Source organism: Penaeus vannamei, chromosome 24 (assembly GCF_042767895.1).
Source record: "Penaeus vannamei isolate JL-2024 chromosome 24, ASM4276789v1, whole genome shotgun sequence".
Lineage (NCBI taxonomy): Eukaryota > Metazoa > Arthropoda > Malacostraca > Decapoda > Penaeidae > Penaeus > Penaeus vannamei.
In genome coordinates, this window is record NC_091572.1 from 14,283,746 (window position 1) to 14,355,834 (window position 72,089).

Genomic DNA, 72,089 nt, shown 5'->3' on the forward strand with positions numbered 1-72,089 from the left:
TCATCTCTCAGAAGGCTGTATTTTGTTAGATTTCGCCGGTTTTTCGACTTTTTGGATTTTTCTCCTTTTAGCCTTTTTCTCATTATAGATGGGCTTTATAATGATAATTATCATCATTATTGTCATTATCATCATCATTATTATCATTACTGTCATTATTGCCCTAATTACCCTTAATATAGTCATTATAATAATCATTATCTTAATTATTAATGTCATTTTCATTATTATAATGATTTTAATAATGATAATGGCAATAATGATAATTCTAGAAAGAATAACAACAATACAATTTATTATAATAACAATAATAGCCGTGTTATAATTACTTTTATTATTATTTCTGTTATCATTGTCGTTATTATTAGTGTTATTAGTAGGAAATTATTAGAATTGTGTTGATTATTGCTATTATTGCAATTATTACGCAAATCATCATTATAAGTATCATTGTATAATTATTATCACAATTATTGTCCAAATTACTCTCATAATTACCATTATTATCGTCATTATTGTCATTATTGATGGGGTTATCATCAAAATCATCCCAATTAGCAGAATTAATGGTAAAATCATCATAATCATCATTTAAACTGGAAAAAGGGGGGTTTTCGAGTCATCTCTCAGAAGGCTGTATTTTGCTAGATTTCGCCGGTTTTTCGACTTTTTGGATTTTTCTCCTTTTAGCCTTTTTCTCATTATAGATGGGCTTTATAATGATAATTATCATCATTATTGTCATTATCATCATCATTATTATCATTACTGTCATTATTGCCCTAATTACCCTTAATATAGTCATTATAATAATCATTATCTAAATTATTAATGTCATTTTCATCATTATAATGATTTTAATAATGATATTGACAATAATGATAATTCTTGAGATAATAACAATAATGATAATGATTATAACAACAATAATGGCCGGGATATATTTTATTTAATTTTTATTTCTATCATTGTCGTTATTATTAGTGTTATTAGTAGGAAAATCATTAGAATATTGTTGAGTATTCTTATTATCGCAATTATTAGGCAAATCATCATTATAACTATCATTATATAATTTTTATCATAATTTTTGTCCTAATTACTCGCATGATTATCATTATTACCGTCATTATTGATGGGGTTATCATCAAAATCATCCTAATTAGTAGAATTATTGCTAAAATCATCATAATCATCATTTAAACTGGAAAAGGGGGGGTTTTCGACTCATCTCTCAGAAGGCTGTATTTTGCTAGATTTCGCCGGTTTTTCGACTTTTTGGATTTTTCTCCTTTTAGCCTTTTTCTCATTATAGATGGGCTTTATAATGATAATTATCATCATTATTGTCATTATCATCATCATTATTATCATTACTGTGATTATTGCCCTAATTACCCTTAATATAGTCATTATAATAATCATTATCTTAATTATTAATGTCATTTTCATTATTATAATGATTTTAATCATGATAATGGCAATAATAATAATTCTAGAAAGAATAACAACAATAAAATATATTATAATAACAATAATAGCCGTGTTATAATTACTTTTATTATTATTTCTGTTATCATTGTCGTTATTATTAGTGTTATTAGTAGGAAATTATTAGAATTGTGTTGATTATTGCTATTATTGCAATTATTACGCAAATCATCATTATAAGTATCATTGTATAATTATTATCATAATTATTGTCCAAATTACTCTTATAATTACCATTATTATCGTCATTATTGTCATTATTGATGGGGTTATCATCAAAATCATCCCAATTAGCAGAATTAATGGTAAAATCATCATAATCATCATTTAAACTGGAAAAAGGGGGGTTTTCGAGTCATCTCTCAGAAGGCTGTATTTTGCTAGATTTCGCCGGTTTTTCGACTTTTTGGATTTTTCTCCTTTTAGCCTTTTTCTCATTATAGATGGGCTTTATAATGATAATTATCATCATTTTTGTCATTATCATCATCATTATTATCATTACTGTCATTATTGTCCTGATTACCCTTAATATAGTCATTATAATAATCATTATCTAAATTATTAATGTCATTTTCATCATTATAATGATTTTAATAATGATATTGACAATAATGATAATTCTTGAGTTAATAACAATAATGATAATGATTATAACAACAATAATGGCCGGGATATATTTAATTTTATTTTTATTTCTATCATTGTCGTTATTATTAGTGTTATTAGTAGGAAAATCATTAGAATATTGTTGAGTCTTCTTATTATCGCAATTATTAGGCAAATCATCATTATAACTATCATTATATAATTTTTATCATAATTATTGTCCTAATTACTCGCATGATTATCATTATTACCGTCATTATTGATGGGGTTATCATCAAAATCATCCTAATTAGTAGAATTATTGCTAAAATCATCATAATCATCATTTAAACTGGAAAAAGGGGGGTTTTCGACTCATCTCTCATAAGGCTGTATTTTGCTAGATTTCGCCGGTTTTTCGACTTTTTGGATTTTTCTCCTTTTAGCCTTTTTCTCATTATAGATGGGCTTTATAATTATAATTATCATCATTATTGTCATTATCATCATCATTATTATCATTACTGTGATTATTGCCCTAATTACCCTTAATATAGTCATTATAATAATCATTATCTTAATTATTAATGTCATTTTCATTATTATAATGATTTTAATAATGATAATGGCAATAATGATAATTCTAGAAAGAATAACAACAATAAAATTTATTATAATAACAATAATAGCCGTGTTATAATTACTTTTATTATTATTTCTGTTATCATTGTCGTTATTATTAGTGTTATTAGTAGGAAATTATTAGAATTGTGTTGATTATTGCTATTATTGCAATTATTACGCAAATCATCATTATAAGTATCATTGTATAATTATTATCATAATTATTGTCCAAATTACTCTCATAATTACCATTATTATCGTCATTATTGTCATTATTGATGGGGTTATCATCAAAATCATCCCAATTAGCAGAATTATTGCTAAAATCATCATAATCATCATTTAAACTGGAAAAAGGGGGGTTTTCGAGTCATATCTCAGAAGGCTGTATTTTGCTAGATTTCTCCGGTTTTTCGACTTTTTGGATTTTTCTCCTTTTAGCCTTTTTCTCATTATAGATGGGCTTTATAATGATAATTATCATCATTATTGTCATTATCATCATCATTATTATCATTACTGTCATTATTGCCCTAATTACCCTTAATATAGTCATTATAATAATCATTATCTAAATTATTAATGTCATTTTCATCATTATAATGATTTTAATAATGATATTGACAATAATGATAATTCTTGAGATAATAACAATAATGATAATGATTATAATAACAATAATGGCCGGGATATATTTTATTTAATTTTTATTTCTATCATTGTCGTTATTATTAGTGTTATTAGTAGGAAAATCATTAGAATATTGTTGAGTATTGTTATTATCGCAATTATTAGGCAAATCATCATTATAACTATCATTATATAATTTTTATCACAATTATTGTCCTAATTACTCGCATGATTATCATTATTACCGTCATTATTGATGGGGTTATCATCAAAATCATCCTAATTAGTAGAATTATTGCTAAAATCATCATAATCATCATTTAAACTGGAAAAGGGGGGGTTTTCGACTCATCTCTCAGAATGCTGCATTTTGCTAGATTTCGCCGGTTTTTCGACTTTTTGGATTTTTCTCCTTTTAGCCTTTTTCTCATTATAGATGGGCTTTATAATGATAATTATCATCATTATTGTCATTATCATCATCATTATTATCATTACTGTGATTATTGCCCTAATTACCCTTAATATAGTCATTATAATAATCATTATCTTAATGATTAATGTCATTTTCATTATTATAATGATTTTAATAATGATAATGGCAATAATGATAATTCTAGAAAGAATAACAACAATAAAAATTATTATAATAACAATAATAGCCGTGTTATAATTACTTTTATTATTATTTCTGTTATCATTGTCGTTATCATTAGTGTTATTAGTAGGAAATTATTAGAATTGTGTTGATTATTGCTATTATTGCAATTATTACGCAAATCATCATTATAAGTATCATTGTATAATTATTATCATAATTATTGTCCAAATTACTCTCATAATTACCATTATTATCGTCATTATTGTCATTATTGATGGGGTTATCATCAAAATCATCCCAATTAGCAGAATTAATGGTAAAATCATCATAATCATCATTTAAACTGGAAAAAGGGGGGTTTTCGAGTCATCTCTCAGAAGGCTGTATTTTGCTAGATTTCGCCGGTTTTTCGACTTTTTGGATTTTTCTCCTTTTAGCCTTTTTCTCATTATAGATGGGCTTTATAACGATAATTATCATCATTATTGTCATTATCATCATCATTATTATCATTACTGTCATTATTGCCCTAATTACCCTTAATATAGTCATTATAATAATCATTATCTAAATTATTAATGTCATTTTCATCATTATAATGATTTTAATAATGATATTGACAATAATGATAATTCTTGAGATAATAACAATAATGATAATGATTATAATAACAATAATGGCCGGGATATATTTAATTTTATTTTTATTTCTATCATTGTCGTTATTATTAGTGTTATTAATGTAGGAAAATCCTTAGAATATTGTTGAGTATTCTTATTATCGCAATTATTAGGCAAATCATCATTATAACTATCATTATATATTTTTTATCATAATTATTGTCCTAATTACTCGCATGATTATCATTATTACCGTCATTATTGATGTGGTTATCATCAAAATCATCCTAATTAGTAGAATTATTGCTAAAATCATCATAATCATCATTTAAACTGGAAAAAGGGGGGTTTTCGACTCATCTCTCATAAGGCTGTATTTTGCTAGATTTCTCCGGTTTTTCGACTTTTTGGATTTTTCTCCTTTTAGCCTTTTTCTCATTATAGATGGGCTTTATAATGATAATTATCATCATTATTGTCATTATCATCATCATTATTATCATTACTGTGATTATTGCCCTATAATAATAATTATAAGGACAATGATAATGATGATGTTATTATTTCTATTGCCATTATTTGTATGAAAATTATTGGAATAGAGTTAATTTATGCTATTATATCAGTAATTATGAAAATTATTATTATAATTATGACTTTATCATTATCACTATTATTGTCATTATCATCATAATTATCATTATTGTCAATAATAAAGGTATCATCATGGAAATTATCATAATTACCTGCATTAATGTTAAAATCCTCATAATTACCATTAAAAACCCAAAAGTTTTTTTTCGACGTTTCTTTCAAAAGGCTGTAATAAGCTAGATTTTCCCGTTTTTTTCGATTTTTGGGATTTGATTACTTCTGGCCTTTATTTCTTTATAAATGGACTAAATGATAATTATTATCATCATTATTATCATTACTGTCATTTTTATGATTATTATCCTTATACTCACTATCATCATGATTAGCATTTTTATTGTCATCATTATTGCAGTAATATCAATAATGATCTTAGACATAACAATGACAATAATAATAATTATAATGACAATGATAATGATGATATTATTTTTTCTATTGCCATTATTAGTATGAAAATTATTGGAATAGAGTTAATTTATGCTATTATTGCAGTAATTATCAAGATTATCATGATAATTAAGACTTTATCATTATTATCACTATTAATGTCATTATCATTGTCATTATCATCATAATTATCATTATTATTGTCAATAATAAAGGTATCATCAGGGAAATCATCATAATTACCTGAATTAATGTTAAAATCCTCATAATTACCATTAAAAAGCGAAAAGGTTTTTTTCGACGTTTCACTCCATAGGCTGTAATAAGCTAGATTTTCCAGTTTTTTCGACTATTGGGATTTTATTACTTCTGCCTTTCATTTCATTATAAATGGACTGAATGATAATTATTATCATCATTATTATCATTACTGTCATCATTTTTATGATTATTTTCATTATAGTCATTATCATCATGATTATCATTATTAGTATCATCATTATTGCAGTTATAATAATAATTATGCTAATTATTATTGCTCTTATTACCATTATAACTATTTATATAATGATAATAGCAAAATGATCTTAGAAATAATAATGACAATAATAATAATTATAATGACAATGATAATGATATTATTATTTCTATTGCCATTATTAGTATGAAAATTATTGGAATAGAGTTAATTTATGCTATTATTGCAGTAATTCTCAAGATTATTATTATAATTATGACTTTATCATTATTATCACTATTATTGTCATTATCATTGTCATTATCATCATAATTATCATTATTATTGTCAATGATAAAGGTATTATCATGGAAATCATCAAAATTACCTGAATTAATGTTAAAATCCTCATAATTACCATTTAAAAGCCAAAATGTTTTTTTTCGACGTTTCTCTCAAAAGGCTGTAATAAGCTAGATTTTGCCGTTTTCTCGACCAATGGGATTTTATTACTTCTGCCTTTTATTTCATTATAAATGGACTGAATGATCATTATTATCATCATTATTATCATTACTGTCATCATTTTTATGATTATTATCATTATACTCACTATCATCATGATTATCATTATTATTGTCATCATTATTGCAGTTATAATAATTATTATGCTAATTATTATTGCTCTTTTTACCATTATAATTATCTATATAATGATAATAGCAATAATGATTATCTTAGAAATAATAATGACAATAATAATAATTGTAATGACAATGATAATAATGATATCATTATTTCTATTGCCATTATTAGTATGAAAATTATTGGAATAGAGTTAACTTATGCTATTATTGCAGTAATTATCAAGATTATCATTATAATTATGACTTTATCATTATTATCACTATTATTGTCATTATAATTTTTTTCGACTTTGGGGATTTTATTACTTCTGGCTTTTATTTCATTATAAATGGACAATGATAATTATCTTCATTATTATCATTACTGTCATCATTTTTATGATTATCATCGTTATAGTCATTATCATCGTGATTATCATTACTGTTATCATCATTATTGCAGTTATAATAATTATTATGCTAACTGTTATTGCTATTTTTATTATTATAACTATTTATATAATGATAATAGCAATGATGAGGATCTTAGAAATAATAATGACATTAATAATAATTATAATGACAATGATAATAATATTATTTTTTCTATTGCCATTATTAGTATGGGAATTATTGGAATAGTTAATTATTGCTATTATTGCCGTAGTTCTCAAGATTATCATTATAATTATGACTTTATCATTATTATCGTTATCATTGTCATTATCATCGTAATTATCATTATTATTGTTAATAATAAAGGTATCATCATGGAAATTATCATAATTACCAGAATTAATGTTAAAATCCTCATAATTAGAATTAAAAAGCCAAAAGTTTTTTTTTTTGACGTTTCTCTCAAAAGGCTGTAATACGCTAGATTTTGCCGTTTTTTCGACATTTGGGATTTGGATACTTCTGGCCTTTATTTCATTATAAATGGACTGAATGATAATTATTATCATCATTATTATCATTACTGTCATCATTTTTAAGATTATTATCATTATACTCACTATCATCATGATTATCATTATTATTGTCATCATTATTGCAGTTATAATAATTATTATTCAAATTATTATTGCTCTTTTTATCATTATAACTATTTATATAATGATAATAGCAATGATGATGATCTTAGAATTAATAATGACAAAAATAATAATTATTATGACAATGATAATGATGTTATTATTATTTCTATTGCCATTATTAGTATGAAAATTATTGGAATAGAGTTAATTATTGCTATTATTGCAGTAATTCTCAAGATTATCATTATAATTATGACTTTATCGTTATTATCATTATTATTGTCATTATCACTGTCATTATCATCATAATTATCATCATTATTGTTAATAATAAAGGCTTCATCAGGGAATTCATTATAATTACGTGAATTAATGTTAAAATCCTCATGATTACCATTAAAAATTGAAAAGGTTTTTTTTTTCGACATTTCTCTCAAAAGGCTGTTATACGCTAGATTTTGCCATTTTTCGACTTTTGGGATTTTATTACTTCTGGCCTTTATTTCATTATAAATGGACTGAATGATAATTATTATCATCATTATTATCATTACAGTCATCAATTTTATGATTATTATCATTATAGTCATTATCATCATGATTATCATTATTATTATCATCATTATTGCAGTTATAATAATTATTATTCTAATTAATATTGCTATTCTTATCATTATAACTATTTGTATAATGAAAATATCAATAATGATCTTAGACATAATAATGACAATAATAACAATTATAATAACAATGATAATGATGATATTATTTCTATTGCCATTATTAGTATAGAAATGATTGGAATAGAGTTAATTATTGCTATTATATCAGTAATTCTCAAGATTATCCTTATAATTATGACTTTATCATTATTAACATTATTGTTGTCAATATCATTGTCATTATCATCATAATTATCATTTTTGTCAATATTAAAGGTATCATCATGGAAATCAGCATAATTACCTGAATAAATGTTAAAATCCTCATAATTACCATTAAAAAGCGAAAACGGTTTTTTTCGACGTTTTTCTCAAAAGGCTGTAATACGCTAGATTTTGCCGTTTTTTCTACTTTTGGGATTTGATTACTTCTGGCCTTTATTTCATTATAAATGGACTGAATAATAATTATTATCATCATTATTATCATTACTGTCATCATTTTTATGATCATTATCATTATAGTCATTATCATCATGATTATCATTATTATTATCATAATTATTGCGGTTATAATAATTATTATGCTAATTATTATTGCTCTTTTTATCATTATAACTATTTATATAATGATATAGGCAATAATGATTATCTTAGAAATAATAATGACAATATTAATAATTATAATGATAATGATAATGATATTATTATTATTTCTATTGCCATTATTAGTATGGAAATTATTGGAATAGAGTTAATTTATGCTATTATTGCAGTAATTATCAAGATTATAATTATAATTATGACTTTATCAATATTATCACTATTATTGTCATTATCATTGTCATTATCATCATAATTATCATTATTGTCAATAATAAAGGAATCACCAGGGAAATCATCATAATTACCTGCATCAATGTTAAAATCCTCATAATTACCATTAAAAAGCCAAAAGGGTTTTTTTTTTTTACTTTTCTCTCAAAAGGCTGTTTTGTAATACGCTAGATTTTGCCGTTTTTTTCGACTTTTGGGATTTGATTACTTCTGGCCTTTATTTCATTATAAATGGACTGAATGATAATTATTATCATCATTATTATCATTACTGTCATTATTTTTATGATTATTATCATTATACTCACTATCATCATGATTATCATTATTATTGTCATTATTGCAGTTATAATAATTATTATGCTAATTATTATTGCTCTTTTTATCATTATAACTATTTATATAATGATAATAGCAATATTGATGATCTTAGAATTAATAATGATAATAATAATAATTATTATGGCAATGATAATAATGTTATTATTATTTATATTGCCATTATTAGTATGGAAATTTTTGGAATAGAGTTAATTATTGCAGTAATTCTCAAGATTATCATTATAATTATGACTTTATCATTATCATTATTATTGTCATTATCATTGTCAATATCATCATAATTATCAACATTATTGTTAATAATAAAAGTATCATCAGGGAAATCATCATAATTACCTGAATTAATTTTAAAATCTTCATAATTACCATTAAAAAGCGAAAAGGTTTCTTTTCGACGTTTCTCTCAAAAGGCTGTAATACAGTAGATTTTGCCGCATTTTCGACGTTTAGGATTTAATTACTTCTGGCCTTTATTTCTTTACAAATGGACTGAATGATAATTATTATCATCATTATTATCATTACTGTCATTATTTTTATGATTATTATCATTATAGTCATTATCATCATGATTACCATTATCATTATCATCATTATTGTAGTTATAATAATTATTATGCTAATTAACATTATTGTCAATAATAAAGGTATCATCATGGAAATCATCATAATTACCTGAATTAATGTTAAAATCCTCATGTAATCCGCTAGATTTTGCCGTTTTTATCATCATTATTATCATTACAGTCATCAATTTTATGATTATTATCATTATAGTCATTATCATCATGATTATCATTATTATTATTATCATCATTATTGCAGTTATAATAATTATTATGCTATTTAATATTGCTATTTTTATCATTATAACTATTTATATAATAATGATAATAATAATAATTATAATGACAATGATAATGATGTTATTATTATTTCTATTGCCATTATTAGTATGGAAATTATTGGAATAGAGTTCATTATTGCTATTATTGCAGTAATTATCAAGATTATCTTTATAATAATAACTTTATCATTATTATCATTATTATTGTCATTATCAGTCATTAACATCATAATTATCATCATTATTCTCAATAATAAAGGAATCATCATGGAAATCATCATAATTACCTGAATTAATGTTAAAATCGTCATAATTACCTGAATTAATATTAAAATCCTCATAATTACCATTAAAAAGCGAAAAGAGTTTTTTTTGACGTTGCTCTCAAAAGGCTGTAATACTCTAGATTTTGCCATTTTTTCGACTTTTGGGATTTTATTACTTCTGGCCTTTATTTCATTATAAATTGACTGAATGATAATTATCTTCATTATTATCATTACTGTCATCATTTTTATGATTATTATCATTATAGTCATTATCATCATGATTACCATTATTATTATCATCATTATTGCAGTTAAAATAATTATTATGCTAATTATTATTGCTATTTTTATCATTATAACTATTTATATAATGATAATAGCAGTAATGATGATCTTAGAAATAATAATGACAATATTAATAATTATACTAAAAATGATGATGATATTATTATTTATATTGCCATTATTAGTATGGAAATTATTGGAATAGAGTTAATTATTGCTATTATTGCAGTAATTCTCAAGATTGTCACTATAATTATGACTATAATTATTATCATTATTATTGTCATTATCATTGTCATTATCATCATAATTATCATCATTATTGTTAATAATAAAGGAATCATCATGGAAATCATCATAATTACCTGAATTAATGTTAAAATCCTCATAATTACCATTAAAAAGCCAAAAGGTTTTTTTTTGACGTTGCTCTCCAAAGGCTGTAATACGCTAGATTTTGCAGTTTTTTCGCCTTTTGGGATTTTATTACTTCTGGCCTTTATTTCATTATAAATGGACTGAATGGTAATTATTATCATTATTATCATTACAATCATCAATTTTATGATTATTATCATTATAGTCACTATCATGATTATCATTCTTATTATCATCATTATTGCAGTTATAATAATTATTATGCTAACTGTTATTGCTATTTTTATCATTATAACTATTTATATAATGAAAATATCAATGATGATCTTAGAAATAATAATGACAATAATAATTATTATAATGACAATGATAATGATGTTATTATTATTTCTATTGCAATTATTAGTTATGGAAATTATTGGAATAGAGTTCATTATTGCTATTATTACAGTATTTATCAAGATTATCATTATAATTATGACTTTATCATTATTATCATTATAATTATGACTATCATTATTATCATTATTATTGTCATTATCATTGTCATTATTATCATAATTATCATTATTGTTAATAATAAAGGAATCATCATGGAAATCATCATATTTACCTGAATTAATTAATTAATTAATGTTAAAATCCTCATAATTACCATTAAAAAGCGAAAAGAGTTTTTTTTCGACGTTGCTCTCAAAAGGCTGTAATACTCTAGATTTTGCCATTTTTTCGACTTTTGGGATTTTATTACTTTGGCCTTTATTTCATTATAAATTGACTGAATGATATTTATCTTAATTATTATCATTACTGTCATCATTTTTATGATTATTATCATTATAGTCATTATCATCATGATTACCATTATATTTATCATTATTGCAGTTATGATAATTATTATGCTAACTATTATTGCTATTTTTATCATTATAACTATTTATATAATGATAATAGCAGTAATGATGATCTTAGAAATAATAATGACAATAATAATAATTGTAAAAACAATGATGATGATATTATTTCTATCGCACTTATTAGTATGGAAATTATTGGAATAGATTTAATTATTGCTATAATTGCAATAATTCTCAAGATTATCATTATAATTATGACTTTATTATTATTATCATTTTTCGACTATTGGGATTTTATTACTACTGGCCTTTATTTCATTATAAATGGACTGCATGATAATTACTATCATCATTATTATCGTTACTGTCATCATTTTTATGATTATTATCATTATAGTCATTATTATCATGATTATCATCATTATTGTCATCATTATTGCAGTTATAATAATTATTATGCTAATTATTATTGCTCTTTATAACTTTATATCATTATAAGTATTTATAAAATGATAGCAGCAATAATGATTATCTTAGAAATAATAATGGCAATAATAATAATTATAATGACAATGATAATGATGATGTTATTATTTCTATTGCCATTATTAGTATGAAAATTATTGGAATAGAGTTAATTTATGCTATTATTGCAGTAATTATCAAGATTATCACTATAATTATGACTTTATCATTATTATCACTACTATTGTCATTCTCATTGTTATTATCATCATAATTATCATTATTGTCAATAATAAAGGTATCATCAAGGAAATTATCATAATTACCTGCATTAATGTTAAAATCCTCATAATTACCATTAAAAAGCAAAAAGGTTTTTTTCGACGTTTCTCTCAAAAGGCTGTAATAAGCTAGATTTTCCCGTTTTTTTTAGATTTTTTGGATTTGATTACTTCTGGCCTTTATTTCATTATAAATGGACTAAAAGATAATTATTATTATCATTATTATCATTACTGTCATTTTTATGATTATCATTATACTCACTATCATCATGATTAGCATTATTATTGTCATCATTATTGCAGTAATATCAATAATGATCTTAGACATAACAATGACAATAATAATAATTATAATGACAATGATAATGATATTATTTTTTCTATTGCCATTATTAGTATGAAAATTTTTAGAATAGAGTTGATTTATGCTGTTATTGCAGTAATTATCAAGATTATCATGATAATTATAATTTCATCATTATTATCACTATTATTGTCATTATCATTGTCATTATCATCATAATTATCATTATTATTGTCAATAATAAAGGTATCATCATGGAAATCATCATAATTACCTGAATTAATGTTAAAATCCTCATAATTACCATTAAAAAGCCAAAAGTTTTTTTTTTAGACGTTTCTCTCCATAGGCTGTAATAAGCTAGATTTTCCCGTGTTTTCGACTATTGGGATTTTATTACTTCTGCCTTTCATTTCATTATAAATGGACTGAATGATAATTATTATCATCATTATTATCATTACTGTCATCATTTTTATGAATATTATTATTATAGTCATTATCATCATGATTATCATTATTATCATCATTATTCCAGTTACAATAATTATTATGCTAATTATTATTGTTCTTTTTACCATTATAACTATTTATATAATGATATTAGCAAAAATGATGATCTTAGAAATAATAATGACAAAGATAATAATTATAATGACAATGATAATGATGATGTTATTATTTCTATTGCCATTATTAGTATGAAAATTATTGGAATAGAGTTAATTTATGCTATTATTGCAGTAATTATCAAGATTATCACTATAATTATGACTTTATCATTATTATCACTACTATTGTCATTCTCATTGTTATTATCATCATAATTATCATTATTGTCAATAATAAAGGTATCATCAAGGAAATTATCATAATTACCTGCATTAATGTTAAAATCCTCATAATTACCATTAAAAAGCAAAAAGGGTTTTTTCGACGTTTCTCTCAAAAGACTGTAATAAGCTAGATTTTCCCTTTTTTTCAATTTTTTGGATTTGATTACTTCTGGCCTTTATTTCATTATAAATGGACTAAAAGGTAATTATTATTATCATTATTATCATTACTGTCATTTTTATGATTATCATTATACTCACTATCATCATGATTAGCATTATTATTGTCATCATTATTGCAGTAATATCAATAATGATCTTAGACATAACAATGACAATAATAATAATTATAATGACAATGATAATGATATTATTTTTTCTATTGCCATTATTAGTATGAAAATTTTTAGAATAGAGTTGATTTATGCTGTCATTGCAGTAATTATCAAGATTATCATGATAATTATAATTTCATCATTATTATCACTATTATTGTCATTATCATTGTCATTATCATCATAATTATCATTATTATTGTCAATAATAAAGGTATCATCATGGAAATCATCATAATTACCTGAATTAATGTTAAAATCCTCATAATTACCATTAAAAAGCCAAAAGTTTTTTTTTTTTAGACGTTTCTCTCCATAGGCTGTAATAAGCTAGATTTTCCCGTGTTTTCGACTATTGGGATTTTATTACTTCTGCCTTTCATTTCATTATAAATGGACTGAATGATAATTATTATCATCATTATTATCATTACTGTCATCATTTTTATGAATATTATTATTATAGTCATTATCATCATGATTATCATTATTATCATCATTATTCCAGTTACAATAATTATTATGCTAATTATTATTGTTCTTTTTACCATTATAACTATTTATATAATGATATTAGCAAAAATGATGATCTTAGAAATAATAATGACAAAAATAATAATTATAATGACAATGATAATGATGTTATTATTATTTATATTGCCATTATTAGTATGAAAATTATTGGAATAGAGTTAATTATTGCTATTATTGCAGTAATTCTCAAGATTATCATTATAATTATGACTTTATCATCATTATTATCACTATTATTGTCATTATCATTGTCATTATCATCATAATTATCATTATTATTGTCAATAATAAAGGTATCATCATGAAAATCATCATAATTACCTGAATTAATGTTAAAATCCTCATAATTACCATTAAAAAGCCAAAAGTTTTTTTTTCGACGTTTCTCTCAAAAGGCTGTAATAAGCTAGATTTTGCCGTTTTTTCGACCAATGGGATTTTATTACTTCTGCCTTTCATTTCATTATAAATGGACTGAATGATAATTATTATCATCATTATTATCATTACTGTCATCATCTTTATGATTATTATCATTATACTCACTATCATCATCATTATCATTATTATTGTCATCATTATTGCAGTTATATTAACTATTATGCTAATTATTATTGCTCTTTTTATCATTATAACTTTTTATATAATGATAATAGCAATAATGATTATCTTAGAAATAATAATGACAATAATAATAATTGTAATGACAATGATAATGATGATATCATTATTTCTAATAAAATTATTAGTATGGAAATTATTGGAATAGAGTTAATTTATGCTATCATTGCAGTAATTATCAAGATTATCATTATAATTATGACTTTATCATTATTATCACTATTATTGTCATTATCATTTTTTCGACTTTTGGGATTATATTAATTTTGGCCTTTATTTCATTATAAATGGACTGAATGATAATCTTCATTATTATCATTACTGTCATCATTTTTATGATTATCATCGTTATAGTCATTATCATGATTATCATTACTGTTATCATCATTATTGCAGTTATAATAATTATTATGCTAACTGTTATTGCTATTTTTATCATTGTAACTATTTATATAATGATAATAGCAATGATGAGGATCTTAGAAATAATAATGACAATAATAGTAATTATAATGACAATGATAATGATGATATTATTTTTTCTATTGCCATTATTAGTATGGAAATTATTGGAATAGTTAATCATTGCTATTATTGCCGTAATTCTCAAGATTATCATTATAATTATGACTTTATCATTATCATCGTTATCATTGTCATTATCATTGTCATTATCATCGTAATTATCATAATTATTGTCAATAATAAAGGTATCATCATGGAAATTATCATAATTACCTGAATTAATGTTAAAATCCTCATAATTAGAATTAATGGTTTTTTCGACGTTTCTTTCCATAGGCTGTAATAAGCTAGATTTTCCCGTTTTTTCGACTATTGGGATTTTATTACTTCTGCCTTTCATTTCATTATAAATGGACTGAATGATAATCATTATCATCATTATTATCATTACTGTCATCATTTTTATGATTATAATCATTATAGTCATTATCATGATGATTATCATTATTATTATCATCATTATTGCAGTTATAATAATTATTATGCTAATTATTATTGCTCTTTTTATCATTATAACTATTTATATAATGATAATAGCAATAATGATGATCTTAGAAATAATAATGACAATAATAATAATTATAATGACAATGATAATGATATGATTTCTATTGCCATTATTAGTATGAAAATTATTGGAATAGAGTTAATTTATGCTATTATTGCAGTAATTATCAAGATTATCATTATAATTATGACTTTATCATTATTATCACTATTACTGTCATTATCATTGTCATTATCATCATAATTATCATTATTCTCAATAATAAAGGTATCATCATGGAAATCATCATAATTACCTGAATTAATATTAAAATCCTCATAATTACCATTAAAAAGCAAAAAGTGTTTTTTTCGACGTATCTCTAGATTTTGCCGTTTTTTCGACATTTGGGATTTGATTACTTCTGGCCTTTATTTCATTATAAATGGACTGAATGATAATTATTATCATCAATATTATCATTACTTTAAGATTATTATCATTATACTCACTATCATCATGATTATCATTATTATTGTCATCATTATTGCAGTTATAATAATTATTATGCAAATTATTTTTGCTCTTTTTATCATTATAACTATTTATATAATGATAATAGCAATAATGATGATCTTAGAATTAATAATGACAATAATGATAATTATTATGACAATGATAATGATGTTATTATTTCTATTGCCATTATTAGTATGGAAATTATTGGAATAGAGTTAATTATTGCTATTATTGCAGTAATTATCAAGATTATTATTATAATTATGACTTTATCATTATTATCATTATTATTGTCATTATCATTGTCATTATCATCATAATTATCATCATTATTGTCAGTAATAAAGGAATTATGGAAATCATCATAATTACCTGAATTAATGTTAAAATCCTAATAATTACCATTAAAATCCGAAAAGGTTTTTTTTGACGTTTCTCTCAAAAGGCTAGATTTTGCCGTTTTTTCCAATTGTGGGATTTTATTACTTCTGGCTTTTATTTAATTGTAAATGGACTGAATGATAATTATCATCATTATCATCATTATTGCAGTTATAATAATTATTATGCTAATTATTTTTGCTATTTTTATCATTATAACTATTTATATAATGATAATAGCAATAGTGATGATCTTAGAAATAATAATGGCAATGATAATAATTATAATGACAATGATAATGATATTATTATTATTGCCTATTATTAGTTTGGAAATTATGAGAGTAGAGTTAATTATTGCTATTACTGCAGTAATTATCAAGATTATCATTATAATTATGACTTTATCATTATTATTGTCATTATCATTGTCATTATCATTATTATCATCATTATTGTCAAAAATAAAGGAATCATCATGGAAATCATAAAAATTACTTGAATTAATGTTAAAATCCTCATAATTACCATTAAAAAGCGAAAAGGGTTATTTTCCGACGTTTCTCTCAATTATTATCATTAGAGTCATCAATTTTATGATTATTATCATTATAGTCATTATCATCATGATTATCATTATTATTATCATCATTATTGCAGTTATAATAATTATTATGCTAATTAATATTGCTATTTTTTCATTATAACTATTTATATAATGAAAATATCAATAATGATCTTAGAAATAATAATGACAATAATAGTGATTATAATGACAATGATAATGATGTTATTATTTCTATTGCCATTATTAGTATGGAAATTATTGGAATAGAGTTCATTATTGCTATTATTGCAGTAATTATCAAGATTATCATTATAATTATAGCTATATCATTATCATTATTATTGCCATTATGATTGTCATTATAATCATAATAATCATCAATATTGTCAATAATAAAGGAATCATCATGGAAATCATCAAAATTACCTGAATTAATATTAAAATCCTCATGATTACCTGAATTAATATTAAAATCCTCATAATTACTATTAAAAAGCGAAAAGTTTTTTGTCGACGTTTCTCTCAAAAGATTGTAATACGCTAGATTATGCCGTGTTTTTCGACTTTTCGGATTTTATTACTTCTGGCCTTTATTTCATTATAAATGGACTGAATGATAATTATTATCTTCATTATTATCATTACTGTCATCATTTTTATGATTATCATCGTTATAGCATTATCATCATGATTATCATTATTGTTATCATCATCATTGCAGTTATAATAATTATTATGCTAACTGTTATTGCTATTTTTATCATTATAACTATTTATATAATGATAATAACAATGATGAGGATCTTAGAAATAATAATGACAATAATAATTATTATAATGACAATGATAATGATGATGTTATTTTTTTTATTGCCATTATTAGTATGGAAATTATCGGAATAGAGTTAATTATTGCTATTATTGCAGTAATTCTCAAGATTATCATTACAATTATGACTTTATCATTCTTATCGTTATTATTGTCATTATCATCATAATTATCATTATTATTGTAAATAATACAGGTATCATCATGGAAATCATCATAATTATCATTATTATTGTAAATAATACAGGTATCATCATGGAAATCATCATAATTACCTGAATTAATGTTAAAATCCTCATAATTACCATTAAAAAGCCAAAAGGTTTTTTTTGGACGGTTCTCTCCAAAGGCTGTAATAAGCTAGATTTTCCAGTTTTTTCAACTATTGGGATTTTATTACTTCTGCCTTTTATTTCATTATAAATGGACTGAATGATAATTATTATCTTCATTATTGTCATTACTGTCATAATTTTTATGATTATTATCATTATAATGATTATCATCATGATTATCATTATTATTATCATCATTAATGCAGTTATAATAAATATTATGCTAATTATTATTGCTCTTTTTATCATTATAACTATTTATATAATGATAATAGTAATAATGATGATCTTAGAAATAATAATGACAATAATAATCATTATAATGACAATGATAATGATGTTATTATTTCTATTGCCATTATTAGTATGAAAATTATTGGCATAGAGTTAATTTATGCTATTATTGCAGTAATTCTCAAGATTATCATTATAATTATGACTTTATCATTATTATCACTATTATTGTCATTATCATTGTCATTATCATCATAATTATCATCATTATTGTTAATAATAAAGGAATCATCAGGGAAATCATCATAATTACCTGAATTATTGTTAAAATCCTCATAATTACCATTAAAAGGCGAAAAGGGCTTTTTTTCGACGTTTTTGCCATTTTTTCGACTTTTGGGTTTTGATTACTTCTGACCTTTATTTCATTATAAATGGACTGAATGATAATTATTATCATCATTATTATCATTACTGTCATCATTTTTATGATTATTATCATGATTACCATTTTTATTTTCATCATTATTGCAGTTACAATAATTATCATGCTAATTATTATTGCTATTTTTATCATTATAACTATTTATATAATGATAATAGCAATAAGGATGATCTTAGAAATAATAATGACCATAATAATAATTATAATAACAATGATAATGATGATATTATTTCTATTGCCATTATTAGTATGGAAAATATTGGAATAGAGTTAATTATTGCTATTATTGCAGTAATTCTCAAGATTATCATTATAATTATGACTTTATCATTTTAATCATTATTATTGTCATTATCATCATAATTACCATTATTATCAATAATAAAGGTATCATCATGGAAATCATCATAATTACCTGAATTAATGTTAAAATCCTCATGATTACTATTAAAAAGCGAAAAGGTTTTTTTTCGACATTTCTCTCAAAGGGCTGTAATACGCTAGATTTTGCCGTTTTTTCGACTTTTTGGATTTGATTACTTCTGGCCTTTATTTCATTATAAATGGACTGAATGATAATTATTATTATCATTATTATAATTACAGTCATCAATTTTATTATTATTATCATTATAGTCATTATCATCATGATTATCATTATTATTATCATCATTATTGCAGTTATAAGAATTATTATGCTAATTAATATTGCTTTTTTATTATTATAACTGTTTACATAATGAAAATATCAATAATGATCTTAGCCATAATAATGACGATAATAATAATTATAATGACAATGATAATGATGTTATCATTATTTCTATTGCCATTATTAGTATGGAAATTATTGGAATAGAGTTAATTATTGCTATTATTGCAGTAATTCTCAAGATTATCATTATAATTATGACTTTATCATTATTATCACTATTTTGTCATTATCATTGTCATTATCATCATAATTATCATTATTGTCAATAATAAAGGTATCACCATGGAAATCATCATAATTACTTGCATTACTGTTAAAATCCTCATAATTACCATTAAAAAGCCAAAAGGGTTTTTTTCGACGTTTCTCTCAAAAGGCTGTAATACGCTATATTTTACCGTTTTTTCGACTTTTGGGATTTGATTACTTCTGGCCTTAATTTCATTATAAATGGACTGAATGATAATTATTATCATCATTATTATTATTACTGTCATCATTTTTTATGATTATTATCATTATACTCACTATCATCATGATTATCATTATTTTTGTCATCATTATTGCAGTTATGATAATTATTAATCTAATTATTATTGCTCTTTTTATCATTAGAACTATTTTTATAATGATAATAGAAATATTGCTGATCTTAGAAGTAATAATAACAATATTAATAATTATTATGACAATGATAATGATGTTATTATTATTTCTATTGCCATTATTAGTATGGAAATTATTGGAATAGAGTTAATTATTGCTATTATTGCAGTAATTCTCAAGATTATCATTATAATTATGACTTTATCATTATTATCATTATTATTGTCGTTATCATTGTCATTATCTTCATAATTATCATCATTATTGTTAATGATAAAGGTATCATCATGGAAATCATCATAATTACCTGAATTAATGTTAAAATCCTCATAATTACCATTAAAAAGCGAAAAGTTTTTTTCGACGTTTCTCTGAAAAGGCTGTAATACACTAGATTTTGCCGTTTTTTCGACTTTTGGGATTTTATTACTTCTGGCTTTTATTTCATTAAAAATGGACTGAATGATAATTATTATCATCATTTTTATGATTATTATCATTATAGTCATTATCACCATGATTACCATTATTATTATCATCATTATTGCAGTTATAATAATTATCATGCTAATTATGATTATTGTCAATAATAAAGGTATCATCATGGAAATCATCATAATTTCCTGAATTAATGTTAAAATCCTCATGATTACCATTAAAAAGCTTTTTTTTCGACATTATTCTCAAATGACTGTAATACGCTATATTTTTCCGTTTTTCGACTTTTGGGATTTGATTACTTCTGGCCTTTATTTCATTATAAATGGACTGAATGATAATTATTATCATCATTATTATCATTACAGTCATCAATTTTATTATTATTATTATTATAGTCATTATCATCATGATTATCAATATTATTATCATCATTATTGCAGTTTTAATAATTATTATGCTAATTAATATTGCTATTTTTATCATTATAACTATTCATATAATGAAAATATCAATAATGATCTTAGACATAATGGCAATAATAATAATTATTATGACAATGATAATGATGTTATTATTATTTCTATTGCCATTATTAGTATGGAAATTATTGGAATAGAGTTCATTATTGCTATTATTGCAGTAATTATCAAGATTATCATTATAATTATAACTTTATCATTATTATCATTATTATTGTCATTATCACTGTCATTAACATCATAATTATCATCATTATTGTCAATAATAAAGGAATCATCATGGAAATCATCATTATTACCTTAATTAATGTTAAAATCTTCATAATTACCTGAATTAATGTTTAAATCCTCATAATTACCATTAAAAAGCCAAAACGGTTTTTTTTCGACGTTTCTCTCAAAAGGCTGTAATACGCTAGATTTTGCCGTTTTTTCGACTTTTGGGATTTTATTACTTCTGGCCTTTATTTCATTATAAATGGACTGAATGATAATTATCTTCATTATTATCATTACTGTCATCATTTTTGTGATTATCATCGTTATAGTCATTATCATCATGATTATCATTATTGTTATCATCATTATTGCAGTTATAATAATTATTATGCTAACTGTTATTGCTCTTTTTATCATTATAACTATTTATATAATGATAATGGCAATGATGAGGATCTTAGAAATAATAATGACAATAATAATAATTATAAAGACTATGGTAATGATGATATTATTTTTTCTATTGCCAAGATTATCATTATAATTATGACTTTATCATTATTATCGTTATTATTGTCATTATCATTGTCATTATCATCGTAATATCATTATTATTGTCAATAATAAAGGTATCATCATGGAAATTATCATAATTACCTGAATTAATGTAAAAATCCTAATAAATAGAATTAAAAAGCGAAATGATCTTTGCGACGTTTCGCTCCATAGGCCGTTATAAGCTAGATTTTCCCGTTTTTTCGACTATTGGGATTTTATTACTTCTGCCTTTCATTTCATTATAAATGGACTGAATGATGAATATTATCATAATTATCATTACTGTCATTTTTATGATTATTATCATTATCATGATTATCATTATAATAATAATCATTATTCCAGTTATAATAATCATTATGCTAATTATTATTGCTCTTTTTATCATTATAACTATTTATATAATGATAATAGCAATAATGATGATCTTAGAAATAATAATGACAATAATAATAATTATAATGACAATGATAATGATATAATTTCTATTGCCATTATTAGTATGAAAATTATTGGAATAGAGTTGATTTATGCTATTATTGCAGTAATTCTCAAGATTATCATTATAATTATTACTTTATAATTATTATCACTATTATTATCATTACCATTGTCATTATCATCATAATTATCATTATCGTAAATAATAAAGGTATCATCATGGAAATTATCATAATTATCTGCATTAATGTTAAAATCCTCATAATTACCATTAAAAAGCCAAAAGGGCTTTTTTCGACGTTTCTCTCAAAAGGCTGTAATACGCTAGATTTTGCCGTGTTTTCGAATTTTGGGATTTGATTACTTCTGGCCTTTATTTAATTATAAATGGACTAAATGATAATTATTATCATCATTATTATCATTACTGTCATAATCTTTATGATTATTATCATTATACTCACTATCATCATGATTATCATTATTATAATCATCATTATTGCAGTTATAATAATTATTATGCTAATTATTATTGCTCTTTTTATCATTATAACTATTTATAAAATGATAATAGCAATATTGATTACCATAGAATTAGTAATGACAATAATAATAATTATTATGACAATGATAATGATGTTATTATTATTTCTATTGCCATTATTAGTATGGAAATTATTGGAATAGAGTTAGTTATTGCTATTATTGCAGTAATTCTTAAGATTATCATTATAATTATGACTTTATCATTATTATCATTATTATTGTCATTATCATTGTCATTATCATCATAATTATCATCATTATTGTTAATAATAAAGGCATCATCAGGGAAATCATCATAATTACCTGAATTAGTTTTAAAATCCTCATAATTACCATTAAAAAGCGAAAAGTTTTTTTTTCGACGTTTCTCTCAAAAGGCTGTAATACACTAGAGTTTGCCGCTTCTTCGACTTTTGGGATTTTATTACTTCTGGCCTTTATTTCATTATAAATGAACTGAATGATAATTATTATCATTATTATCATTACTGTCATCATTTTTATGATTATTATCATTATAGTCATTATCACCATGATTACCATTATTATTATCATCATTATTACAGTTATAATAATTATCATACTAATTATGATTATTGTCATTAATAAAGGTATCATCATGGAAATCATCGTAATTACCTGAATTAATGTTAAAATCATTATTACCATTAAAAAGCGAAAAGTTTTTTTTTCGACATTTCTCTCAAAAGGCTGTAATACGCTTGATTTTGCCGTTTTTCGACTTTTGGGATTTGATTACTTCTGGCCTTTATTTCATTATAAATGGACTGAATGATAATTATTATCATTATTATAATTACTGTCATCAATTTTATGATTATTATCATTATAGTCATTTTCATCAATGATTATCATTATTATTATCATTATTGCAGTTATAATAATTATTATGCTAATTAATATTGCTATTTTTATCATTATACCTATTTATATAATGAAAATATCAATAATGATCTTAAACATAATAATGACAATAATAATAATTATAATGACAATGATAATTATGTTATTATTATTTATATTGCCATTATTAGTATGGAAATTATTGGAATAAAGTTCATTAATGCTAATATTGCAGTAATTATCAAGATTATCATTATAATTATAACTTTATCATTATTATCATTATTATTGTCATTATCATTGTCATTAACATCATAATTATCATCATTATTGTCAATAATAAAGGAATCATCATGGAAATCATCATAATTACCTGATTTAATGTTAAAATCCTCATAATTACTTTAATTAATGTTAAAATCCTCATAATTACCATTAAAAAGCGAAAAAAAAGTTTTTTTTTCGACGTTTCTCTCAAAAGGCTGTAATACTCTAGATTTTGCCATTTTTTCGACTTTTGGGATTTTATTACTTTTGGCCTTTATTTCATTATAAATGGACTGAATGATAATTTTCATTATTATCATTACTGTCATCATTTTTATGGTTATCATCGTTATAGTCATTATCATCATGATTATCATTATTGTTATCATCATTATTGCAGTTATAATAATTATTATGCTAACTGTTATTGCTATTTTTATCATTATAACTATTTATATAATGACAATAGCAATGATGAGGATCTTAGAAATAATAATGACAATAATAATTATTATAATGACAATGATAATGATATTATTTTTTCTATTGCCATTATTAGTATCATTGTCATTATCATCATAATTATCATTGTTATTGTCAATAATAAAGGTATCACCATGAAAATTATCATAATTACCTGAATTAATGTTAAAATCCTCATAATTAGATTTTAAAAGCGAACTGGTTTTTTCGACGTTTCTATCGATAGGCTGTAATAAGCTAGATTTTCCCGTTTTTTTCGACTATTTGGATTTTATTACTTCTGCCTTTCATTTCATTATAAATGGACTGAATGATAATTATTATCATCTTTACTATCATAACTGTCATCATTTTTATGATTATTATCATTATAGTCATTATCATCATGATTATCATTATCATTTTCATCATTATTGCACTTATAATAATTATTATGCTAATTATTATTGCTCTTTTTATCATTATAACTATTTATATAATGATAATAGCAATAATGATGATCTTAGAAATAATAATGACAATAATAATAATTATAATGACAAAGATAATGATATTATTTCTATTGCCATTATTAGTATAGAAATTATTGGAATAGAGTTAATTTATGCTATTATTGCAGTAATTCTCAAGATTACCATTATAATTATGACTTTATCATTATTATCACTATTATTGTCATTATCATCATAATTATCATAATTGTCAATAATAAAGGTATCATCATGGAAATTATCATAATTACCTGCATTAATGTTAAAATCCTCATAATTACCATTAAAAAGCCAAATGGTTTTTTTTCGACGTTTCTCTCAAAAGGCTGTAATACGTTAGATTTTGCCGTTTTTTCGACTATTGGGATGTGATTACTTCTGGCCTTTATTTCATTATAAATGGACTGAATCATAATTATTATCATCATTATTATCATTACTGTCATCCTTTTTATGATTATCATTATAGTCATTATCACCATGATTACCATTATTATTATCATCATTATTGCAGTTATAATAATTATCATGGTAATTATGATTATTGTCAATAATAAAGGTATCATCATGGAAATCATCATAATTACCTGAATTAATGTTAAAATCTTCATGATTACCATTAAAAAGCGAAAAGGTTTTTTTTCGACATTTCTCTCAAAAGGCTGTAATACACTAGATTTTGCCGCTTTTTCGACTTTTGGGATTTGATTACTTCTGGCCTTTATTTCATTATGAAAGGACTGAATGATAATTATTATCATCATTATTATCATTACAGTCATCAATTTTATGATTATTATCATTATAGTCATTATCATCATGATTATCATTATTATTATCATCATTATTGCAGTTATAATAATTATTATGCTAATTAATATTGCTATTTTTATCATTATAACTATTTATATAATGAAAATATCAATAAGGATCTTAGACATAATAATGACAATAATAATAATTATAATGACAATGACAATGATGTTATTCTTATTTCTATTGCCATTATTAGTATGGAAATTATTGGAATGGAGTTCATTATTGCTATTATTGCAGTAATTATCAAGATTATCATTATAATTATAACTTTATCATCATTATTATTATTGTCATTAACATCATAATTATCATCATTATTGTCAATAATAAAGGAATCATCATGTATATCATTACCTGAATTAATGTTAAAATCCTCATAATTACCTGAATTTATGTTAAAATCCTCATAATTGCCATTAAAAAGCGAAAAGAGTTTTTTTTCGACGTTTCTCTCAAAAGGCTGTAGAATTTACCATTTTTTCGACTTTTGGGATTTTATTACTTCTGGCCTTTATTTCATTATAAATGGACTGAATTATAATTATCTTCATTATTATCATTACTGTCATCATTTTATGATTATCATCGTTATAGTCATTATCATCATGATTATCATTATTGTTATCATCATTATTGCAGTTATAATAATTATTATGCTAACTGTTATTGCTATTTTTATCATTATAACTATTTATATTATGATAATAGCAATGATGAGGATCTTAGAAATAATAATGACAATAATAATAATTATAATGACAATGATAATGATGATATTATTTTTTCTATTGCCATTATTAGTATGGAAATTATTGGAATAGTTAATTATTGCTATTATTGCCGTAATTCTCAAGATTATCATTATAATTATGACTTTATCATTATTATCGTTATTATTGTCATTATCATTGTCATTATCATCGTAATTATCATTATTATTGTCAATAATAAAGGTATCATCATGGAAATTATCATAATTACCTGAATTAATTTATAAAATCCTCATAACTACCATTAAAAAGCAAAATGGTTTTTTTCGACGTTTTTCTCCATAAGCTAAATTTTCATTGTATTTTCATTTATTTCATTGTAAATGGACTGAATGATAATTATTATCATCATTATTATCATTACTGTCATCATTTTTATGATTATTATCATTAGAGTCATTATCATCATGATTATCATTATTATTATCATCAATATTGCAGTTATAATAATTATTATGCTAATTATTATTGCTCTTTTTATCATTATAACTATTTATATAATGATAGTAGCAATAACGATGATCTTAGAAATAATAATGAAAATAATAATAATTATAATGACAATGATAATGATATTATTTCTATTGCCATTATTAGAATGAAAATATTTGGAATATAGTTAATTTATGCTATTATTGCAGTAATTATCAAGATTATCATTATAATTATGACTTTATCATTATTATCACTATTATTGTCATTATCATTGTCATTATCATCATAATTATCATTATTGTCAATAATAAAGGTATCATCATGGAAATCATCATAATTACCTGAATTAATGTTAAAATCCTCATAATTAACATTCAAAACCCAAAAGGGTTTTTTTTCGACGTTTCTCTCAAAAAGCTATAATACGCTAGATTTTGCCGTTTTTTCGACTTTTCGGATTTGATTACTTCTGGCCTTTATTTCATTATAAATGGACTGAATGATAATTATTATCAACATTATTATCATTACTTTCATCATTTTTATGATTATCATTATACTCACTATCATCATGTTTATCATTATTGTTATCATCATTATTGCAGTTATAATAATTATTATGCTAACTGTTATTGCTCTTTTTATCATTATAACTATTTATATTATGATAATAGCAATGATGAGGATCTTAGAATTAATAATGACAATAATAATAATTATTATGAAAATGATAATGATATTATTATTTCTATTGCCATAATTAGTATGGAAATTATTGGAATAGAGTTAATTATTGCTATTATTGAAGTAATACTCAAGATTATCATTATAATCATGACTTTATCATTATTATCATTATTATTGTCATTATCATTGTCATTATCATCATAATTATCATCATTATTGTTAATAATAAAGGTATCATCAGGGAAATCATCATAATTACCTGAATTAATGTTAAAATCCTCATAATTACCATTAAAAATTACTTCTGGCCTTTATTTCATTATAAATGGACTGAATGATAATTATTATCATCATTATTATCATTACTGTCATCATTTTTAGGATTATTATCATTATAGTCATTATCATCATGATTACCATTATTATTATCATCATTATTGCATTTATAATAATTATTATGCTAATTATTTTTGCTTCTTTTATCATTATAACTATTTATATAATGATAATAGCAATAATGATTATCTTAGAAATAATAATGACAATAATAATTATAATAACAATGATAATGATGATATTATTATTTCTATTGCCATTATTAGTATGGAAAGTATTGGAATAGAGTTAATTATATCTATTATATCAGTAATTCTCAAGATTATCATAATGATTATGACTTTATCATTATTAACATTATTATTGTCAATATCATTGTCATTAACATCATAATTATCATTATTGTCAATAATAAAGATATCATCATGGAAATCAGCATAATTACCTGAATTAATGATAAAATCCTCATAATTACCATTAAAAAGCGAAAAGATTTTTTTTCGACGTTTCTCTCAAACGGCTTTAATACGCTAGATTTTGCCGTTTTTTTCGACTTTTGGGATTTTATTACTTCTGGCCTTTATTTCATTATAAATGGACTGAATGATAATTATTATCATAATTATTATCATTACTGTAATCGTTTTTATGATTATTATCATTATACTCACTATCATCATGATTATCATCATTATTGTCATCATTATTGCAGTCATAATAATTATTATGCTATTTATTATTGCTCTTTTTATCATTATAACTATTTATATAATGATAATAGCAATATTGATGATTTTAGAAGTAATAATGACAATAATAATCATTATTATGACAATGATATGATGTTATTATTATTTCTATTGCCATTATTAGTATGGAAATTATTGGAATTGAGTTAATTATTTCTATTATTACAGTTATTATCAATATTATCATTATATTTATGACTTTATCATTATTATCATTATTATTGTCATTATTATTGTCATTATCATCATAATCATCATCATTATTGTTAATAATAAAGGAATCATCGCGGAAATCATCATATTTACCTAATTTAATGTTAAAATCCTTGTAATCACCATTAAAAAGCGAAAAGGTTTTTTTTTCGAAATGATAATAGCAGTAATGATGATCTTAGAAATAATAATGACAATAGTAATAATTATAATAACAATGATGATGATATTATTATTTCTATTGCCATTATTAGTATGGAAATTATTGGAATAGAGTTAATTATTGCTATTATTGCAGTGATTATCAAGATTATCATTATAATTATGACTTTATCACTATTATCGTTATTATTGTCATTATCATTGTCATTATCATCGTAATTATCATTATTATTGTCAATAAAGGTATCATCATGGAAATTATCATAATTACCTGAATTAATGTTAAAATCCTCATAATTACAATTAAAAAGCGAAATGGTTTTTTTCGACGTTTCTCTCCATAGGCTGTAATAAGCTAGATTTTTCCGTTTTTTTGACTATTGGGATTTTATTAGTTCTTGCCTTTATTTCGTTATATATTGACTAAATGATAATTATTATCATTATTATCATTACTGTCATCATTTTTATGATTATTATCATTATACTCACTATCATCATGATTATCATTATTATTGTCATCATTATTGCAGTTATAATAATTATTATGCTACTTATTATTGCTCTTTTTATCATTATAACTATTTATATAATGATAATAGCAATATTGATGATCTTAAAAGTAATAGTGACAATAATAATCATTATTATGACAATGATAATGATGTTATTATTATTTCTATAACCATTATTAGTATGGAAATTATTGGAATAGAGTTAATTATTGCCAATATTACAGTAATTATGAAGATTATCACTATAATTATGACTTTATCATTATTATCATTATTGTTGTCATTATCATTGTCATTATCATCATAATTATCATCATTATGTTTAATAATAAAGGTATCATCACGGAATTCATCATATTTACCTGCATTAATGTTAAAATCCTCATAATTACCATTAAAAAGCGAAAAGTTTTTTTTTGAACGTTTCTCTCACAAGGCTGTAATACACTAGATTTTGCCGTTTTTTCGACTTTTGGGATTTTATTACTTCTGGCCTTTATTTCATTATAAATGGACTGAATGATAATTATCATTATTATTATTACTGCCATCATTTTTATGATTATCATAATAGTCATTATCACCATGATTACCATTATTATTATCATCATTATTGCAGTTATAATAATTATCATGCTAATTATGATTATTGTCAATAATAAAGGTATCATCATGGAAATCATCATAATTACCTGAATTAATGTTAAAATCCTCATGATTACCATTAAAAAGCCATAAGGTTTTTTTTCGACATTTCTCTCAAAAGGCTGTAATACACTAGATTTTGCCGTTTTCGACTTTTGGGATTTGATTACTTCTTGCCTTTATTTCATTATAAATGGACTGAATGATAATTATTATCATCATTATTATCATTACTGTCATCAATTTTTATGATTATTATCATTATACTCACTATCATCATGATTATCATTATTATTATCATCATTATTGCAGTTATAATAATTATTACGCTAATTAATATTGCTATTTTTATCATTATAACTATTTATGTAATGAAAATATCAATAAGAATCTTAGACATAATAATGACAATAATAATAATTATAATGACAATGATAATGATGTTATTATTTCTATTGCCATTATTAGTATGGAAATTATTGGAATAGAGTTCATTATTGCTATTATTGCAGTAATTATCAAGATTATCATTATAATTATGACTTTATCATTATTATCGTTATTATTGTCATTATCATTGTCATTATCATCGTAATTATCATTTTTATTGTCAATAATAAAGGTATCATCATGGAAATTATCATAATTACCTGAAGTAATGTTAAAATCCTCATAATTAGAATTAAAAAGGGAAATGGTTTTTTGCGACGTTTCTCTGCATAGGCTGTAATAAGCTAGATTTTCCCGTTTCTTCGACTATTGGGATTTTATTACTTCTGCCTTTCTTTTCATTATAAATGGACTGAATGATAATTATTATTATCATTATTATCATTACTGTCATCATTTTTATGATTATTATCATTATAGTAATTATCATCATGATTATCATTATTATCATCATTATTGCAGTTATAATAATTATTATTCTAATTATTATTGCTTTTTTATCATTATAACTATTTATATAATGATAATAGCAATAATGATGATCTTAGAAATAATAATGACAATAATAAATATTATAATGACAATGATAATGATATTATTTCTATTGCCATTATTAGTATGAAAATTATTGGAATAGAGTTAATTTATGCTATTATTGCAGTAATTATCAAGATTATTATTATAATTATGACTTTATCATTATTATCACTATTATTTTCATTATCATTGTCATTATCATCATATATATCATTATTGTCAATAATAAAGGTATCATCATGGAAATCAGCATAATTACCTGAATTAATGTTAAAATCCTCATAATTACTACTGAAAAGAGAAAAGTTTTTTTTTCGACGTTTCTCTCAAAAGGCTGTAATACGCTAGATTTTGCCGTTTTTTCGACTTTTGGTATTTGATTACTTCTGGCCTTTATTTCATTATAAATGGACTGAATTATAATTATTATCATTATTATCATTACTGTCATCATTTTTATGATTATCATCATTATACTCACTATCATCATGATTATCATTATTATTGTCATCATTATTGCAGTTATAATAATTATTTTGCTAATTATTATTGCTCTTTTTATCATTATAACTATTTATATAATGATAATAGCAATATTGATGATCTTAGAAGTAAAAATGACAATAATAATAATTATGTCAATGATAATGATATTATTAATTCTATTGCCATTATTAGTATGGAAATTATTGGAAGAGTTAATTATTGCTATTATTGCAGTAATTCTCAAGATTATCATTATAAATATGACTTTATCATTATTATCATTATTATTGTTGTTATCATTGTCATTACCATCATAAATATCATCGTTATTGTTAATAATAAAGGTATCAACAGGGAAATCATCATAATTACCTGAATTAATGTTAAAATCCTCATAAGTACCATTAAAAAGTGAAAAGTTTTTTTTTCGACGTTTCTCTCAAAAGGCTGTAATACACTAGATTTTGCCGTTTTTTCGACTTTTGTGATTTTATTACTTCTGGCCTTTATTTCATTATAAATGGACATAATGATAATTATTATCATCATTATAATTACTGTCATCATTTTTAGGATTATTATCATTATAGTCATTATCATCATGATTACCATTATTATTATCATCATTATTGCAGTTATAATAATTATCATGCTAATATTTTTTGCTATTTTTATCATTATAACTATTTATATAATGATAATAGCAATAATGATGATCTTAGAAATAATAATGACAAAAATAATAATTATAATAACAATGATAACAATGATATCATTATTTCTATTGCCATTATTAGTATAGAACTTATTGGAATAGAGTTTATTATTGCTATTATATCAGTAATTATCAAGATTATCATTATAATTATGACTTTATCATTATTAACATTATTATTATCAATATCATTATCATTATCATCATAATTATCATTATTGTCAATAAAGGTATCTCATGGAAATAAGCATAATTACCTGAATTAATGTTAAAATCCTCATAATTACCATTAAAAAGCGAAAAGGTTTTTTTTCGACGTTTCTTTCAAAAGCCTTTTGAGAGAAATGGTAATTATGAGGATTTTAACATTAATTCAGGTAATTATGATGATTTCCCTGTTGATACCTTTATAATAGCAATCATTAACTCTTCCAATAATTTCCATACTAATAATGGCAATAGAATTAATAATATTATTATCATTGACATAATAATTATTATTATTGTCATTTTTACTTCTAAGATCATCAATATTGCTATTATCATTATATAAATAGTTATAATGATAAAAAGAGTAATAATAATTAGCATAATTATTATTATAACTGCAATAATGATGACAATAATAATGATAATCATGATGATAGTGAGTATAATGATAATAATCATAAAAATGATGACAACAATGATAATAATGATGATAATAATTATCATTCAGTCCATTTATAATGAAATGAAAGGCAGAAGTAATAAAATGCCAATAGTCGAAAAAACGGGAAAATCTAGCTTATTACAGCCTATGAAGAGAAACGAAACGTCGAAAAAAAAACCATTTCGATTTTTTAATGGTAATTATGAGGATTTTAACATTAATTCAGGTAATTATGATAATTTCCATGATGATGCATTTATTATTGACAATAATAATGGTAATTACGATGATAATGACAATGATAATGACAATAATAACGATAATAATGATAGTCATAATTATAATGATAATCTTGAGAATTACGGCAATAATAGCAATAATTAACTATTCCAATAATTTCCATACAATGGCAATAGAAAAAAATAATATAGTTATCATTATCATTATAATTATTATTATTGTCATTATTATTTTTATGATCCTCATCATTGCTATTATCAGTATATAAATAGTTATAATGATAAAAATAGCAATAACAGTTAGCACAATAATTATCATAACTGCAATAATGATGATAACAATAATGATAATCATGATGATAATGACTATAACGATGATAATCATAAAAATGATGACAGTAATGATAATAATGAAGATAATTATCATTCAGTCCATTTATAATGAAATAAAGGCCAGAAGTAATAAAATCCCAAAAGTCGAAAAAAATGGCAAATTCTAGAGTATTACAGCCTTTTGAGAGAAACGTCGAAAAAAAAACTCTTCGCTTTTTAATGGTAATTATGAGGATTTTAACATTAATTCATGTAATTTTGATGATTTCCATGATGATTCCTTTATTATTGACAATAATGATGATAATTATGATGTTAATGACAATGATAATGACAATAATAATGATAATAATGATAAAGTTAAAATTATAATTATAATCTTGATAATTACTTCAATAATAGCAATAATGAACTCTATTCCAATAATTTCCATACTAATAATTGCAATGGAAATAATAACATCATTATCATTGTCATAATAATTATCATTATTGTCATTATTACTTCTAAGATCATCAATATTGCTATTATCATTATATAAATAGTTATAATGATAAAAAGAGCAATAATAAATAGCATAATAATTATTATAACTGCAATAATGATGACAATAATAATGATAATCATGATGATAAAGACTATAATGATAAGAATCATAAAAATGATGACAGTAATGATAATAATGATGATAATTATCCTTTAGTTCATTTATAATGAAATAAAGGCCAGAAGTAATAAAATCCCAAAAGTCGAAAAAACCGCAAAATCTAGCGTATTGAGAGAAAGGTCGAAAAAGACCCTTTTCGCTTTTTAATGGTAATTATGAGGATTTTAACATTAATTCAGGTAATTATGCTGATTTCCATGATGATACCTTTATTATTGACAATAATGATAATTATGATGATAATGACAATGATATTGACAATAATAATGTTAATGATAAAGTCATAATTATTATGATAATCTTGAGAATTACGGATATAATAGCAATAATTAACTCTATTGCAATAATTTCTATACTAATAATGGCAATAGAAATAATATCATTAATATTGTCATTATAATTATTATCATTGTCATTATTATTTCTAAGATCATCATTATTGCTATTATCATTGTATAAATAAATATAATGGTTAAAAGAGCAATAATAATTAGCATACTAATTATTATAACTGCAATAAGGATGATAATAATAATGATAATCATGATGATAATGACTATAATGATAATAATCATAAAAATGATGACAGTAATGATAATAATGATGATAATAATTATTATCATTCAGTCCATTTATAATGAAATGAAAGGCAGAAGTAATAAAATCCCAATAGACGAAAAAACGGGAAAATCTACCTTATTACAGCCTATGGAGAGAAACGTCGAAAAAAACCATTTCGCTTTTTAATTCTAATTATGAGGATTTTAACATTAATTCAGGTAATTATGATGATTTCCCTAATGATACCTTTATTATTGACAATAATAATGATAATTACGATGATAATGACAATGATAATGACAATAATAACGATAATAATGATAAAGTCATAATTATAATGATAATCTTGAGAAATACGGCATTAATAGCAATAATTAACTATTCCAATAATTTCCATACTAATAATGGCAATAGAAAAAAATAATATCATCATTATCATTGTCATTATAATTATTATTATTGTCATTATTATTTCTAAGATCCTCATCATTGCTATTATCATTATATAAATAGTTATAATAATAAAAATAGCAATAACAGTTAGCATAATAATTATTATAACTGCAATAATTACGATAACAATAATGATAATCATGATGATAATGACTATAGCGATGATAATCATAAAAATAACAGTAATGATAAAAATGAAGATAATTATCATTCAGTCCATTTATAATGTAATAAAGGCCAGAAGTAGTAAAATCCCAATAGTCGAAAAAAAATGGCAAAATCTAGAGTATTACAGCCTTTTGAGAGAAACGTCGAAAAAAACCATTTCGCTTTTTAATGGTAATTATGAGGATTTTAACATTAATTCAGGTAATTTTGATGATTTCCATGATGATTCCTTTATTATTGACAATAATGGTGATAATTATGATGTTAATGACAATGATAATGACAATAATAATGATAATAATTATAATGATAATCATGATAATTTTTGCAATAATGGCAATAATGAACTCTATTCCAATAATCTCCATACTAATAATGGCAATAGAAATAATAATAACATCATTATCATTATCATTATAATTATTATTATTGTCATTATTATCTCTAAGATCCTTATTGATATTTTCATTATATAAATAGTTATAATGATAAAAATAGCAATATTTATTAGCATAATAATTATTATAACTGCAATAATGATAATAATAATGATAATCATGATGATAATGACTATAATGATAATGATCATAAAATTGATGACTAATGATAATAATGATAATAATTATCATTCAGTCCATTTATAATTAAATAAAGGCGAAAAGTAATCAAATCCCAAAGGTCGAAAAACGGCAAAATCTAGCGTATTACAGCCTTTTGAGAGAAATGTCGAAAAAAAAACCTTTTCGCTTTCTAATGGTAATCATGAGAATATTAACATTAATTCAGGTAATTATGATGATTTCCATAATGATACCTTTATTATTGACAAAAATCATAATTAGCATGATAATTATTATAACTGCAATAATGATGATAATAATAATGGTAATAATGATGATAATGACTATAATGATAATAATCATAAAAATGATGACAGTAATGATAATAATGAAGATAATAATTATCATTCAGTCCATTTATAATGAAATAAAGGCCAGAAGTAATAAAATCCCAAAAGTCGAAAAAAAGGCAAAATCTAGAGTATTACAGCCTTTTGAGAAAAACGTCAAAAAAAACCTTTTGGCTTTTTAATGGTAATTATGAGGATTTTAACATTAATTCAGGTAATTATGATGATTTCCCTGATGATACCTTTATTATTAACAATAATGATGATAATTATGATGATAATGACAATGATAATGACAATAATAATGATAATAATGATAAAGTCATAATTATAATGATAATCTTGATAATTACTGTAATAGTGGCAATAATTAACTATTCCAATAATTTCCATACTAATAATGGCAATAGAAATAATAATAACATCATTATCATTGTCATAATAATTATTATTATTGTCACTATTACTTCTAAGATCATCAATATTGCTATTATCATTATATAAATAGTTATAATGATAAAAAGAGCAATAATAATTAGCATAATAATTATTATAACTGCAATAATGATGACAATAATAATGATAATCATGATGATAATGAGTATAATGATAATAATCATAAAAATGATGATAGTAATGATAATAATGATGATAATTATAATTCAGTCCATTTATAATGAAATAAAGGCCAGAAGTAATAAAATCCCAAAATTCGAAAAAACTGCAAAATCTAGCATATAGCAATTAAATTAACAATAATTAAATTAACAATAATTAATTAAATTGTTATTATATTTATTATTATTGTCATTATTATTTCTAAGATCATTATTATTGCTATTATCATTATATAAATAGTTATAATGATAAAAAGAGCAAAAATTATTAGCATAATGATTATTATAACTGCAATAATTATGATAATAATAATGGTAATCATGATGATAAAGACTATAATGATAAGAATCATAAAAATGATGACAGTAATGATATTAATGATGATAATTATTATCATTTACTCCATTTATAATGAAATAAATGCCAGAAGTAATATAATCCCAAAAGTAGAAAAAAGGCAAAATCTAGTTTATTACAGCCTTTTGAGCGAAACGTCGAAAAAAAACTTTTTCGCTTTTTAATGGTGATTATGAGGATTTTAACATTAATTCAGGTAATTATGATGATTTCCATGATGATACCTTTATTATTAAAAAAATGATGATAATTATGATGATAATGACAATGATAACGACAATAATAATGATAAAGTCATAATTATAATGAAAATCTTGATAATTACTGCAATAATAGCAATAATTAACTCTATTCCAATAGTTACCATACTAATAATGGCAATAGAAATAATAATATCATAACCATTGTCATAGTATTTATTATTATTGTCATTATTACTTCTAAGATCATCAATATTGCTATTGTCATTATATAAATAGTTATAATGATAAAAAGAGCAATAATAATTAGCATAATAATTATTATACCTGCAATAATGATGACAATAATAATGATAATCATGATGATACTGAGTATAATGATAATAATCATAAAAAATGATGACAGTAATGATAATAATGATAATAATTATCATTCAGTCCATTTATAATGAAATAAAGGCCAGAAGTAATCAAATCCCAAAAGTCGAAAAAATGGCAAAATCTAGCGTATTACAGCCTTTTGTGAGAAACGTCGAAAAAAACCCTTTTGGCTTTTTAATGGTAATTATGAGCATTTTAATATTAATTCAGATAATTAAGATTTCCCTTATGATTCCTTTATTATTGACAATAATGATAATTATGATGATAATGACAATGATAATGACAATAATAGTGATAATAATGAAAAAGTCATAATTTTAATGATACTCTTGATAATTATTGCAATAATAGCATAAATTAACTCTGTTCCAATAATTTTCATACTAATAATGGCAATAGAAATAATATCATTATCTTTGTCATTATGATTATTAATATTGTCATTATTATTTCTAAGATCATGATATTATTGCTAATATCATTATATAAATAGTTATAATGATAAAAAGAGCAATAATAATTAACATAATATTTATTATAACTGCAATAGTGACGATAATAATAATGATAATCATGATGATTGTGACTATAATGATAATAATCATAAAAATAATGACGGTAATGATAATAAGGATGATAATAATTATCATTCAGTCAATTTTTAATGAAATGAAAGGCAGAAGTAATAATATCCCAAAAGTTGAAAAAACGGGAAAATCTAGCTTATTACAGCCTATGGGGAGAAACGTCGAAATTTTTTTTTCGCTTTTTAATGGTAGTTATGAGGATTTTAACATTAATTCAGGTAATTATGATAATTTCCCTGATGATACCTTTATTATTGACAATAATAATGATAATTACGATGATAATGACAATGATAATGACAATAATAACAATAATAATGTTAAAGTCATAATTATAATGATAATCTTGAGAATTACGGCAATAATAGCAATAATTAACTATTCCAATAATTTCCATACTAATAATGGCAATAGAAAAAATAATATCATTATCATTGTCATTATAATTATTATTATTGTCATTATTATTTCTAAGATCCTCATCATTGCTATTTTCATTATATAAATAGTTATAATGATAAAAATAGCAATAACAGTTAGCATATTAATTATAATAACTGCAATAATTATGATAATAATAATGATAATCATGATGATAATGACTATAATGATAATAATCATAAAATTGATGACTGTAATGATAATAATGATGATAATAATTATCATTCAGTCCATTTTTAATGAAATAAAGGCCAGAAGTAATCAAATCCCAAAAATCGAATAACGGGAAAATCTAGCGTATTACAGCCTTATAAGAGAAATGTCGAAAAAAAACCTTTTCGCTATTTATTGGTAATCATGAGGATTTTAACATTAATTCAGGTAATTATGATTATTTCCATGATGATACCTTTATTATTGACAATAATAATAATTAGCATGATAATTATTATAACTGCAATAATGATGATAATAATAATGGTAATTACGGTGATAATGACTATAATTATAATAATCATAAAAATGATGACAGTAATAATAATAATGATGATAATAATTATCATTCAGTCCATTTATAATGAAATAAAGGCCAGAAGTAATAAAATCCCAAAAGTCGAAAAAACGGCAAAATCTAGTGTATTACAGCCTTGTGAGAGAAAAGTCGAAAAAAAAACGTTTTCGCTTTTTAATGGTAATTATGAGGATTTTGAAATTAATTCAGGTAATTATGATGATTTCCCTGATGATGCCTTTATTATTAACAATAATGATGATAATTATGATGATAATGACAATGATAATGACAATAATAATGATAATAATGATAAAGTCATAATTATAATGATAATCTTGAGTATTACTTCAATAATAGCAATAATTAACTCTATTCCAATAATTTCCATACTAATTATGGCAATAGAAATAATAATATCATTATCATTTTCATAATAATTATTATTATTGTCATTATTAATTCTAAGATCATCAATATTGCTATTATCATTATATAAATAGTTATAATAATAAAAAGAGCAATAATAATTAGCATAATGATTATTATAACTGCAATAATGATGACAATAATAATGATAATCATGATGATAGTGAGTATAATGATAATAATCATACAAATGATGACAGTAATGATATTAATGTTGATAATAATCATCATTCAGTCCATTTATAATGAAATAAAGGCCAGAAGTAATCAAATCCGAAAAGTCAAAAAAACGGCAAAATCTAGCGTATTACAGCTTTTTGAGAGAAACGTCGAAAAAAAACCTTTTGGGTTTTTAATGGTAATTATGAGGATTTTAACATTAATTCAGGTAATTATGATGATTTCCATGATGATACCTTTATTATTAACAATAATGATAATTATGATGATAATGGCAATGATAATGACAATAATAGTGATAATAATGATAAAGTCATAATTATAATGATAATCTTGATAATTACTGCAATAATAGCATAAATTAACTATATTCCAAATATTTTCATTCTAATAATGGCAAAAGAAATAATATCATTATCATTGTCATTATAATTATTATTTTTGTCATTATTATTTCTAAGATCATCATTATTGCTATTATCATTATATAAATAGTTATAATGATAAAAAGAGCAATAATAATTAGCATAATAATTATTATAACTGCAATAATGATGATAATAATAATGATAATCATGAAGATAATGACTATAATGATAATAATCATAAAAATGATGACAGTAATGATAATAATGATGATAATAATTATCATTCAGTCCATTTACAATGAAATAAAAGGCAGAAGTAATAAAATCCCAATAGTCGAAAAAACGGGAAAATTTAGCTTATGGAGAAAAACGTCGAAAAAAACCATTTTGCTTTTTAATGGTAGTTATGAGGATTTTATAAATTAATTCAGGTAATTATGATAATTTCCATGATGATACCTTTATTATTGACAATAATAATGATAATTACGATGATAATGACACTGATAATGACAATAATAACGATAATAATGATAAAGTCATAATTATAATGATAATCTTGAGAATTACGGCAATAATAGCAATAATTAACTATTCCAATAATTTCCATACTAATAATGGCAATAGAAAAAATAATATCATCATTATCATTGTCATTATAATTATTATTATTGTCATTATTATTTCTAAGATCCTCATCATTGCTATTATCATAATATAAATAGTTATAATGATAAAAATAGCAATAACAGTTAGCATAATAATTATTATAACTGCAATAATGATGATAGCAATAATGATAATTATGATGATAATGACTATAACGATGATAATCATAAAATGATGACAGTAATGATAATAATGAAGATAATTGTAATTCAGTCCATTTATAATGAAATAAAGGCCAGAAGTAATAAAATTCCAAAAGTCGAAAAAAATGGCAAATTCTACAGCCTTTTGAGAGAAACGTCGAAAAAAAACTCTTTTCGCTTTTTAATGGCAATTATGAGGATTTCAACATAAATTCAGGTAATTATGAGGATTTTAACATTAATTCAGGTAATGATTTACATGATGATTCCTTTATTATTGACAATAATGATGATAATTATGATGTTAATGACAATAATAATAATGATGATAAAGTTATAATTATAATGATAATCTTGATAATTACTGCAATAATAGCAATAATGAACTCCATTCCAATAATTTCCATACTAATAATGGCAATAGAAATAAGAATAACATCATTGTCATTGTCATTAAAATTATTAATGTCATTATTATGTCTAAGATCCTTATTGATATTTTCATTATATAAATAGTTATAATGATAAAAATAGCAATATTAATTAGCATAATAATTATTATAACTGCAATAATGATGATAATAATAATGATAATCATGATGATAATGACTATAATGATAATAATCATAAAATTGATGACTGTAATGATAATAATGATGATAATAATTATCATTCAGTCCTTTCATAATGAAATAAAGGCCAGAAGTAATCAAATCCCAAAAGTCGAAAAAACGGCAAAATCTAGTGTATTACAGCCTTTTGAGAGAAACGTCAAAAAAACAAACAAACGCATTTGGCTTTTTAATGGTAATTATGAGGATTTTAACATTAATGCAGGTAATTATGATAATTTCCATGATGATACCTTTATTATTGACAATGATGATAATTATGATGATAATGACAATAATAGTGATAATAATGATAAAGTCATAATTATAATGATAATCTTGAGAATTACTGCAATAATAGCATAAATTAACTCTATTCCAATAATTTCTATACTAATAATGGCAATAGAAATAATATCATTATCTTTGTCATTATAATTATTATTATTGTCATTATTATTTCTAAGATCATCATTATTGCTATTATCATTATATAAATAGTTATAATGATAAAAAGAGCAATAATAATTAGCATAATAATTATTATAAGTGCAATAATGATGATAATGATAATGATAATCATGATGATAATGACTATAATGATAATAATCATGAAAATGATGACAGTAATGATAGTAAAGATGATAATAATTATCATTCAGTCCATTTATAATGAAATGAAAGGCAGAAGTAATAAAATCCCAATAGTCGAAAAAAACGGGAAAATCTAGCTTATTACAGCCTATGGAGAGGAACGTCGAAAAAAACCAGTTCGCTTTTAAAATCTAATTATGAGGATTTTAACATTAATTCAGGTAATTATGATAATTTTCATGGTGATGCCTTTATTATTGACAATAATAATGATAATTATGATGATAATGACAATGATACTAATAATGGCAATAGAAAAAATAATATCATTATCATTGTCATTATAATAATTATTATTGTCATTATTATTTCTAAGATCCTCATCATTGCTATTATCATTATATAAATAGTTATAATGAAAGAAATAGCAATAACAGTTAGCATAATAATTACTATAACTGCAATAATGATGATAACAATAATGATAATCTTGATGATAATGACTATAACGATGATAATCATAAAAATGATGACAGTAATGATAATAATGAAAATTATCATTCAGTCCATTTATAATGAAATAAAGGCCAAAAGTAATAAAATCCCAAAAGTCGAAAAAATGGCAAAATCTAGAGTATTACAGCCTTTTGAGAGAAACGTCGAAAAAAAAACTTTTTTTTCGCTTTTTAATGGTAATTATGAGGATTTTAACATTAATTAAAGTAATTATGAGGATTTTAACATTAAATCAGGTAATTATGATGATTTCCATGATTCCTTTATTATTGACAATAATGATGATAATTATGATGTTAATGACAATGATAATGACAATAATAATGATAATAATGATAAAATTATAATAATAATGATAATAATGATAAAGTTATAATAATAATGATAATCTTGATAATTACTGCAATATTAGCAATAATGAACTCTATTCCAATAATTTCCATAATAATAATGGCAATAGAAATAATAACATAATTATCATTGTCATTATAATTATTATTATTGTCATTATTATGTTTAAGATCATTATTGATATTTTCATTATATAAATAGTTATAATGATAAAAATAGCAATATTAATTAGCATAATAATTATTATAACTGCAGTAATGATAATAATAATGATAATCATTGATGAAAATGACTATAATGATAATAATCATATAATTGATGACAGTAATTATAATAATGATAATAATTATCATTCAGTCCATTTATAATGAAATAAAGGCCAGAAGTAATCAAATCCCATAAGTCGAAAAACGGCAAAATCAAGCGTATTACAGCCTTTTGAGAGAAATGTCGAAAAAAAACCTTTTCGCTTTTTAATGGTAATAATGATTTTAACATTAATTCAGGTAATTACGATGATTTCCATGATGATACCTTTATTAATGACAATAATCATTATTAGCATGATAATTATTATAACTGTAATAATGATGATAGTAATAATGGTAATCATGGTGATAATGACTATAATGATAATAATCATAAAAATGATGACAGTAATGATAATAATGTTAATAATTATCATTCAGTCCATTTATAATGAAATAAAGGCCAGAAGTAATAAAATCCCAAAAGTCGAAGAAGCGGCAAACTCTAGTGTATTACAGCCTTATGAGTGAAACGTCGAAAAAAAAACTTTTCGCTTTTTAATGGTAATTATGAGGATTTTAAAACCAATTCAGGTAATTATAATGATTTCCCTGATGATGCCTTTATTATTAACAATAATGATGATAATTATGATGATAATGACAATGATAATGACAATAATAATGATAATAATGATAAAGTCATAATTATAATGATAATCTTAAGAATTACTGCAATAATTGCAATAATTAACTCTATACCAATAATTTCCATACTAATAATGGCAATAGAAATAATAATAACATCATTATCATTGTCATAATAATTACTATTATTGTCATTACTAATTCTAAGGTCATCAATATTGCTATTATCATTTTATAAATAGTTATAATGATAAAAAGAGCAATAATAATTAGCATAATAATTATTATAACTGCAATAATGATGACAATAATAATGATAATCATGATGATAGTGAGTATAATGATAATAATCATAAAAATTATGACAGTAATGATAATAATGATGATAATAATTATCATTTAGTCCATTTATAATGAAATAAAGGCCAGAAGTAATCAAATCCCAAAATTCGAAAACACGACAAAATCTAGCTTATTACAGCATTTTGAGAGAAACGTCGAAAAAAGCCCTTTTGGCTTTTTAATGGTAATTATGAGGATTTTAACATTAATGAAGATAATTATGATAATTTCCATGATGATACCTTTATCATTGACAATAATGATAATTATGATGATAATGACAATGGTAATGACAATAATAGTGATAATAATGATAAAGTAATAATTATAATGATAATCTTGAGAATTACTGCAATAATAGCATAAATCAACTCTATTCCAATAATTTTCATACTAATAATGGCAATAGAAATAATGATATCATCATTATCATTGTCATTACAATTATTATTATTGTCATTATTATTTCTAAGATAATCATTATTGCTATTATCATTATATAAATAGTAAAAATGATAAAAAGAGCAATAATAATTAGCATAATAATTATTATAACTGCAATAATGATGACAATAATAATGATAATCACGATGATAGTGAGTATAATGATATTAATCATAAAAATGATAATAATGCAATAATGATGATAATAATAATGATAATCATGATGATAATAATAATGATAATCATGATGATAATGACTATAATGATAATAATCATAAAAATGATGACAGCAATGATAATAATAATGATAATAATTATCATTCAGTCCATTTATAATGAAATGAAAGGCAGAAGTATTAAAATCCCAATAGTCGAAAAAACTGGAAAATCTAGCTTATTACAGCCTATGGAGAGAAACGTCGAAAAAAAAACTTTTGGCTTTTTACTGGTAATTATGAGGATTTTAACATTAATTCAGGTAATAATGATGATTTCCCTGATGATACCTTTATTATTGACAATAATAATGATAATTATGATGATAATGACAATGATAATGACAATAATAGTGATAATAATGATAAAGTCATACTTATCATGATAATCTTGATAATTACTGCAATAATAGCATAAATTAACTCTATTCCAATAATTTTCATACTAATAATGGCAATTATAATTATTATTATTGTCATTGTTATGTCTAAGATCATTATTGATATTACTGCAATAATGATTACAATAATAATGCTAATCATGATGATAGTGAGTATAATCTTAATAATCATAAAAATGACAGTAATGATAATAATGATGATAATAATTATCATTTAGTCCATTTATAATGAAATAAAAGCCAGAAGTAATCAAATCCCAATAATCGAAAAAAACGGGAAAATCTACCTTATTACAGCCTTTTGAGAGAAACGTCGAAAAAAAACCTTTTCGCTTCATAATTATAATGATAATCTTGATAATTACTGATATAATAGCATAAATTAACTCTATTCCAATAATTTTCATACAAATAATGGCAATAGAAATAATAACATAATCATTATCATTGTCATTATAATTATTATTATTGCCATTATTATTTCTAAGATAATCATTATTGCTGTTATCATTATATAAATAGTTATAATGATAAAAAGAGCAATAATAATTAGCATAATAATTATTATAACTGCAATAATTATGATAATAATAATGATAATCATGATGATAATGACTATAATGATAATAATCATAAAAATGATGACAGTAATGATAATAATGATGATAATAATTATCATTCAGTCCATTTATAATGAAATAAAGGCCAGTAGCAATAAAATCCCAATAGTCGAAAAATCGGTAAAATGTAACGTATTACAGCCTTTTGAGAGAAACGTCGAAAAAAACCCTTTTCGCTTTTTAATGTTAATTATGAGGATTTTAATATTAATTCAGGTAATTATGATGATTTCCTTGATGATACCTTTATTATTGACAATAATGATAATTATGATGATAATGACAATGATAATGACGATAATAATGATAATAATTATAAAGTCATAATTATAATGATAATCTTGATAATTACTGATATAATAGCAATAATTAACTCTATTCCAATGATTTCCATACTAATAATGGCAATAGAAATAATAATATCATTATAATTGTTATTATAATTATCATTATTGTCATTATTATTTCTAAGATCATCATTATTGCATTATTGCTATTATCATTATTTAAATAGTTATAATGATAAAAATAGCAATAATAATTAGCATAATAATTATTATAACTGCAATAATGATGATAAAAATAATGGTGATCATGATGATAATGACTATAATGATAATAATCATAAAAATGATGACAGTAATGATAATAATGAAGATAATAATTATCATCCACTCCATTTATAATAGAAATGTCGAAAAAAAAACTTTTCGCTTTTTAATGGTAATTATGAGGATTTTAACATTAATTCAGGTAATTATGATGATTTCCATGATGATTTTATTATTTATTATTAACAATAATGATAATTATGATGATAATTACAATAATAATGACAATAATATTGATAATAATGATAAAGTCATAATTATAATGATAATCTTGAGGATTACTTCAATAATAGCAATAATTAACTCTATTCCAATAATTGCCATACTAATAATGGCAATAGAAAAAATAATATCATCATCATTGTTATTATAATTATTATTATTGTCATTATTATTTCTTAGATCATCATTACTGTTATTATCATTATTTAAATAGTTATAATGATAAAAATAGCAATAAAAATTAGCATAATAATTATCATAACTGCAATAATGATAACAATAATGGTAATCATGATGATAATGACTATAATGATAATCCTAAAAATGAAGACAGTAATGATAATAATGATGATAATTATCATTCAGTCCATTTATAATGAAATAAATGCCAGAAGTAATCAAATCCCAAAAGTCGAAAAAACGGCAAAATCTAGTGTATTAAAGCCTTTTGAGAGAAATGTCTAAAAAAACCCTTTTCGCTTTTTAATGGTGATTATGAGGATCTTAACATTAATTCAGGTAAATATGATGATTTCCATGATGATTCCTTTATTATTAACAATAATAATAATTATGATGATAATGACAATGATAATGACAATAATAATGATAATAATGATAAAGTCATAATTATAATAATAATCTGTATAATTACTCTAATAATGGCAATAATTAACTCTATTCCAATAATTTCCATACTAATAATGGCAATAGAAATAATAATAACATCATTATCCTTGTCATAATAATGATTATTATTGTCATTATTACTTCTAAGATCATCAATATTGCTATTATCATTATATAAATAGTTATAATGATAAAAAGAGCAATAATAACTAGCATAATAATTCTTATAACTGTAATAATGATGATAATAATAATGATAATCATGATGATAGTGAGTATAATGATAATAATCATAAAAATGATGACAGTAATGATAATAATGATGATAATAATTATCATTCAGTCCATTTATAATGAAATAAAGTCCAGAAGTAATAAAATCCCAGAAGTCGAAAAACGGCAAAATCTAGCGTATTACAGCCTTTTGAGAGAAACGTCGAAAAAAAACTTTTCGCTTTTTAATGGTAATTATGAGGATTTTAACATTAATTCAGGTAATTATGCTGATATCCATGATGATACCTTTATTATTGACAAAAATGATAATTATGATGATAATGACAATGATATTGACAATAATAATGATAATAATGAAAAGTCATAATTATAATGATAATCTTGAGAATTACTGATATAATAGCAATAATTAACTCTATTCCAATAATTTCTATACAAAAGATGGCAATAGAAATAATAATATCATTATCATTGTTATTATAATTATTATTTCTAAGATCATCATTATTGCTATTATCATTATATAATTAGTTATAATGATAAAAATAGAAAAAAAATATTAGCATGATTATTATAATTGCAATAATGATGATAATAATAATGGTAATCATGGTGATAATGACTATAATGATAATAATCCTAAAATGATGACAGTAATGATAATAATGATAATAATTATCATTCAGTCCATTTATAATGAAATTAAGGCCAGAAGTAATCAAATCCCAAAAGTCGAAAAAACGGCAAAATCTAGTGTATTACAGCCTTTTGAGAGAAATGTCGAAAAAAAACCTTTTGGGTTTTTAATGGTAATTATGAGGATTTTAACATTAATTCAGGTAATTTTGATGATTTCCATGATGATTCCTTTATTATTTCTAATAATGATAATTATGATGATAATGACAATGATAATGACAATAATAATGATAATAATGATAAAGTCATAATTATAATGATAAACTTCATAATTACTGCAATAATAGCAATAATTAACTCTATTCCAATAATTTCCATACTAATAATTGCAATAGAAATAATAATAACATCATTATCATTCTCATAATAATTATCATTATTGTCATTATTACTTCTAAGATCATCAATATTGCTATTATCATTATATAAACAGTTATAATGATAAAAAGAGCAATAATAATTAGCATAATAATTATTATAACTGCAATAATGATGACAATAATAATGATAATCATGATGATAGTGAGTATAATGATAATAATCATAAAAATGATGACAGTAATGATAATAATGATAATAATTATCATTCAGTCCATTTATAATTATATATAAGCCAGAAGTAATCAAATCCCAAAAGTCGAAAAAAACTGCAAAATCTAGCGTATTACAGCCTTTTGAGAGAAATGTCGAAAAAACCCTTTTGGCTTTTTAATGGTAATTATGAGGATTTTAACATTAATTGAGGTAATTATGATGATACCTTTATTATTGACAATAATGATAATTATGATGATAATGACAGTGATAATGACAATAATAGTGATAATAATGATAAAGTCATAATTATAATGATAATCTTGATAATTACTGCAATAATAGCATAAATTAACTCTATTCCAATAATTTTCATACTAATAATGGTAATAGAAATAATATCATTATCATTGACATTATAATTATTATTATTGTCATTATTATTTCTAAGATAATCATTATTGCTATTATCATTATATAAATAGTTATAATGATAAAAAGAGCAATAATAATTAGCATAATAATTATTATAACTGCATTAATTATGATAATAATAATGATAATCATGATGATAATGACTATAATGATAATAATCATAAAAAAGTAATGATAATAATGAGATTATTTACCATTCATTCCATTTATAATGAAATGAAAGGCAGAAGTAATAAAATCCCAATAGTCGAAAAAACGGGAAAATCTAGCTTATAACGGCCTATGGAGAGAAACGTCGCAAAAAACCATTTCGCTTTTTAATTCTAATTATTAGGATTTTTACATTAATTCAGGTAATTATGATAATTTCCATGATGATACCTTTATTATTGACAATAATAATGATAATTACGATGATAATGACAATGATAATGACAATAATAACGATAATAATGATAAAGTCAAAATTATAATGATAATCTTGAGAATTACGGCAATAATAGCAATAATTAACTATTCCAATAATTTCCATACTAATAATGGCAATAGAAAAAATAATATCATCATTATCATTGTCATTATAATTATTATTATTGTCATTATTATTTTTAAGATCCTCATCATTGCCATTATCATTATATAAATAGTTATAATGATAAAAAGAGCAATAACAGTTAGCATAATAATTATTATAACTGCAATAATGATGATAACAATAATGATAATCAAGATGATAATGACTATAACGATGATAATCACAAAAATGATGACAGTAATGATAATAATGAAGATAATTATCATTCAGTCCATTTATAATGAAATAAAGGCCAGAAGTAAAAAAATCCCAAAACTCGAAAAAACTGCAAAATCTAGCGTATTACAGCCTTTTGAGAGAAACGTCGAAAAAAAAACCCTTTGGCTTTTTAATGGTAATTATGAGGATTTAAACATTAATTCAGGTAATTATGAAGATTTCCATGATGATTCCTTTATTATTGACAATAATGATGATAATTATGATGTTAATGACAGTGATAATGACAATAATAATGATAATAATGATAAAGTTATAATTATAATGATAATCTTGATAATTACTGCAATAATAGCAATAATGAACTCTATTCCAATAATTTCCATACTAATAATGGCAATAGAAAAAATAATAACATCATTATCATTGTCATTATAATTATTATTATCGTCATTATTATGGCTAAGATCATTATTGATATTTTCATTATGTAAACAGTTATAATGATAATAAAGTAATATTAATTAGCATAATAATTCTTATAACTGCAATAATGATGATAATAATAATGATAATCATGATGATAATGACTATAATGATAATAAACATAAAATTGATGACTGTAATAATAATAATGATAATAATAATTATCATTCAGTCCATTTATAATGAAATAAAGGCCAGAAGTAATCAAATCCCAAAAGTCGAAAAAACGTCAAAATCTAGCGTATTACAGCCCTTTGAGAGAAATTTCGAAAAAAAAACCTTTTCGCTTTTTAATAGTAATCATGAGGATTTTAACATTAATTCAGGTAATTATGATTTCCATGATAATACCTTTATTATTGAAAATAATCATAATTAGCATGATAATTATTATAACTGTAATAATGATGATAATAATAATGGTAATCATGGTGATAATGACTATAATGATAATCATAAAAATGATGACAGTAATGATAATAGTAATGATAATAATTTTCATTCAGTCCATTTATAATGAAATAAAGGCCAGAAGTAATCAAATCCCAAAAGTCGAAAAAATGGGAAAATCTGATGTATTACAGCCTTTTGAGAGAAACGTCGAAAAAAAACTTTTCGCTTTTTAATGGTAATTATGAGGATTTTAAAATTAATTCAGGTAATTATGATGATTTCCCTGACGATGCCTTTATTATTTACAATAATGATGATAATTATGATGATCATGACAATGATAATGACAATAATAATGATAATAATGATAAAGTCATAATTATAATGATAATCTTGAGAATTACTGCAATAATAGCAATAATTAACACACACACACACACACACACAAACACACACACAAACACACACACACACACACACACACACACACACACACACACACACACACACACACACACACATATATATATATATATATATATATATATATATATATATATATATATATATAGAGAGAGAGAGAGAGAGAGAGAGAGAGAGAGAGAGAGAGAGAGAGAGAGAGAGAGAGAGAGAGAGAGATATTTTTATGTATGAACTCTATTCCAATAATTTCCATACTAATAATGGCAATAGAAATAATAATAACATCATTATCATTGTCATAATAATTATTATTGTTGTCGTTATTAATTATATATATATATATATATATATATATATATATATATATATATATATATATATATATATATATATATATATATATATATATATATAGAGAGAGAGAGAGAGAGAGAGAGAGAGAGAGAGAGAGAGAGAGAGAGAGAGAGATTTTTATGTATACATAATGAACTCTATTCCAATAATTTCCATACTAATAATGGCAATAGAAATAATAATAACATCATTATCATTGTCATAATAATTATTATTATTGTCGTTATTAATTCTAAGATCATCAATATTGCTATTATCATTATATAAATAGTTATAATGATAAAAAGAGCAATAATGATCAGCATAATAATTATTATAACTGCAATAATGATGACAAAAATAATGATAATCATGATGATAGTGAGTATAATGATAATAATCATAAAAATGATGACAGTAATGATAATAATGATGATAATAATTATCATTTAGTCTATTTATAATGAAATAAAGGCCAGAAGTAATCAAATCCCAAAAGTTGAATAAAGGGCAAAATCTAGTGTATTACAGCCTTTTGAGAGAAACGTCGAAAAAAACCCTTTTGGCTTTTTAATGGTAATTATGAGGATTTTAACATTAATGCAGGTAATTATGATAATTTCCCTGATGATACCTTTATTATTGACAATAATGATAATTATGATGATAATGACAATGATAATGACAATAATAATTGTAATAATGATAAAGTCATAATTATAATGATAATCTTGAGAATTACTGCAATAATAGCAATAATTAACTCTATTCACATAATTTCCATACTAATAATGGCAATAGAAATAATAATAACATCATTATAATTGTCATGATAATTATTATTATTGTCATTATTAATTCTAAGACCATCAAAATTGCTATTATCATTTTATAAATGGTTATAATGATAAAAAGAGCAATAATAATTTGCATAATAATTATTATAACTGCAATAATGATGACAATAATAATGATAATCATGATGATAGTGAGTATAATGATAATAATCATAAAAAAGATGACAGTAATGATAATAATGATGATAATAATTATCATTCAGTCCTTTTATAATGAAATAAAGGCCAGAAGTAATCAAATCCCAGAAGTCGAAAAACGGCAAAATCTAGCGCATTACAGCCTTTTGAGAGAAACGTCGTAAAAACCCTTTTGGCTTTTTAATGGTAATTATGAGGATTTTAACATTAATGCAGATAATTATGATAATTTCCATGATGATACCTTTATTATTGACAATAATGATAATTATGATGATAATGACAATGGTAATGACAATAATAGTGATAAAAATGATAAAGTAATAATTATAATGATAATCTTGATAATTACTGCAATAATAGCATAAATCAACTCTATTCCAATAATTTTCATACTAATAATGGCAATAGAAATAATATCATCATTATCATTGTCATTATAATTATTATTATTGTCATTATTATTTCTAAGATCCTCATCATTGCTATTATCATTATATAAATAGTTATATTGATAAAAATAGCAATAACAGTTAGCATAGTAATTATTATAACTGCAATAATGATGATAATAATAATGATAATCAATAATGACTATAACGATGATAATCATAAAAATGATGACAGTAATGATAATAATGAAGATAATTATCATTCAGTCCATTTATAATGAAATAAAGGCCAGAAGTAATAAAATCCCAAAAGTCGAAAAAAATGGCACAATATAGAGTATTACAGCCTTTTGAGAGAAACGTCGAAAAAAATACTCTTCACTTTTTAATGCTAATTATGAGGATATTAACATTAATTCAGGTCATTATGATGATTTCCATGATGATTCCTTTATTATTGACAATAATGATGGTAATTATGATGTTAATGACAATGATAATGACAATCATAATGATAATAATGATAAAGTTATAATTATAATGATAACCTTGAGAATTACTGATATAATAGCAATAATGAACTCTATTCCAATAATTTCCATACTAATAATGGCAATAGAAATAATAATAACATCATTATCATTGTCATTATAATTATTATTATATTCATTATTATGTCTAAGATCATTATTGATATTTTCATTATATAAATAGTTATAATGATAAAAATAGCAATATTAATTAGAATAATAATTATTATAACTGCAATAATGATGATAATAATAATGATAATCATGATGATAATGACTATAATGATAATAATCATAAAATTGATGACTGTAATGATAATAATGAAGATAATTATAATTCAGTCCATTTATAATGAAATAAAGGCCAGAAGTAATAATATCCCAAAAGTCGAAAACCGGCAAAATCTAGCGTATTACAGCCTTTTTAGAGAAATGTCGAAAAAAAACCTTTTCACTTTTTAATGGTAATCATGAGGATTTTAACATTAATTCACGTAATTATGATGAATTCCCTGATGAAGCCTTTATTATTAACAATAATGATGATAATTATGATGATAATGACAGTGATAATGACAATAATAATGATAATAATGATAGTCATAATTATAATGATAATTTTGAGAATTACTGCAATAATAGCAATAATTAACTCTATTCCAATAATTTTCATACTAATAATGGCAATAGAAATAATAATAACATCATTATCATTGTCATAAATATTATTATTTTTGTCATTATTAATTCTAAGATCATCATTATTGCTATTATCATTATATAAATAGTTATAATGATAAAAAGAGCAATAATAATTTGCATAATAATTATTATAACTGCAATAATGATGACAATAATAATGATAATCATGATGACAGTGAGTATAATGATAATAATCTTAAAAATGATGACAGTAATGATAATAATGATGATAATAATTATCATTTAGTCCATTTATAATGAAATAAAGGCCAGAAGTAATAAAATCCCAAATGTCGAAAAAACGGCAAAATCTAGCGTATTACAGCCTTTTGAGGGAAACGTCAAAAAAAAAACCTTTTGGCTTTTTAATGGTAATTATGAGGATTTTAACATTAATTCAGGTAATTATGATGATTTCCATGATGATACTTTTATTATTGAGAATAATGATAATTATGATGATAATGACAATAATAGTGATAATAATGATAAAGTCATAATTATAATGATAATCTTGATAATTACTGCAATAATAGTATGAATTAACTATATTCCAATAATTTTCATACTAATGATGGCAATAGAAATTATATCATTATCATTGTCATTATAATTATTATTATTGTCATTATTATTTCTAAGATCCTCATCATTGTTATTATCATTATATAAATAGTTATAATGATAAAAAGAGCAATAATAATTAGCATAATAATTATCATAACTGGAATAATGATGATAATAATAATAATGATAATCATCATGATAATGACTATAATGATAATAATCATAAAAATGATGACAGTAATGATAATAATGATGATAATGATTATCATTCAGTCCATTTATAATGAAGTTAAAGGCAGAAGTAATAAAATCCCAATAGTCGAAAAAACGGGAAAATCTAGCTTATTACAGCCTATGGAGAGAAACGTCGAAAAAAAACATTTCGCTTTTTAATTCTAATTATGAGGATTTTAACATTAATTCAGGTAATTATGATAATTTCCATGATGATACCTTTATTATTGACAATAATAATGATAATTACGATGATAATGACAATGATAATGACAATGATAACGATAATAATGATAAAGTCATAATTATAATGATAATCTTGAGAACTACGGCAATTATAGCAATAATTAACTATTCCAATAATTCCCATACTAATAATGGCAATAGAAAAAATAATATCATTATTATCATTGTCATTATAATTATTATTAATGTCATTATTATTTCTAAGATCCTCATCATTGCTATTATCATTATATAAATAGTTATAATAATAAAAATAGCAATAACAGTTAGCATAATAATTATTATAACTGCAATAATGATGATAACAGTAATGATAATCACGATGATAATGACTATAACGATGATAATCATAAAAATGATGACAGTAATGATAATAATGAAGATAATTATCATTGTCCATTTATAATGAAAGAAAAGCCAGAAGTAATAAAATCCCCAAAGTCGAAAAAATTATAATGACAATAATAGTGGTAATAATGATAAAGTCATAATTATAATGATAATCTTGATAATTACTGCAATAATAGCATAAATTAACTCTATTCCAATAATTTTCATACTTATAATGGCAATAGAAATAATGATATCATTATTATCATTGTCATTACAATTATTATTATTGTCATTATTATTTCTAAGATAATCATTTTTGCTATTATCATTATATAAATAGTTATAATAGTAAAAAGAGCAATAATAATTAGCATAATAATTATTATAACTGCAATAATGATGAAAATAATAATGATAATCATGATGATAGTGATTATAATGATAATAATCATAAAAATGATGACAGTAATGATAATAATGATGATAATAATTATCATTCAGTCCATTTATAATGAAATAAAAGGCAGAAGTAATAAAATCCCATTGGTCGAGAAAACGGCAAAATCTAGCTTATTACAGCCTTTTGAGAGAAACGTCGAAAAAAACAGTTTTGGCTTTTTAATATTAATTATGAGGATTTTAACATTAATTCAGGTAATTATGATGATTTCCATGATGATACCTTTATCATTGACAATAATAATGATAATTATGATGATAATGACAATGATAATGACAATAATAGCGATAATAATGATAAAGTCATAATTATAATGATAATCTTGAGAATTACTGCAATAATAGCATAAATTAACTCTATTCCAATAGTTTCCATACTAATAATGGCAATAGAAATAATAATAACATCATTATCATTGTCATTATAATTATTATTATTGTCATTATTATTTCTAAGATCATTTTTGCTATTATCATTATATAAATAGTTATAATGGTAAAAAGAGCAATAATAATTAGCATAATAATTATTATAACTGCAATAATGATGATACTAATAATGATAACCATGATGATAATGACTATAATGATAATAATCATAAAAATGATGACAGTAATGATAATAATGATGATAAAAATTATCATTCAGTCCATTTATAATGAAATGAAAGGCAGAAGTAATAAAATCCCAATAGCCGAAAAAACGGGAAAATCTAGCTTATTACAGCCTATGGAGAGAAACGTCGAAAAAAACCTTTTCGCTTTTTAATGGTAATTATGAGGATTTTAACATTAATTCAGGTAATTATGATGATTTCCCTGATGATACCTTTATTATTGACAATAATAATGATAATTATGATGATAATGACAATGATAATGACAATAATAGTGATAATAATGATAAAGTCTCAATTATCATGGTAATCTTGATAATTACTGCAATAATAGCATAAATTAACTCTATTCCAATAATTTTCATACTAATAATGGCAATAGAAAAAATAATATCATCATTATCATTGTCATTATAATTATTATTATTGTCATTGTTATGTCTAAGATCATTATTGATATTACTGCAATAATGATGACAATAAAAATGCTAATCATGATGATAGTGAGTATAATGATAATAATCATAAAAATGACAGTAATGATAATGATGATAATAATTATCATTTAGTCCATTTATAATGAAATAAAGGCCAGAAGTAATCAAATCCCAAAAATCGAAAAAAACGGGAAAATCTAGCTCATTACAGCCTTTTGAAAGAAACGTCGAAAAAAAACCTTTCGGCTTTTTAATGGTAATTATGAGGATTTTAACATTAATGCAGGTAATTATGATAATTTCCATGATGATACCTTTATTATTGACAATAATGATAATTATGATTATAATGACAATAATAGTGATAATGATAAAGTCATAATTATAATGATAATCTTCATAATTACTGATATAATAGCATAAATTATCTCTATTCCAATAATTTTCATACAAATAATGGCAATAGAAATAATAACATCATCATTATCATTGTCATTATAATTATTATTATTGCCATTATTATTTCTAAGATAATCATTATTGCTGTTATCATTATATAAATAGTTATAATGATAAAAAGAGCAATAATAATTAGCATAATAATTATTATAACTGCAATAATGATGATAATAATAATGGTGATCATGATGATAATGACTATAATGATAATAATCATAAAAATGATGACAGTAATGATAATAATGAAGATAATAATTATCATTCACTCCATTTATAATGAAATAAAGGCCAGAAGTAATAAAATCCCAAAAGTCGAAAAAACGGCAAAATCTAGCGTATTACAGCCTTTTCATAGAAATGTCGAAAAAAAAACTTTTCGCTTTTTAATGGTAATTATGAGGATTTTAACATTAATTCAGGTAATTATGATGATTTCCATGATGATGCCTTTATTATTAACAATAATGATTATTATGATGATAATGACAATGATAATGACAAAAATATTGATAATAATGATAAAGTCATAATTATAATGATAATCTTGAGAATTACTGCAATAATAGCAATAATTAACTCTATTCCAATAATTGCCATACTAATAATGGCAATAGAAAAAATAATATCATCATCATTGTTATTATAATTATTATTATTGTCATTATTATTTCTAAGATCATCATTACTGTTATTATCATTATATAAATAGTTATAATGATAAAAATAGCAATAATAATTAGCATAATAATTATCATAACTGCAATAATGATAACAATAATGGTAATCATGATGATAATGACTATAACGATGATAATCATATAAATGATGACAGTAATGATAATAATGAAGATAATTATCATTCAGTCCATTTGTAATGAAATAAAGGCAAGAAGTAACAAAATTCCAAAAGTCGAAAAACGGCAAAATCTAGCGTATTAAAGCCTTTTGAGGGAAATGTCGAAAAAAAACCCTTTTCGCTTTTTAATGGTAATAATGAGGATTTTAACATTAATTCAGGTAATTATGATGATTTCCATGATGATACCTTTATTATTGAAAATAATCATAATTAGCATGATAATTATTATAACTGCAATAATGACGATAATAATAATGGTAATCATGGTGATAATGACTATAATGATAATCATAAAAATGATGACAGTAATGATAATAATGATGATAATAATTATCATTCAGTCCATTTATAATGAAATAAAGGCCAGAAGTAATAAAATCCCAAAAGTCGAAAAAACGGAAAATCAAGTGTATTACAGCCTTTTGAGAGAAACGTCGAAAAAAAAACTTTTCGCTTTTTAATGGTAATTATGAGGATTTTAAAATTAATTCAGGTAATTATGATGATTTCAATGATGATGCCTTTATCATTAACAATAATGATGATAATTATGATGATAATGACATTGATAATTACAATAATAATGATAATAATGATAAAGTCTTAATTATAATGATAATCTTGAGAATTACTGCAATAATAGCAATAATTAACTCTATTCCAATAATTTCCATACTAATAATGGCAATAGAAATAATAACATTATTATCATTGTCATAATAATTATTATTATTGTCATTATTACTTCTAAGATCATCAATATTGCTATTACCATTATATAAATAGTTATAATGATAAAAAGAGCAATAGTTATTAGCATAATAATTATTATAACTGCAATAATGATGACAATAATGATAATCATGATGATAGTGAGTATAATGATAATAATCATAAAAATGATGACAGTAATGATAATAATGATAATAATAATTATCATTTAGTCCATTTATTATGAAATAAAGGCCAGAAGTAATCAAATCCCAATAGTCGAAAACATGTCAAAATCTAGCGCATTACAGCCTTCTGAGAGAAACTTCGAAAAAGAACCCTTTTGGCTTTTTAAAGGTGATTATGAGGATTTTAACATTAATGCAGGTAATTATGATAATTTCCATGATGATACCTTTATCACTGACAATAATGATAATTATGATGATAATGACAATGATAATGACAATAATAATGATAATAATGATAAAGTCATAATTATAATGATAATCTTGATAATTACTGTAATAATGGCAACAATTAACTCTATTCCAATAATTTCCATACTAATAATGGCAATAGAAATAATAATAACTTCATTATCATTGTCATAGTAATTATTATCATTGTCATTATTACTTCTAAGATCATCAATATTCCTATTATCATTATATAAATAGTTATAATGATAAAAAGAGAAAAAATAATTAGCATAATAATTATTATAACTGCAATAAATAATTAGCATAATAATTATTATAACTGCAATAATGATGACAATAATAATGATAATCATGATGATAGTGAGTATAAGTGAGCCTTTTGAGAGAAACGTCGAAAAAAAGTTTTGGCTTTTTAATGGTAATTATGAGGATTTTAACATTAATTCAGGTAATTATGCTGATTTCCATAATGATACCTTTATTATTGACAATAATGATAATTATGATGATAATGACAATAATAGTGATAATAATGATAAAGTCATAATTATAATGATAATCTTCATAATTACTGCAATAATAGCATAAATTAACTCATACTAATAATGGCAATAGAAATAATATCATTATCATTATCATTATAATTATTATTATTGTCATTATTATTTCTAAGATCATCATTATTGCTATTATCATCATATAAATAGTTATAATGATAAAAAGAGCAATAATAATTAGCATAATGATTATTATAACTGCAATAATGATAATAAAAATAATGATAATCATGATGATAATGACTATAATGATAATAATCATAAAAGTGATGACATTAATGATAATAATGATGATAATAATTATCATTCAGTCCATTTGTAATGAAATAAAGGCCAGAAGAACTCAAATCCCAATAGTCGAAAAAACGGCAAAATCTAGCTTATTACAGCCTTTGGAGAGAAACGTCGAAAAAAATCCCTTTTGGCTTTTTAATGGTAATTATGAGGATTTTAACATTAATTCAGGTAATTATGATGATTTCCATGATGATACCTTTATTATTGACAATAATAATGATAATTATGATGATAATGACAATGATAATGACAATAATAGTGATAATAATGATAAAGTCATAATTATAATGATAATCTTGATAATTACTGCAATAATATCATAAATTAACTCTATTCCAATAATTATCATACTATTAATGGCAATAGAAAAAAATAATATCATCATTTTCATTGTCATTATAATTATTATTATTGTCATTATTATTTCTAAGATCATCATTGCTATTATCATTATATAAATAGTTATAATGATAAAAATAGCAATAACAGTAAGCATAATAATTATTATAACTGCAATAATGATGATAACAATAATGATAATCATGATGATAATGACTATAACGATGATAATCATAAAAATGATGACAGTAATGATGATAATGAAGATAATTATCATTCATTCCATTTATAATGAAATAAAGGCCAAATGTAATAAAATCCCAAAAGTAGAAAAAAATGGCAAAATCTAGAGTATTATAGTCTTTTGAGAGAAACGTCGAAAAAAAACTCTTTTCGCTTTTTAATAGTAATTATGAGGATTTTAACATTAATTCAGGTAATTATGAGGATTTTAACATTAATTCAGGTAATTATGAGGATTTTAACATTAATTCAGGTAATTATGAGGATTTTAACATTAATTCAGGTAATTATGAGGATTTTAACATTAATTCAGGTAATTATGATACTTTCCATGATGAATCCTTTATTATTGACAATAATGATGATAATTATGATGTTAATGACAATGATAATAATGATAAAGTTATAATTATAATGATAATCTGCAAGAACAGCAATAATGAACTCTATTCCAATAAATTCCATACTAATAATGGCAATAAAAATAATAATAACATCATTATCATTGTCATTATAAATATTATTATTGTCATTATTATGTCTAAGATCATTATTGATATTTTCATTATATAAATAGTTATAATGATAAAAATAGCAATAATAATAATTAATTATAACTGCAATAATGATGATAATAATAATGATAATCATGATGATAATGACTATAATGATAATCATAAAATTGATGACTGTAATGACAATAATGATAATAATTATCATTCAGTCCATTTATAATGAAATAAAGGCCAGAAGTAATCAAATCCCAAACGTCGAAAAACGGCAAAATCTAGAGTATTACAGCCTTTGAGAGAAATGTCGAAAAAAACCCTCTTCGCTTTTTAATGGTAATCATGAGGATTTTAACCTTAATTCAGGTAATTATGATGATTTCCATGATGATACCTTCATTATTGACAATAATCATAATTAGCATGATAATCATTATAACTGCAATAATGATAATAATAATGGTAATCATGGTGATAATGACTATAATGATAATAATCATAAAAATGATGACAGTAATGATAATAATGATGATAATAATTATCATTCAGTCCATTTATAATGAAATAAAACCCGGAAATAATAAAATCCCAAAAGTCGAAAAAACGGCAAAATCTAGTGTATTACAGCCTTTTGAGAGAACCGTCGAAAAAACCTTTTCGCTTTTTAATGGTAATTATAAGGATTTTAATATTAATTCAGGTAATTATGATGATTTCCATGATGATACCTTAATTTTTTACAATAATGATAATTATGATGATAATGACAATGAGAATGACAATAAGAGTGATAATAATGATAAAGTCATAATTATAATGATAATCTTGATAATTACTGCAATAATAGCATAAATTAACTCTATATTAATTCAGGTAATTATGCTGATTTCCCTGATGATACCTTTATTATTGACAATAATGATAATTATGATGATAATGACAATGATAATGACAATAATAGTGATAATGATAGTCATAATTATAATGATAATCTAGAGAATTACGGCAATAATAGATATAATTAACTCTATTCCAATAATTGCCATACTAATAATGGCAATAGAAATAATATCATTATAATTGTCATTATAATTATCATTATTGTCATTATTATTTCTAAGATCATCATTATTGCTATTAACATTTTATAAATAGTTATAATGATAAAAAGAGCAATAATAATTAGCATAATAATTATTATAACTGCAATAATGATGAGAATAATAATGATAATCATGATGATAATGACTATAATGATAATAATCATAAAAATGATGACAGTAATGATAATAATGATGATAATAATTATCATTTAGTCCATTTATAATGAAATAAAGGCCAGAAGTAATAAAATCCCAGTAGTCGAAAAAACGGAAAAATCTAGCTTATTACAGCCAATGGAGAGAAACGTCGAAAAAAACCATTTCGCTTATTAATGGTAATTATGAGGATTTTAACATTAATTCAGGTAATTATGATAATTTCCATGATGATACCTTTATTATTGACAATAAAAATAATAATTACGATGATAATGACAATGATAATGACAATAATAACAATAATAGTGATAAAGTCATAATTATGATTATAATCTAGAGAATTACGGCAATAATAGATAAAATTAACTATTTCAATAATATCCATACTAATAATGGTAATAGAAAAGATAATATCATCATTATCATTGTCATTATAATTATTATTATTGTCATTATTATTTCTAAGATCCTCATCATTGCTATTATCATTATATAAATAGTTATAATGATAAAAATACTAATAACAGTTAGCATAATAATTATGATAACTGCAATAATGTTGATAACAATAATGATAATCATGATGATAATGACTATAACGATGATAATCATAAAAATGATGACAGTAATGATAACAATGAAGATAATTATCATTCAGTCCATTTATAATAAAATAAAGGCCAGAAGTAATAAAATCCCAAAAATCGAAAAAAATGGTAAAATCTAAAGAATTACAGCCTTTTGAGAGAAACGTCGAAAAAAAAACCCTTTTCGCTTTTTAATGGTAATTATGAGGATTTTAACATGAATTTAGGTAATTATGATGATTTCCCTGATGATGCCTTTATTATTAACAATAATGATAATTATGATGATAATGACAATGATAATGACAATAATAATGATAATAATGATAAAGTCATAATTATAATGAAAATCTTGAGAATTAATGCAATAATAGCATAAATTAACTCTATTCCAATAATTTCCATACTAATAATGGCAATAGAAATAATAATATCATCATTGTTATTATATTTATTATTAATGTCATTATTATTTCTAAGATCATCATTACTGCTATTATCATTATATAAATAGTTATAATGATAAAAATAGCAATAATAATTAGCATAATAATTATTATAACTGCAATAATGATGATAATAATAATGGTAATCATGATGATAATGACTATAATGATTATAATCATAAAAATGATGACTAATGATAATAATGATGATAATTATCATTCTGTCCATTTATAATGAAATAAAGGCCAGAAGTAATAAAACCACAAAATTCGAAAAAAATGGCAAAATCTAGTGTATTAAAGCCTTTTGAGAGAAATGTCGAAAAAAAACTTTTCTCTTTTTAATGGTGATTATGAGGATTTTAACATTAATTCAGGTAAATATGATGATTTCCGCAATGATTCCTTTCTTATTAACAATAATGATGATAATTATATTGATAATGACAATGGTAATAACAAAAATAATGATAATAATGATAGTCATAAATGTAATGATAATATTGATAATCACTGTAATAATAGCAATAATTAACTCTATTCCAATAATTTCTATACTAATAAAGGCAATAGATATGATAATAACATCATTATCAATGTCATTATAATTATTATTGTTGTTATTATTATTTCTAAGATCATTATTGATATTTTCATTATATAAAAAGTTATAATGATAAAAATACCAAAAAATATTAGCATGATAATTATTATAACTGCAATAATGATGATAATAATGATTGTAATTATGATGATAATGACTATAATGATAATAATCATAAAAATGATGACAGTAATGATAATAATGATGATAATAATTATCATTTAGTCCATTTATAATGAAATAAAGGCCAGAAGTTATAAAAAAATCTAGCCTTTTGAGAGAAATGTCGAAAAAAACCCTTTTCGCTTTTTAATGGTGATTATGAGGATTTTAACATTAATTCAGGTAACTATGATGATTTCCGTGATGATTCCTTTATCATTAACAATAATGATGATAATTATGATGATAATGACAATGATAATGACAACAATAATGATAATAATGATAAAGTCATAATTATAATGATAATATTGATAATTACTGTAATAATGGCAATAATTATATCTATTCCAATAATTTCCATACTAATAATGGCAATAGAAATAATAATAACATCATTATCATTGTCATAATAATAATTATTATTGTCATTATTTCTTCTAAAATCATCAATATTGCTATTATCATTATATAAATAGTTATAATGATAAAAAGAGCAATAATAATTAGCATAATAATTATTATAACTGCAATAATGATGACAATAATAATGATAATCATGATGGTACTGAATATAATGATAATAATCATAAAAACGATTACAGTAATGATAATAATGATGATAATAATTATCATTCAGTCCATTTCTAATGAAATAAAGGCCAGAAGTAATAAAATCCCAAAAGTCGAAAAAACGGCAAAATCTTGCGCATTACAGCCTTTTGAGAGAAACGTTGAAAAAAACCTTTTCGCTTTTTAATGATATTTATGAGGATTTTAACATTAATTCAGGTAATTATGCTGATTTCCATGATGATACCTTTATTATTGACAATAATGATAATTATGATGATAATGACAATGATATTGACAATAATAATGTAAATAATGATAAAGTCATAATTATAATGATAATCTTGATAATTACTGATATAATAGCAATAATTAACTCCAATACCTTCTATACTAATAATGGCAATAGAAATAATAATGTCATCATCATTGTTATCATAATTATTATTATTGTCATTATTATTTCTAAGATCATCATTATTGCTATTATCATTATATAAATAGTTATAATGATAAAAATAGCAAAAATAATTAGCATAATAATTATTATAACTGCAATAATGATGATAATAATAATGGTAATCTTTATGATAATGACTATAATGATAATAATCCTAAAAATGATAACAGTAATGATAATAATGATGATAATAATTATCATTCAGTCACTTTATAATGAAATAAAGGCCAGAAGTAATAAAATTCCAATAGTCGAAAAAACGGAAAAATCTAGTGTATTACAGCCTTTTGCGAGAAACGTCGAAAAAAAAACCTTTTCGCTTTTTAATGGTAATTATGAGGATTTTAACATTAATTCAGGTAATTATGATGATTTCCATGATGATACCTTTATTATTAACAATAATGATGATAATTATGATGATAATTACAATGATAACGAAAATAATAATGATAATATTGATAAAGTCATAATTATAATGATAATCTTGAGAATTACTGTAAAAATGGGATACTGATAATGGCAATAGAAATAATAATAACATCATTATCATTGTCATAATAATGATTATTATTGTCACTATTACTTTTAAGATCATCAATATTGCTATTATCATTATATAAATAGTTATGATGATAAAAAAGCAATAATAATTATTATAACTGCATTAATGGTAATAATAATAATGATGATCAGGATGATAAAGACTATAATGAAAATAATCATAAAAATGATGACAGTAATGATAATAATGATGATAATTATCATTCAGTCCATTTATAATGAAATAAAAGCCAGAAGTAATAAAATCCCAAAGGTCGAAAAAACGGCAAAATCTACCGTATTACAACCTTTTGAGAGAAACGTCGAAAAAAAACTTTTCGCTTTTTAATGGTAATTATGAGGATTTTCACATTAATTCAGGTAATTATGAAGATATCCATGATGATTCCTTTATTATTGACAATAATGATGATAATTATGATGATAATGACAATGATAATAACAATAATAATTATAATGTTAAAGTCATTATTATAATGATAATCTTGATAATTTCTGCAATAATAGCAATAATTAACATCGTTATATTGTCATTACAATCATTATCATTGTCATTATTTCTAAGATCAACCTAATTGCTATCATAGAATAATAGAAATAATAATAACATCATTATCATTCTCATTATAATTATTATTATTGTCATAATTACTTCCAAGATCATCATTATTGATATTATCATTATATAAATAGTTATAATGATAAAAATAGCAATAATAATTAGCATAATAATTATTATAACTGCAATAATGATGATGAAAATAATGATAATCATGATGATAATAACTATAATGATAATAATCATAAAAATGATGACAGAATGATAATAATGATAATAATTATCATTCAGTCCCTTTATAATGAAATGAAGGCCAGAAGTAATAAAATCCCAGAAGTCTAAAAAACGGCAAAATCTAGCGTATTACAGCCTTTTCAGCCTTTGAAAAACCCTTTTCGGTTTTTAATGATAATTATGTGGATTTTAACATTACATGTAATTATGATGATTTCCCTGATGATTCCTTTATTATTGACAATAATGATGATAATTATGATGATAATGACAATGAAAATGACAATAATAATGATAATAATGATAAAGTCATGATTATAATGATAACTTTTATAATTGCTGCAATAATAGCAATAAATAACTCTATTCCAATAATTTCCATACTAATAATGGCAATAGAAATAATAATAATATCATTATCATTGTCATTATAATTATTATTATTGTCATTTATTATTTCTAAGATCAATATTATTGCTATTATCATTATATAAATAGTTATAATGATACAAAAAGCAATAATAATAAGCATAACTACAATAATGATGATAATAATGATAATCATGATGATAATGACTATAATGATAATAATCATAAATATGATAACAATAATGAAAATAATGATTATAATAATTATCATTCAGTCCATTTATAATGAAATAAAGGCCAGAAGTAATAAAATCCCAAAAGTCGAAAAAAGGGCAAAATCTAGCGTATTACAGCATTTTGAGAAAAAAAAACTTTCGCTTTTAAATGGTAATTATGAGGATTTTATCATTAATTCAGGTAATTATGATGATATCCATGATTATTCCTTTATTATTGACAATAATGATGATAATTATGATGATAATGACAATGATAATGAAAATAATAATGATGATAATCATAATGATAATCTTGATAATTATAATAGCAGTAATTAACTCCATTCCAATAAATTTCATACTAATAATGGCAATAGAAATAATAACATCATTATCATTGTCATTATAATTATTATTATTGTCATTATAATAATTATTATTGTCATTTTTATTTCTAAGATCATTATTATTGCTATTATCATTATGTAAATAGTTATAATGATAAAAATAGAAATAATTAGCATAATAATTATTATAACTGCAATAATGATGATAATAATTATGATAATACTGCTGATAATGACTATAGTGATAATAATCATAGAAATGATGACAGTAATGATAATCATGATAATGATTATAATTCAGTCCATTTATAATGAAATAAAAGCCAGAAGTAATCAAATCCCAAAATTCTAAAAAACGTCAAAATCTAGCCTTTTGAGAGAAACGTAGAAAAAAAAGCTTTTCGCTTTTTATTGGTAATTATGAGGATTTTAACATTAATTCAGGTAATAATGATGATTTCCATGATGATTCCTTTATTATTGACAAAAATGATGATAATTATGATGATAATGACAATGATAATGACAATAATAATGATGATAATGATAAAGTCATAATTATAATGATAATCTTGATAATTACTGCAATAATAGCAGTAATTAACTCTATTCCAATAAATTCTATACTAAAAATGGCAATAGAAATAATGATAACATCATTATTATTTTCATTATAAGTATTATTATTGTCATTATTATTTCTTAGATCGTTATTGCTATTATTATACAAATAGTTATAATGATAAAAATAGCATTAATCATTAGCATGATAATTATTATAACTGCATTAATGATGATAATTATAATGGTAATCATGATGATAATGACTATAATGATAATAATCATAAAAATTATGACAGTAATGATAGAAATGATGATAATCATTACCATTCAGTCCATTTATGATGAAATAAGGGCCAGAAGTAATAAAATTCCATAAGTCGAAAAAAACCGGCAAATTCTAGGGTATTACGGCCTTTTGAGAGAAACGTCGAAAAAAAACCTTTTCGCTTTTTAATGGTAATTATTAAGATTTTAACATTAATTGAGGTAATTATGATGATTTCCATGATTATTCCTTTATTATTGACAATAATGATGATCATTATGATGATAATGACAATAATAATGATAATGATAATGATAATGACAATAGTAATGATAATAATGATAAAGTCATAATTATAATGATAATCTCGATAATTACTGAAATAATAGCAATAATTAACTCTATTCCAATAATTTCCATACTGATAATGGAAATAAAAATAATAATATCATTATCATTGTCATTATAAATAATCATAATTACCATAATAATTATTATAACTGCAATACGGATGATAATAGAAATGATAATCATGATGATAATGACTATAATGATAATAATCATAAAAATGATGACAGTAATGATAATAATGATAATAATTATCATTCAGTCCATTTATAATGAAATAAAGGCCAGATATAATCCGATCCCAAAAGTCGAAAAAAACGGCAAATTCTAGCCTTTTGAGAGAAACGTCGAAAAAAACCTTTTCTCTTTTTAATGGTAATAATGAGGATTTTAACACTAATTCATGTAATTATGAGGATTTTAAAATTAATTCAGGTAATTATGATGATTTCCCTGATGATTCCTTTATTATTGACAATAATGATGATAATGAAAATGATAATGACAATAATAATGATAATAATAATAAAGTCATAATTATAATGATAACTTTGATAATTACTGCAATAATAGCAATAATTAACTCTATTCCAATAATTTCCATACTAATAATGGCAATAGAAATAATAATAATATCATTATCATTGTCATTATAATTATTATTATTGTCATTTATTATTTCTAAGATCATCATTATTGCTATTATCATTATATAAATAGTTACAATGATACAAAAAGCAATAATAATTAGCATAACTACAATAATGATGATAATAATAATGATAATCATGATGATAATGACTATGATGATAATCATAAAAATGATAATAGTAATGATAATAATGATTATAATAATTATCATTCAGTCCATTTATATTGAAATAATGGCCAGAAGTAATAAAATCCCAAAAGTCGAAAATACGGCCAAATCTAGCGTATTACAGCCTTTTGAGAGAAACGTAAAAAAAACCTTTCGCTTTTAAATGGTAATTATGAGGATTTTATCATTAATTCAGGTAATTATGATGATTTCCATGATGATTCCTTTATTATTGACAATAATGATGATAATTATGATGATAATGACAATGATAATGAAAATAATAATGATGATAATGATAAAGTCATAATCATAGGGATAATCTTGATAATTACTGCAATAATAGCAGTAATTAACTCTATTCCAATAAATTCCATACTAATAATGGCAATAGAAATAATAACATCATTATCATTGTCATTATAATTATTATTATTGTAATTATAATTATTATCATTGTCATTAATATTTCTAAGATCATCATTATTGCTATTATCATTATATAAGTAGTTATAATGATAAAAAGAGCAATAATAATTAGCATAATAATTATAACAACTGCAATAATGATGATAATAATAATGACAATACTGATGGTAATGACTATAGTGATAATAATCATAGAAATGATGACA